This window comes from Eucyclogobius newberryi, unplaced genomic scaffold (assembly GCF_026437365.1).
Source record: "Eucyclogobius newberryi isolate DKJ021-1_F unplaced genomic scaffold, fEucNew1.0.hap1 SCAF_15, whole genome shotgun sequence".
Taxonomy (NCBI): Eukaryota; Metazoa; Chordata; class Actinopteri; order Gobiiformes; family Gobiidae; genus Eucyclogobius; species Eucyclogobius newberryi.
The window spans coordinates 14,711,473-14,763,972 of NW_027315779.1; the positions used below are offsets into that span (position 1 = coordinate 14,711,473).

The 52,500-nt window shown below is 40.0% G+C and overlaps 7 protein-coding genes across 10 annotated transcripts in view; 5 read left to right on the plus strand and 2 right to left on the minus strand.

Moving 5' to 3' along the window:
• Positions 1-68: 68 nt before the first annotated feature.
• On the plus strand, positions 69-1,250 carry mia (MIA SH3 domain containing). Its single transcript, XM_072446158.1, has 4 exons — positions 69-405; positions 600-733; positions 803-913; positions 976-1,250. Exons 1-4 carry the CDS (start codon positions 285-287, stop codon positions 997-999), a joined length of 390 nt encoding a protein of 129 aa, XP_072302259.1. The 5' UTR covers positions 69-284; the 3' UTR covers positions 1,000-1,250.
• Positions 1,251-1,284: 34 nt separating this feature from the next.
• LOC140360785 (alpha-crystallin B chain-like) lies at positions 1,285-2,481 on the minus strand. The gene is made up of 3 exons (XM_072446157.1): positions 2,216-2,481; positions 1,823-1,945; positions 1,285-1,759 (listed from the first exon to the last, which is right to left on the minus strand). Exons 1-3 carry the CDS (start codon positions 2,432-2,434, stop codon positions 1,574-1,576), a joined length of 528 nt encoding a protein of 175 aa, XP_072302258.1. The 5' UTR covers positions 2,435-2,481; the 3' UTR covers positions 1,285-1,573.
• A 1,866-nt stretch (positions 2,482-4,347) lies between these two features.
• On the plus strand, positions 4,348-18,902 carry cfap54 (cilia and flagella associated 54). The gene is made up of 56 exons (XM_072445660.1): positions 4,348-4,569; positions 5,063-5,168; positions 5,295-5,444; positions 5,509-5,674; positions 5,743-5,801; positions 5,928-6,071; positions 6,139-6,252; positions 6,330-6,422; positions 6,534-6,726; positions 6,824-6,910; positions 6,999-7,111; positions 7,191-7,266; positions 7,343-7,422; positions 7,504-7,620; positions 7,693-7,843; positions 7,936-7,991; positions 8,066-8,194; positions 9,217-9,400; positions 9,473-9,600; positions 9,673-9,876; positions 9,951-10,046; positions 10,614-10,802; positions 10,874-10,992; positions 11,074-11,221; positions 11,301-11,456; positions 11,532-11,654; positions 11,786-11,906; positions 11,938-12,054; positions 12,137-12,226; positions 12,310-12,433; positions 12,506-12,566; positions 12,728-12,783; positions 12,853-13,026; positions 13,121-13,254; positions 13,324-13,481; positions 13,552-13,752; positions 13,837-14,036; positions 14,117-14,252; positions 14,638-14,743; positions 14,823-14,984; positions 15,060-15,263; positions 15,348-15,438; positions 15,518-15,688; positions 15,762-15,828; positions 15,902-16,087; positions 16,306-16,392; positions 16,471-16,590; positions 16,682-16,729; positions 16,835-16,973; positions 17,268-17,374; positions 17,441-17,589; positions 17,660-17,771; positions 17,971-18,118; positions 18,205-18,353; positions 18,448-18,594; positions 18,671-18,902. Exons 1-56 carry the CDS (start codon positions 4,421-4,423, stop codon positions 18,812-18,814), a joined length of 7,239 nt encoding a protein of 2,412 aa, XP_072301761.1. The 5' UTR covers positions 4,348-4,420; the 3' UTR covers positions 18,815-18,902.
• Positions 18,903-19,185: 283 nt separating this feature from the next.
• dixdc1b (DIX domain containing 1b) lies at positions 19,186-33,280 on the plus strand. 2 transcript variants are annotated; one of them, XM_072446160.1, is made up of 21 exons: positions 19,186-19,429; positions 26,755-26,884; positions 27,142-27,267; positions 27,342-27,573; positions 27,802-27,900; positions 29,072-29,157; positions 29,235-29,335; positions 29,713-29,799; positions 29,957-30,010; positions 30,367-30,417; positions 30,497-30,601; positions 30,677-30,730; positions 31,103-31,174; positions 31,290-31,361; positions 31,431-31,490; positions 31,764-31,913; positions 32,357-32,384; positions 32,457-32,553; positions 32,634-32,742; positions 32,823-32,899; positions 32,970-33,280. In XM_072446160.1, the coding sequence occupies exons 1-21, from the start codon at positions 19,367-19,369 to the stop codon at positions 32,977-32,979; spliced, it is 1,863 nt and encodes a 620-aa protein (XP_072302261.1). In that variant the 5' UTR covers positions 19,186-19,366; the 3' UTR covers positions 32,980-33,280. The 2 variants fall into 2 exon arrangements, with proteins under 2 accessions (XP_072302261.1, XP_072302262.1); XM_072446161.1 differs by lacking the exon at positions 32,970-33,280 and having other exon boundaries at positions 29,713-29,796; positions 32,823-32,903.
• A 2,004-nt stretch (positions 33,281-35,284) lies between these two features.
• Positions 35,285-40,132, plus strand: dlat (dihydrolipoamide S-acetyltransferase (E2 component of pyruvate dehydrogenase complex)). The gene is made up of 14 exons (XM_072446162.1): positions 35,285-35,711; positions 36,016-36,117; positions 36,185-36,309; positions 36,539-36,689; positions 36,815-36,941; positions 37,019-37,206; positions 37,273-37,408; positions 37,486-37,553; positions 37,661-37,795; positions 38,036-38,143; positions 38,260-38,378; positions 38,870-39,032; positions 39,106-39,242; positions 39,681-40,132. Exons 1-14 carry the CDS (start codon positions 35,466-35,468, stop codon positions 39,808-39,810), a joined length of 1,935 nt encoding a protein of 644 aa, XP_072302263.1. The 5' UTR covers positions 35,285-35,465; the 3' UTR covers positions 39,811-40,132.
• A 1,701-nt stretch (positions 40,133-41,833) lies between these two features.
• Positions 41,834-45,855, plus strand: LOC140360790 (immunoglobulin superfamily member 11). Of its 2 annotated transcripts, XM_072446165.1 has the most exons (7): positions 41,857-41,985; positions 42,874-43,028; positions 43,415-43,481; positions 44,155-44,286; positions 44,367-44,522; positions 44,791-44,913; positions 45,569-45,855. In XM_072446165.1, the coding sequence occupies exons 1-7, from the start codon at positions 41,922-41,924 to the stop codon at positions 45,763-45,765; spliced, it is 894 nt and encodes a 297-aa protein (XP_072302266.1). In that variant the 5' UTR covers positions 41,857-41,921; the 3' UTR covers positions 45,766-45,855. The 2 variants fall into 2 exon arrangements, with proteins under 2 accessions (XP_072302267.1, XP_072302266.1); XM_072446166.1 differs by lacking the exon at positions 42,874-43,028 and having other exon boundaries at positions 41,834-41,985.
• Positions 45,856-46,639: 784 nt separating this feature from the next.
• The window catches only part of LOC140360789 (pecanex-like protein 3), an 18,106-nt gene continuing 12,245 nt past the window's right edge, over positions 46,640-52,500 (minus strand). For both annotated transcript variants that reach the window (XM_072446164.1, XM_072446163.1), the window contains 9 exons: positions 52,075-52,328; positions 51,772-52,002; positions 51,572-51,675; positions 51,352-51,499; positions 51,048-51,278; positions 50,021-50,295; positions 49,676-49,845; positions 49,109-49,479; positions 46,640-49,024 (listed from right to left, as the gene is read on the minus strand). In XM_072446164.1, coding sequence (XP_072302265.1) covers positions 48,872-49,024; positions 49,109-49,479; positions 49,676-49,845; positions 50,021-50,295; positions 51,048-51,278; positions 51,352-51,499; positions 51,572-51,675; positions 51,772-52,002; positions 52,075-52,328 — 1,937 coding nt within the window. In that variant the 3' untranslated portion in view covers positions 46,640-48,871. The remainder of the gene's footprint in view (positions 49,025-49,108; positions 49,480-49,675; positions 49,846-50,020; positions 50,296-51,047; positions 51,279-51,351; positions 51,500-51,571; positions 51,676-51,771; positions 52,003-52,074; positions 52,329-52,500) is intronic.

Genomic DNA, 52,500 nt, shown 5'->3' on the forward strand with positions numbered 1-52,500 from the left:
AAAAGGCCCTTTAGTAGCTGGACAAAGCAAGCAAAATTAGTTTGGAAATCATGTTAGAGATAAGGCAATAGCTACAAAACCTTGTCAGCTTGTCCCGCCTCCTTATTCCATGTCACTGTTTACCTGCTTGGATTGAAAGAGGCTCTGTATAGGGAGAAGGGGGCAGGGAGCCACAAGACAGGGGCCACTCTCACTAACTAGGCAAATAGAGCTGCAGGCACAAGAAGCACCTCTCTACAAGATCACTATCAAATCTAAATCTGTGGCAGCTTTTATATGCAAAAATGCACTACCAACTCCTGTTCGGCCTTTCACTTTGGCTTCTGCTGTTACTGCCATCTGAAGCTGGAAGGGAAATGCCCAAACTTTCGGACAAGAAACTATGTGCTGATTCAGAATGCAGTCGTGAGTATAGCTTTATGTGAAATACAGTAATGAGCGAATTAATCATGCAGGTTTTATGATGTTATATCTAATTTGAATTTGAGGCCAGGTCTGGGCACGACGTGCAATGACCCTCCCTTTTTGTAACTTTGCACAATGCTGTATGTAAAAAAATGAATTACATTTCCTATAATGCATTTGCTTGTTCTCTTCAGACCCTATCCTGATTGCACGTGCACTGCAGGACTACTACCCTGGAGATTGCAGATTCATCCCAATCAGACAAGGCCAGCTTGTGTATGTCTATGCCATGCTAAAAGATAGGGGGAACCTTTTCTGGGCTGGAAGTGTGAGTGTTTTTTCCCCATCTCCATAAACCTCTAATACCACACTAAATATTTACATATTCTTTTTAAAGGTGCAAGATTCCTATTATGGCCAGCAGGAGGCGCGCATTGGGCATTTTCCCAGCAGTGTAGTGGAGGAGACACATGCCCTGATGCCAGCCAACACTGAGGTCAAGACTACAGTAAGTTGTCATGCAAACCTCTGTGTGTTTGTGATGTTGCTAAAACACTTCTTTCATAACAGAAATGGGACTTCTACTGTTTCTGAACGGGAAAAAGTGGATAAAAGGGAGTGTGCAAGACATGTGTTGGACAATCATAAACACACATTGTTTAAAATGTTTTAACCATTACAACTTCAGTCTTTAGTGCATTATATTTTTTGCTTGTAGAAAATTACAATCATAAGAAGCACTATGTGTTTATAATGTAATTTCTATTTTAGATACATTTGTTGTGGATGCACAACTAGCCTACTGTAAGTTTAATAAAAGACACTGCTTGCAAATATTATTTAAATTGTTGTTGTTTTTATTAAAAGGCTCTTCCTTTGTTTCTTCTAGTCACTTAACATTACAAACAGACATTCCTTGTTGCCCATTCAGCGTTGCTAATATACCATTCATTGGCCTCATGCCTTCTCTTTGAAACAGCTATAAAAACATGGTTCACCATCATATTCTCTTCTGTTTGCAATCTATCATATAATGGTTAGCCATTTTAAAACTGGTTTTAGTTTTACCTTCTGATTTCAAACAAACGTCTCTATTGACATTGTTTTTAAATTATACATTTTTTTTTGTAGCGTTACCGGTATGTATATAGTGTAATTACGATTTAGTCTAGTTTTTGAGTTTCTTCTCATCAAAGGAAATAGGAATGTTGCGCTCTGGACCAATGGCAGAGCGAGGAGCAGTGATGGTCAGGACTCCGTCAGAAGACAAACTGGAGGTGATATCAGCACTGCTCACTCCTGCAGGCAGCCTGAACTTTCTGAGGAACTCCTTGGCCGTAAAAGCATTGTCGTCCTAGAGACATAAATCACACCATCAGTAATGCATCAAATAATACAAAATAGTGCAAAAACGTACCTGTCTGTTCTCATGTTTGCCGCGCACTGTGATGTAATCCTCACTAACTTCCACAGACAGCTCATCAGGGGAAAAGTGCTTAACATCCAGGTAAATGACAAAGCGGTTCTTTTCCAGATGTATCTGTGTTTAAATACACAAAAAGGTTAATTGTTGTCACAATGGTTTAAAGTAGAATAACTTTACATTCCATGTTTACTTTTTAAGTTGCTCTGCCGATATCATGAACAAGTATTTTGGTTTGTAACATACATTTGACAGCATATTGCATTTAATGCGCTGTCAAAATTAGGTTATGAACAGTTTAAAATACTTGTTCATGATATCAGTAGTGCAACTATTTATCCAATTTTCTCACCAAGTATTGCCTATTGAATAAATATATGAATCTACCTCACTGTGTCCAATTTCAGGCCAGTTGAACCAGCGCAGGAGCGAAGGCCGCATCCATGGGAAGGACCAGGACAAGGGCCACATGTGCGGCCAATCGCTCAGGGATTCCCCCAGAAAGAGGTCCGAGAGCTGGGCAGGGAAAGCTCGGCGGTACTGTATGGGAATATCCATAATGCGAGTGAAGTTGGTGCAATGCAAGCTGCCTGTCGAATGTGGCATCTGCTCTGTCCTGATTATATAGTGGGTTACATCCGGGCCTGGTAAACTCTCTTCCAAGTACAAGCACCCCAGTGGCATAGGGTCTCTGCCAACAGGCTGATCTCTCTGGAACAATGATGTCAATTGTTTATCCCTCTATTGCTTTCATTGTTTTATCTGACTAGCTTTTCTCTGGGCTCCAACTGTATGGCTCTGCCCTCTCGGTCTCTGTCTTTCTCTCTGTCCGCTTGGTCATGAGGTGAAGCTGGCCAGGAATTACTGCTGATGCTCAGTGGGTGCCGGTCACTGCCCAGGAAATGTCCTAATCTGAATATGTGTTGTGTCTGCGCAGATGTGTATGTGTCTATGAGTGAGAATTAGCCTGCCAGCCCATTACCAGTGCCAGGAGCTTTAGACAGGCGAGTGCAGTGGACAGGAGCCTGAATGGGAACTGATGAGTTTGTATGGAGTAGAATTAGGGGGCAGTTTTTGCTGTGAGCTCATGTGGGAAAGGGTTGTTTTGTTTTTATAGGTTTGTGGGTTTCAAGTTTAAATAAATGTTACTTTGAACTTGGACCAGGATTTGTCTATGCATCAGTTGGCCTGTTGAGCATATGTGCCCAACTTGGATCACTGATAGAACATGTTTGTTGAGCAGTTTCAGCTACAGCAATACCAGAGCTCAGCCAGGACTATACCTCATCACCTGGCCCGCGGTTTACCTTATGGTTGACCAATGGCAAAACTCTGTGGGGCGCTTGTGGACCTTATGTGGATGGGTCTCTAAATGCCATAACCCACATTATGTGCCCAAATGTAACCCAAATGATTCCTCTAACTGGCATACAAAAGTAAATGATTGGCTTGGTCTGGCCCAAAAGCTCTAATGCAAAAGGGCCATAGCACACCAGTTCCAAATACAAATCCTACATGGTCTGGTTCTCTGATGGAATGCCAGTGTGCGTGAACTCTGCTGAATGTTACACAGCCCTGCATTTCAGCCTGATATACGAGTAGTAAGTCTACTAGTCCCCTCTGTCTGACCCTCTGTGCTGCTCTGTTACAATTAGTGTTAAGGAGGCCTACAACACAAAGTCAAATGTGTGAAAGTTATAGCTGGATTGGAAAAGATACTGTGTTTGTGCCATAAAATAATTACAACTTATAAATTAATATAAAATTGAGCAAAGGGAAAAGGTCAACAAGTAGCCAACATGTTGAATTCTCCCTTGGTCTCTGTCACAGTGCTGACACTCCAGAACCTCCTGCTGTGTCCTACTGTATCTGGGGGTAACACAAAACTCAAGATGTGAAAAAAGCTGACATTTAAGTAAGTGAATTAACTAAATGTTTGGTTGATTTATGCTAGCCTATTATGTAATCATCATTAATTATAACATGACAAGAAACATAATAGTATTAACATATGTTATGGTAACTCAGTATGCCCAGTGGCGTTGCGAGGGTGTCTTTGGGCTTTCCAGACAGACTCTGCCCCTTCTTCTTTTCCCCTTTGAATGACTGTGGACAATAATGTCAAAGAAATTGATCTCACTGATGTCGTCTCACCTATTGTGGTCAAAGTATAAAACTATAGTCATTAGAGAGACCTGTCAAATATATTTAACAACTGTAATGAGTCTGTTGTAGCTTAAAGACTCCCTCTGGGGGACCCTAGTGATCAAGAGGCCCCAAGCAATTGCCTGTTTTGGCTGTTGGGTAGCTACGCCTCTAAGTATGCCTTTATTTCTACAAACTAAATTTGTATTGAGAATTAAGACGTGTAAAAAAGTATGCAAGTGGCGATGGTAGGTGCGAGATAAGTTTTTAAAAGTGATTTTTCCTATGATTTTCCCGAGTTCATTTTTCACTTGTGGCAGCATGACTTTGTTACCATGGTGATACACCTCAGCAACATTGTCAAGCGACGACGCGTTGAGATCGGACTCCACTGTGGCCGTCAAACCCTTTTTACCTTTAAGAAATGCTTTGACCCCAACACAAATAATGGACCTACCGGCCTCGTATTACGGGAAAGTTGACAAGAGAAACCCGGTGATAATAGCGTTTGCGCGAGAGACTAACTCGTTCATTACGGTTATGAAGAAACGCGCTTCTTCGCCCACACGAGAGGACCACAGTGCTCACATGAAAGGGTACGTCACACTTCAGTCTAGGGCAGGTAGTTATATTAGACGTGTTTTGTTTGTTTTTAACACAAACTTGTTCAATTACAAGCCTGAATCCTACGAATGATCAGGGAACGTTAGAACTAAGGGAGTGTCTACAGAGCCGCGAAACTGCCATGTTATTTTGTGCTGCGGCTCCTGAAACTGCTGAACTATTTGACCGCGCTGGGTTAGGGTTAGGTCTTGGGGTTAGGGTCAGGGTTAGGGTTAGAGTTAGGTTTAGCCTTGAGGCTCTGCAGCCACATATACGGGCCGCAGAGCCGCGGCTCGGGCAAATAGCCCTGCAGTTTCGGGGGTGTGTGGTCATAATATACAGTCTGTGGTGGTGTTATTTTAAAGGATCCACGTTTAACAGCCCCAGCACAACATTGGCTAAAATAACTTTCTTTTACCATATTAGCTAAGTCTTATTCTCGTTTCAATTGGGATTGACTTTGACGTTTTCCCATTGTTTTTGTAGGATCAAAATATTTGTGGAAATATGGAAAAAGTACAAAAATAGACTCCCACCCAGTTTCTATCAGGAACACATGTTGCAGGTGGCAGATGTGCTTTTTGAATTAAAGGTAACTAAACTATATCAGTTATTTATTTATTCATTTATTTGGTTTTTTTAAGAAATATTGTAATTATTGTATTTGTATATATGACTCATCACTTGACTAATTCCTCATGATTTGTCTTTTGTGCAGTTTTATGACATGGCCTTGTGGTACGGCTATAAACTGCATTTGCAGGAGTTCACGTCAGTGGATATTCTTGACATTGAAGATATGGACCACTTCAAAGCTTCTTTTTTCCCTAAAGGCTTGGACACAGATCAAGACACTCTCCTCATGATGGTAAAGTTGTGTTGATCTTTTTAATAAGATACTATAATGAGATCACTTTTGTTTATATGCACAGATTCGGGCGCTGCATGGTTGTGCTCGCTGTACTTTCGAACAGGTGAAAGCTCACCATGTTCTCACTAATGATGGTCTTTATAAACTGCTCTGTGTGCTGGATCTCCTTCAATTCATTATGCAAGCTTTCCAGCACTATGACAGCCTGTGCTGGCAAATGTATAATGGTATGAATCATGTAAAGTAGATTTAGCAGATTATATTAGATTAGTCTCATCTGATCTTTGTTTCGCAGCATCAGTTCTCATCTACAACATCTGCCGGTACCTGATGACAAACAACTACAGTACCCAGGTCAGCGGTAATAAAACCTACTTGTTTTGTTTTCCTATTTATTTACGTGATTGTTTGTTTCAGTTACAGTTTAAATAAAATCTCCATACACACAATAAAAAAGGAAACCTCTCTTCCTTTGTTCAGGCACTGGAATACCTCTTATGGGCAAGTTTCAGTATAGAGCTATGTGTCCCACTGATGACGAGTAAAAATGTGCCATGGCTTGTCACTCTGTACTGTGCTGTGTGCCAGTGTTATTATGACACCCACGCTGCAGTGCAAGGAGAGGTATGTCTGCAAAACACTGTATTGTTTTATTGTTTTAAGAAAAGGTTTTGTCTTAAACTGTTTTCAGGTGTTTGCCAGAAGAGCTCTTGTAAAAATCAATGAACTAGCAAACTTAGAAGAGCAATGGGGAATTCCTACATCCGGGGAGTCCAAAAGAACCTACAAAGAAGCCTCAATTAAGGCACCAAATACAAAAAAATGAAATATTATTAAGATTTTATGTACCATTGCCCTAACATTTTAAACGTGTTTTTTTAGTTGGCAACAATGTTTTTTAAGCGGGCCGTTTTTGAAGCAAGGACTAAAATATTTAGATTTAAAACAAAAAGGAAATTATCTGATATTCCTAATGTAAGTAGAGTGATCATGTTATGAATCCAAACTAATAATAATTAAAAAGAAATTTGTGCAAATTTTCTTCCAGCCATAACCCAAAACATTTTCTGCTTACATGTAATATAGGCACCATGGCCACGTAACACAACTGAACAGATTCTGTCCAGCCTGTTTGAAGGAGGGGCAGCACAGTTTCTGGCTGTTCTGGAGGCACTGAAAGACAGCAGCAAAATGCTCCCACCAACTGGAGGAGCAGAAGACTTTGAGATAACAGAGGTGGTCCTAGAGCTTTTTGCTGCTGGCATCAGTCTTTTGTCTGGTGGGTTAATACATCAATTAAAAAATATATGCATGTAAATTCCACATGATAGTTAACAGTTAAAGATTAAAACACTTGGAATGTATTTTTGAAACAGAATATGATCAAAAGAATGATCGCCAGTTGCCAGCATCTCTTCGTGCAGTCACATCATCATCTTCACTGCTAGATTTAGCTATTGCAGGTTCGTCCCATGCAATCTCATTTCAATTTTCTCAATTTATGACATTGATATGTTTTCTGTTTGGATTAATTTCTGTGTGTGTGTCCAGGAGAAAACAATGTATGCTTTGAGGCTGCTGTGGCGTTCATTAAACTATTGTATTATAATAAGCAACCAGAGGTTTTTTCTGAGTACTCAAGAGAAATGCTTACACTTTTGTCGGTAAGAGATGTATATCATACACTTGCTTTTAAAGTTTTGTACATATTCTATATTATGCCCAAACTCTATTTTGGTTTAGGGTTTGAAAGGCCAGTCTTCAGAAACAGCAGAGCTGGAGTTAGGCTTGCTTTATTATTACAGTTGTGTGCAAAAAGGTACTGTAATTTCCTTACATTGGAAGTTAATGTCAAAGTTTCAAAACACCTGTTGTATTTCCTCTGTTTTCTACAGAGAAACAGAAGACAGTATTGTCTGTGAGTGATGAATTAACTGAACTTGTGAAAACACTGCACAAGTATGTGCATGACTCTGTAAGTACTGTATTCACAGTAATAAACACCCTTTTGGGTTAAATATTCCTACATTTATAACATTCTAATGAAATTTAACAGGGTTCAGAGCTGGACAGAGATCTTGTCTTGTCAGTGATATTGTTTGTTTGGGAAAAAGTATCATCTGTGATAGAAAGGGCCCAACATCATCAATTAGATTTCAAGAACTTAGAGAAGGTATATTTTCTTTTCAGTTTCTGTTGCCCTTACGTTATTGTACTTTTTCTAATATTTTGAAATACATTTCAGTGGGCGTGGTGTCTGTCTGTGCTATGTGAAGTGGCCTTTACCTTTGAGCCCTGCACTACTCACTACTGTATAATGACTGGAGAGATGACTCTGACATTAGGCATGCTGCTTGAGAGTGCCTCTAAACATACTGAACAAAAATACTCTCCTGGTAAAAATTTAGATATATATGTATTTATATTTTGTATCTATCTATATCGTACCTCTATATAATGTTTTGGGTTTGTTTGTTTTTGTTACTAGAAGTCAATGTTGCAGAAGGTGATGTTGGGATAGTCAGCTCTTTCAGTCTTAACAAGGTATTTACTAGCAGAAGAACAATCAAGTGAAGTTTCAAAAACTGTGTGTTGTATTTATTTGTTACATGTTACAGAGTTCCAGTATTCAACTGCTTCAAAAATTATGTGTGGTGGTGAAAAAGTGTCTAGAGGCTTTGTCTAAAGGAATGAGAGTAATGCTTCCTCAAGATGGATCCGCACTCATAGACTGTGCTTATATGCAGGTAAACTGCATCATCAAAAATATTTGCAATGTTGCAGATTATAGCCGTTTGCAGGTCACAGTTTTTATTAATATTATTATTATTATTATTTGTTTGTTTGGTCAGGCCGGTGCATGTTTATGAATATACATGATATACATGCTGTAAACACATATGAATGTAGCCATGAGCTAATTTTAATGGGAGTGTCTTTAGAGCCGCGGCGTGCGGCCGAAACTGCTAGGCTATTTTGTGCCGCGGCTCCTGAAACTGTTGGGCTATTTGACCACTCCGGGTTAGGGTTAGGGTCAGGGTTAGGGTTAGGATCAGGGTTAGGATCAGGGTTAGGGTTAGGGTTAAGATCAGGGTTAGGGTTAGGGTTAGGGTCAGGATCAGGGTTAGGGTTAGGGTTAGGGTCAGGATCAGGGTTAGGATCAGGGTTAGGGTTAAGATCAGGGTTAGGGTTAGGGTTAGGGTTAGGGTTAGGGTCAGGATCAGGGTTAGGGTTAGGGTTAGGGTCAGGATCAGGGTTAGGATCAGGGTTAGGGTTAGGGTTAAGATCAGGGTTAGGATTAGGGTTAGGGTTAAGATCAGGGTTAGGGTTAGGGTTAGGGTTAAGATCAGGGTTAGGGTTAGGGTTAGCCATGAGGCTATATGGCCGTGCCGCTGCTCCTGAAACTGCTGGGCTATTTGACCGCGCCAATTTTAATTTGTTTCCCTCATTCACTCTCACTCATACACCAGCAGCATACATGGACACTGTAGAGAACACAGCAACAGTGCGCACTACTGCCCTTCTCTGGCACCTGGTATTCCAAGTGTTTGCCAGAAGAGCTCTTGTAAAAATCAATGAACTAGCAAACTTAGAAGCGCAAGTATCGAAGTACTAACTCAACCCTGCTTAGCTTCTGAGATCTGTTGAGATTGGACATTGACAAATTGATATGGCAACCAAAGAATGATCGCCAGTTATCATGATTCCCAGTTTGGAATTTTACTATTTATGATGAAAATGCTCTCCCGTTGTTCCTTTGCTTTGACAGAAATATAGAATACCTTCATCCACTTCATCCTTTGAAGAAGGACACAGTGAAGACCAATGCCCAAACGCAGGGACCTCGAAACACACTTGGAACAGAGATGAATTTCTGCTGGTTGTGGATCTTCATCTTCACCTCAATGCTTTTTATTATAAAGCATTTATTGGTTTGATGCATGGTAATGCAGGTCAGATAACACTTTCGAAAATTCTAGTAATAATCACATTATAGATATAAGTAATTGAATGTTACTTTAAAGCTGCAGAGTCGGATAAGCTTCAGCTGATTAATAAAAACAAGGTATCCAAAGCTGTTTTTCTGATGCAAAAAGCTTTGAGGGAATATACCATGGATCCAGGGTCCACCAACATCATGAAACAACTAAAGGTTGTTAAAAAACTTTTAAGTGTATTTATTTGTACTTATACTGTATATGCTGACAGTGTGTGCCTTTACAAGGAGTGTGCTGAACTGATAAGGAAAGCAGGTTTAGAGGAGAGAAAGCTTTATATGTCGACTGTTACAACACATCAGTGTGCATCATCAAGCAAAGACAGGGGCATTAAGGATGAAAAAGACTGCCTTCCACCTCCACCTGTTCTAATCACCCGCTCAGATCACTCTTTGAGCTTTGTTCCTGCACCCTACTACCCAAAACAAAAAGTAAGACATGTTTTGTGATTTGAATTAACTTAAATCTCAGAGTATTTGCATTGTATTGAATAACTTGTTCACAGGTGTGCTGGTACCAACTTTTGGGCCATGCTGCTGAGGGTACTTCTAACACCAAAGTCAGACTTGGAGACTGCTATCTGGCGGGAACAGGCAGTTTGGTATTTATTTTATTTATTTGTTCATTCAAAACAAGGACAGTGCACGGTTAACATTAATCTCCAAGTGAAAAGATGCTCCGTACCAGATTTCAGTTAGAAGCTCTTTTTTCCATCTGTGGTGCTTGGGAAGGGTTAACGTAAGAAAATGTACATGCCAATCAAAATCAACTCTCCTAAATATACACTATATAAATAAACAAGCAATCAAGAGCAATTCTCCTAAAATTTAATTATAAAAATACGGTTATACAATTCCTCGGAAAAATACATTCAATTTGTGAACATTAAAAATAATTATACAATGAATTAATGCAATTATCACATAAAAATACTAAAGCTACCAAATTCACATTTACATGAAGTACTAAAATATACTAATTTAAATTCACTATTCCCTTTACCTCTAAAGATCTGAGATCAATTTCATTATAATCATGTCCTTAAATATTCACGAATAAAAACTAAATTATTCAAGAGTTATCTTCGATAACTCAATCATCACTAACTCAGAATTATTGTATCTGTATGATCCAAGATAGAATGTGTCTTGTCATGTTTTAAACTCAGATACCTGCTGAATCTGGCCGATGTGTGCTGAAGGTGGAGGGATTAGACCCAAACCAGAAATATGTTTTTGCTGTAGCAGCCTACAACAACCAAGGTGACCTCGTGGGTAACAGCATTGGGGAGACAACTATCCCAATGTTAGCATCACCTCTACTGCCCCTGCTCACTGCCTGGGCCTATCTGGCACAGGTAGCCACAAAATCAAAGTCAATTTAATGCTAAATTCTCCAGGATATATCTATTTCTTTTAAATTCTTCAGGTGGCGTTTCAGACCAAACAGCATGATATAGCCAAAAGAGCTTGCCAAAAACTGTGGAGCCACTACACATACCGTGAATCCAGAGAAAACAATGCACAGTATGAACTTGTCGCCCCAAGGTATGAGTAAGACAGGTGCTTTCAATAATGTTTTTTTGTTGTTGTTTTTTAAAATCTGTTTATACTATATATCTTTCATAGGCTGCAAGTAACAACGCTGCATCATTCATCACTCATCCTGCGCCATTCAGTCTTTGTCTCCATTTTCATTGAAACAGACATAAACATACTGCGTGGTTCTCTCTGGTTTAACATATTTAGTGAAAGAGGACTGTTTATCTGGGAACAGGTAACCTCTGCACACATTTTCTTGACTTGGATATTGATTCTTACATTTGGTGTACAATATTATGTGTTTCTGTGTGCAGATTGCCAGACTGGAAGAGTGTGAAAGAATGCTGGTGGCTATAGACTTAATACCATGGTTAATAGACCACAGCGATGCCTTACAAGCTGTTATAATTTGTTATGGTCTTGTGACTCCACTCATCTATCATCAGATCCCATGTCAACCCATGATACAGGTGGGGAGTCTTCCATTACAATCTAAGTGAGTTTTATTGAAGTGAACTAATGATTTAATTTTGCTAATGGATTAGGTTTTAATCAAATGCCTGAACATTCTTGAGGAAAGCCTTCCTCAGCTCAAACAGAAGTGGACTGGACGTACCTCAGAAGCACTCATGCACAGGATAGGCTGCATCACATACTATCTCTACAAGGTTTGTGTTATGCCCACATCTTCTAAATACAATAATAATATTCTTTATGTTGGATATCGTCTGGAGATGTGTCATGCAAGATAAAGAAAATCTGGCTAAACATTCTTTCACCAAATGTTCACCCACATTAGGCGTTACACACCCTTAAGGAGAATGAGAAAGCTGCAGCGTTGATGGATTGTGGTGTCAATCTAATTCAGGAGATCTATGAGGCACAACAAAAACTGATCAACAAACCAGTTGTTTTGGTAAATAAACTTTATATACATTTCACTGCTTGATTTGAACGTTAACATGAGCTGTCTGTATGTGAAGAAAGCAGACGCAGTAGTGAGAGCTGAGATCAGAGTGAGTCCCCAAATGAAGGCTTTACTTGGAACGAACAAGGTCAAGATTAACGGTATTGCTCATCATACATTTAATTTAATTTCACTATTCACCTAACAGAAAAAAAATCTAACTGATGCAATGTATCTTTTTAGAGAATACAAGTACAATTACTTTGAGTGAAGATCACACCAAAATGTTGGATTTTTTATTATGCACCCCAAAGAGACGTGCTTTTCAAGAAGGTCAACTCTCATACACTTTAATCGTAAATGAGTGTAAGATAAACATATTTGCAGTGTGTATACAGTGTATTTCTTCCCATCAGTGATGAAGCTCAAACAAAAAACCCTCTTCATTGAGTCATCCACACTGCTACTGGAGAGGGCGCTAGAAGAAGGAGAGGCTGCTCTGGTGGTTGAGTGGGGGCACTGCTTTATGGAATTGCTGAGGTGCTTATTTCAGTAAAGCCACATTTATAAACTTCACATGCCTATGCTTAAGCCTATGCTTCTTTTTGACAGAAAACGGACAGCAACAAGTCAAAATAAAACAAAGGGAATAGCTCCTGGAAATGAGCTGCAGGTCTGAAAAACAGTATTTTAATAAAAGGAAATATATACCGTATATGGGATTTTCAGTCTCTATAGACATCATATCTGCCATTAATGCAATGTTTTTAACATTCGTTTGACAAATGATCTTGATTTCTAGTCATTTTAATGTATGATTTTAATGTTTTTCAGGATAATGCAAAAAGAAAAGTAAGACAAGGAATCATTCAAAGAGCAAGAACTTCAAGGTATATTATGTATAATAGTAAATTGTCATATCACAGACCTATGTTAACATTTAATTTTGCTGTGTGCAGTGAGAAGAAGATTGGAAAGAATCTGAGCTGCTTTAAGAAGCAGGTGGAGTTAAGAAAGATGCATTGTGAGGAGAGAGTGTGGAGGACCAACCTTAACTACGTTGTAGCTCAGGCACATCTAGCCCTGTTTTACCAGTCACTGGACCAGCTCCAGGAAGGACTACTTTTACACAGGTTTTTTTTTATAACAAATACAATACTTTCTGTTTTTGCCAATCTCTGCAAATCAGTCCCTTTAGTTGTTACTCACTCTTAATTTTATTTGCAGATACAGTCAGTTAAATCCATTGAATTTCTCCATGACATACTCTGGCGTCTCTCTGAAGATGAGGACAAACTTACTGCTATCTAGATCTGAAACTATTTTAGAGAGAGACAGAACAATAGAGAGAGATACAGAAGGTATGCCATGTTTTATACTTACGGGTGTTCCACATTTAACAGTATTTGATAAGATAATTTTTTTTCCAGCTCAGAACTGTGGTAATTCCTACAATTTCACAAAGCTCACTGAGAAAGAAAATGGATCCGCACCACAGCGAGAACAGTATTATGACATTCAGAGACAAACTGCTGCCTCCATATTGTTTATTCTCACCAATGCTGCCCTGCATCTTCGCCGAGCCATGGTGCTGCAGGCTTTACAACTTGTTAATGTTGTTCCATTCTCACATCTAAACAACACATTCACTGTTTCAGGTGTTGGCACACCGGAGCAGTCACTGGGCCATACTGCGGACTGTGGCTCAAACCGTGTGGGATCAGTACTGCAGAACTGCTTGTATTGCCCAAAGAGGTCTTCATGACCTCTTCATGACACCTGAACAGCAAAGCAACATCTTCAGCCCATTGCTTGTATTGGCAACTAAACTGATCATGGACATGTTAACACAACTAGGGGTGTGTATCCCTCCAATGTTACACACATTTGCTTGTGTCTAGTACAACCATTAATAGTTTTTTCATGTGTTCTTGGTCATGTAGTTGTGGAGTGTTTATGGAAAGGACATGTCAGTAGAAGAAACACAGTCCTGTCTCTACTTTTCTCCATCTTTGGATGAAACAACTAAAATTGACATGCGTTGGGTTATTACATTAGTGATTCACACGCTGGAGCACTTACATGACATTGGCAAATGGGAAAAATTAGCTCATTTAGCTTTACATTTCAATACATACACACGGTAAGAGAATTAAGATGAATTAGCTCTCACAAAACTAAATAAATGATTTGCTAATGAATGTTCTTTTTCTGCCCTTTCAGGGATCATTATGCATTAATAGTTTCACCTCTTCTTATCACTGCTCAGAGAAAGCTTTTGGAGAGGATAGAGTTATTCAAGGGACCACCTGTTCCTCAGCCTCACCATATCAAGACAAAGGAAGTCACTGGACACGATGTAGGACACCTGGTCTCTGTAGATTTACAGGGGTCACCAACCTGGTGCTTTCTGAGTTTTTTATTGAACTTAATATGGAATTCTGACTAAAAGTTATGTCACACATACCACAAACAACTGGAAACTGGCTACCTTCTGTTTTCTCATTGCCTTCTGCCTGAACTCTGAAAGCCCCACAGGCACAATTCAGAATGTGCAAACACATGCACATTTCCATGTCAGTCTTGTGCAGTCTTTTTATAAATTCCCATTCTTTTGGCAATCTAATATAATTTGGTTCAAATTTAACCAGCATAAAACATTAAAAGGTTGGTGACCCCTGCTGTAGAATAAAACACAAGTTACCATACAACCAATAGACAAATTGAATAAACTTTTTCTTTAGGTGACTTACAAAAGCTACATGGGCATTCAGCTTCTCAGCGGTTGGAAGTCCACACATGAAAAAACAACTACTAAAAAGAAAGCACAGTCTAAAGACCAGATTATAGGTTTGTATTGCCTATACATATAGAAGGGATATTTAAGTTGTTATTTTGTTTGAAACATAATTTTGTGAACCTTTGGAAGATGCTGAAGTTCAGAGGTCCATGGCACTTGTGTGCGTTCCTCTGGATGTTGAAGACACACTGTATTGGTATCGTAAATCTGTTGAGAAAACATCCTCTTGTCTCCAGTTCTTCCAACACAGCCGCTCACAATTACAGCGCCTGTTGGCAAACACTCAGTCCTGTAAGTTACATGCTGCTCGCTGAAAGAGTATCGTAACAATTCTATTGTTTTTGTCTGTAAGTGCTTTATATGTAGGTTATGCAGCACAGGTTGTCCGGAGTGGTGAGCCCAGTAGGTCAGCGAGCATGGTTGATTCCAATCCCGTGGTAATAACTGTTGCAAGTGTCAAACCGTGTGATCTGATGGAGAAGGACTACAGGACTATAGAATCTCTGTACAGTCTTCCCTTAAGCCCTGAGCATGTACCCACCATTACTGCAGCCTACACCACGGCTATCGGTAAGTAACAATGTGCGGATTGTTGTTGCCATTATGAAATGAAAGCATCTGAAAAGGTTTGACATGAATGCATACTTTGTTTAGACTACTACTTCCATGAAAACAAGTGCGACTCAATGACTGTTGTGGCTTTGCATGAATTGGGAAATCTTCATTACTATAACGGAAATGCCAAGTTAGTAAGAATGATGACCTCTCTGTTATGTACAAATATGATCATTGCACTCTTGCTGATAGGTTTCTTTTACTCCCAGGGCAGCACAATCATGTTGGACAAAGTCAGTCAACACGGCCTTAAAGAGCCCTGATGCTTTACAAAAATGGGATGGTGTGACTTTTGGAGGTTGTTCCCTACAACATAGACTTAAACTGTCTGGGATTTGGGGCTGCCTACAAGCTGCCCTCCTCACTGCTAAAATTGCCCAGTAGGTTGTTCATACAAATAATAATGTGCAAAATTAACTGTCTGAATACGTTTTGACTTTTTTGTCTGTCAAGGTATATTATAACAACAGACATCAACAAACGGACCGACTGCTGTCTCCAGTCTGCTCACCTGTTCAAGGTAACGCCCTAAATTGTAACCAGATAAATGACATTGTCTCTTACACGTGTGTGTTTGTGTCCTGCTTCCTCAGTGTGTGTTGTGCTGCTCTTTGGCACAGCCTCAGTCTGATCTGCATTATGCATCAGATCTAGTCATTGAAGAATTGTTGCCTGGTGTAGACCTCTTCTCAGATCCCTCCAGACTTCACCTCAGCACCACTATAGCAAGTCTGAACTTCATCTGCCAGTGGCTTTTCTCCACAGGCCATTACATGAAGGTGTGTACAAACTAGCCTAGACAGGCTAGGCAGGGCCAATAGTTCTGCTGCTGAGGTGGCACTGAATGGTGTGATAGGGAAGAAAGACTGTCTGTGATTGGCTAATTGGCCTCAGGGAGATAATAGGATATGAAATAGAAGGGAGGGACTATCTTCCTGGTTGAATCCAGGTCTAATATTTGAATTTTCATCAGTTATTCTTTATTCCTGTTTTCTAGCTACTTCCCATGTTGGCCTTGTACCTCTATTTTGTTGGGTCTGTGTGCAGAGATGTGCAGCGCACTATTGAATGCAAAATACTTAAGGTCAGCATTTTATTTCATTTCATTTGTATATTGTTTATTTTCACAGGTTCTTGATGATTATTCCCCTGTTTTTCACAGATACGCACTCTCACTGAATTAGGTTTGTTCACTGAAGCTGTTAAAGAGACTCTGCTTCTGACAAAAGGTGCAGGGATCCGCCTGCCTCATGGACACTACATCCACATAGGCAGAGATCAGGTAATGTATTTTACCAGTAAAATTTTCAGCTTAATTGTCCAAAATGTTTGCAATTGCATCTATTCAGCATTATCTTTTCATGATATTTCAGCTTGAAACCACATTTAGCAGCACCCAGTCTGTGCTAGATAATATTGAGGTATTATCAAGATATGTAAAACTATATATTAACAACATATTATTGAATGTTTCAAGTGTGACATAATTTAAAATGTATTATCATTGTATTTTCCCTTCTCATTAGATGCTGGAAGATCTTGTAAATTGTGACTTGACTCCAGGTGTTCGCACACTTTATGGATCCACATTGTGTCTTCAATTTAACCTCGCACACGCTCAACTAATCTTGGCAATAAGTGCCACAATATACAGTCCTTTGGAAGGTTTGTGGAGAATGAACATTATTTTAGCGTTCTTGTTTTTTATAATAGAGTTTTATAACAGTAATACAGTCCACTCAAGCCTGATGGCTTAGTGGCTAGCACTCTCTGGCTACAGTAGTTCTGAGCAAGCTGAGCTCAAGGTCTAGAGACAGGTCCCCAAGCGCTGCACTGCTGACTGCTCCTGACAGTTTGCACCAATGGCCTTGAAGGATAGGTCAAATGTAGAGAATGAATTTCCCTCATAAGGGATTAATAAACTATATATTATGTCTTAATATTTATTAATGAGTTAAGTTCCAGATGGAGAATGCCAAACAGTCTCTAAAGACAGTAAGGAGGAGGACACAAAACTGCTCAATCTTGAGTCTCTTCAAGAGCCACTCACTGTGGGGCTGATAAAGGTATTGAATAACTCCGACATAAGACATACAGTACTTCAGTTTGTGAATAACTTTCGTCTGCTTTAGTATCTGTTGCTAGAGGCAGTTTCCAGCTTATTAAACACCATCACAAAGCAGCTAACCGCCTATAGCCATGTGGATAAAGTTGAACTGACAGTTGAGTCCAGTCTTTTGAAGGCCAAACTATATTTTTTGAAGGGACAAGCGGCTTTCAGGTATGTATCAGTGTATAGCTTAAGCACACGTTTAAGCAAAGTAACCATTTCAACTTCTGTTTTTCTTCAGCGCTGACATGGCAATGTCATCCTTGATGTTGCTACAGTCAACTGTGAACACAAATGCCCCCACACCTATTTTTGTGGAACAATCTTCACATAAACAAAGTGGAACTCAAAGGGTAACTTTGCATGTTTCTGTTTTTACATGAATACATCAATTACAATAGGGAGTCAATGTATTGTTACTGTATAATTGTATAATTGAATGCATCTTTAATTTAATGCACAATAGGGAGTGAATGCATTATTACTTTGTGTTGTTGTATAATTGTCTTGCTGGACTGTATATTGAAATGGTGTGTTTTGTACCTTATACAGGACATTTCCCAAACCAGTCTGGAGGGTGATTGTGTAGAAATGGTGGAGACGAGTGAGAGGATTGGCTGTCTTTTGTGGATACGCTGTCGTTTGACTTTGGTCCATAGTTTGATTGTACTTGATCTTAACAATGGTGCAGATGGCCCAGGTTGATGCTTTTGTTAATTTTCTTGGTTCTTATTAATTTATTTAAACAGTATATTTGAACATTTGTTTTATTACTGTTTTATTTAGGTCATAAATTGCAAAGGGAGACAGCTCGGGTCATCAGTGACGGTATTGAAGACGGTAAAAGATGGGGTGACCCTGACAGTCAAGCTTTACTGATGCTTGAATGTGCAAAGTGGGATAAAAAGAGTGCGGATAAATCAGCTCAGATCAAAGTGAGAGAAAACTGCATAACCACAGACTTGGGCAGAAGTATAGTTAAAGAATGTTAAGTCTTTTAACAAAGTGTTTGTGCTTGTTTGTCTTCAGGAAATCATAAGCTTGCTTTCAGGGCGACTGAATATGCCACTTCGTTCTGTCATTACTTTGGCTCAAGCAGCTATGTTACTGGATATGATGAAAACACCAGAAAGCATCACTTTTTTAAATCTATCGCAAAAGTTATTACAAAATCAGGTAATATACACAAATCCAAATGAGATAACAATCTTATGATCAACTGTATAACTACACTAATGTTTTTTTTCTGCAGCTGAGTTGTTTCAGTCAAAACATTGTTTTGGATGATGGAGGATCATGTTTAGCATGTTCGAGTAACTTCTGCCTCCCGTTTCTCCACCTTTTACATCACACCACCTCATGCATAGGTAATGTCTTAGATACATGTCATTTCTAACAGATGTAATGGCCAAAACTTCACCCTCGAACATCCTTTGGAAATGTTGGATGAAAGATGGTTAAATGTTACTTTATTGCATTAGATTGAGCATAATCTTAAATATTATGTTTTAAATATTCTTTTTGTTTTTACAGGTCAAATCCTTGAGTCTTAGAATTAAGTTGATTCTAATAATCACAAGAGAAAAATAAATGACCCCCAAAACCAGCCTTTTATTTCAATATAAAACAACATTGAATAATAAAATCGAATCAAACAACAACACCATCCTGATGTCTTTTTTGTGCATGCATTCGGTGTATTTCCGGAATAAAAGCGCACTTTTTCGCACTGCTTTTATTTATTAGCAGTAAACAGGAAGTGTGGTGCTACTGCGCTGTGCTTTCGGCTTGTCCCCTGCCGGTCCCTGTCCCAACGAACGGGAGTCTTCACCTCTGATTGTGCAGGTTTATCACGTAAACCGTAAACCTATAATGCTTTGCCTTGTCCGTGAATGGCACTAGTCAGCTAACGTTAGTTTGCAAACCCAATGGGGTTTTGGGGGGAAAGATGATCGCCTCACTTTCTAGAGGAAGTTTGCTGGATGATGTTCTTCACGGAGGCTTCAACGAGGTAACGTTTAGTGTTGTTATAAATGTTATTTGCTTTTGTATTGCCCTTATTCTATTTGATTAAGTATAAATATGTTTTGTTTTAACGCGTTATTTCCTCAGACTCACGGGCAACTAAAGCTAAGTCACATATTGCGTTAAACGCTTTTGCAGTGTTAAATGTTTGTTTCCTGTCGCCTCGCGCGTTCACTGAAAGCGCAGTGCACGTTGTAATTGTTGTCCTGGTGAACGTTTGTGAACAGCAGCGGTGTTTGGACATGTTCAGTTTTAATGTTTGAACTCGGCTGCGTTCTTTCTTTGTGGCGTTTCCCGGACGACGCGCCAGTCACGTGACCGCCCGTCAGAGTCGCTCTAAAATGCATTGACCCATCGCATCCTTTGACCCCTGTGATGTGTTCAGTGTGTTAGACAAACGATCTATCTCAGAAATTACACTGTTCCACGTGTCTTGACTAGTAAACATAAACATAAAACAACAAATATACAAATAGTAAAGATCTGTAGGGAACTGGGTGATGTACTATATGCCAATATATAATAATAATAATAACTATATTATTATGGGATGCCAAAATTGAGTTGTGTGTCAAATTTCATATAATTTCGCAAAACTAAATATTTAACCTCCATATAAAATCTGTAGGGGGCGCTGTGGCTCCAAATTAATTTATTTCACTTCAAGTAGGTTTAGGGCAAAGAGTTTAACAACTGATTCTAATTTGACGCAATTCGGACTTTATCTGCGCAAACGGCAGAAATGTTAAATTTGGGAGATTTCTGAAATTCTAGCTAAAGTTTGCGGCTTCGCCGCTCAGAGACCGTGACAGGTATCAATGTAATTTGAATAACTTTTGATGTCCCACTCCTCAGTAGCATTTTCACCAAATTTCAGCTTTTTAGGGCCAACGCCCTGGGAGGAGTTCGTAAAAGTACGACGTTTGGAAGAACTCCGAAGTCATGTTTAGCCATTTTTGAAGCAATATGGCCGACATTTGGTTGGGCGGACGGCGTTGCCGTAATTATATTTTTTACTTCTCTTGTCACCATCTACCTCTGCGCCAAATTTCATGATTCTACGATCAGATTTTTTTTGGGTCATTTCCCATCTCTCAATGCATTTTTGGTACATTTGGGGGCGCTGACGCGCCATTTTTTTTAATTTTAGAGAAAGGAAATAGCCAGAATGTAGAGAGGCACGATTTTTAGAGGTGTGCTAATTTTTGTGACTTTTCGTCAATGTTCACTGGGTGAAAAATAGGGGGGTTGGTCCCGAGAAGAAGAAGAAGAAGAAGAAAGAAAGAATATTAAAGCCGCAAGCGGCATCCAACGGCCCTCGCGGGCCGCCGGCCTTCCGACTCTGCGCTTTTGACTTGATAAAGATGGCGCCCTTATTGTGTGTTGAATAAAAAAAGAATTTGACAGACAGCGACACATTGGACATGGCCAATCCAGTGCAAATCAACACAAGTGTCAGTCAAATTTGCTGCGCCGCCGCACAGAGACCGTAGCACTTGGAATAAAAATATGGATAACTTTTGATGCCGCGCTTGTGTAGATGATATTTCCCAAAGTAAAGCTTGATCGAGCTATTGCCCACGGAGGAGTTTGTTAAAGTGTGAAGCGTAAATGTGAACATTTCAAGGATTTGGCGTTTTTCCCATTTGTGACAGTATATTTGCAGCTCCACGGCACAGAGACCGTACCACCTAAAATCAAAATATGACTAACTTTTGATGCCCCGTTTGTGTAGATGATTTCCCCCAAATATGAGCTTGATCGGGCAATCGCCCTGGGAGGAGTTTGTAAAAGTGTGAAGCGTAAAAAATGTGGTCATTTTAGAGATTTCGCAGTTTTTCCATTTCTGACATATATTTGCGGGTCCGCCACACAGAGACCGTAGCCCATAGAATCAAAATATGGATAAGTTTTGATGCCCCGCTTGTGTAGATGATATTCTCCAAATATGAACTTGATCGGACAATCGCCCTAGGAGGAGTTCGTTAAAGTGTGAAGCGTAAAAATGTGGTGATTTGAGCGATTCTACGATTTTCCCATAAGGATAACATGGGATGTTTCTGTCATCGCTACGGTTACGCCGTACAAAATATGACTTTGGCTCTCATACTTGTATGATCAGGATGGCAAATTAGAATTTAGTGCAAAATGTCATGTCATTTGGAAAAACTATTGTTTATAGGCCACTCTGAAGGCCAAATAGTCAGAATTCTGGGAAACGTTTGCGGCTCCGTCGCACAGAGACCGTAAAAGTTATCCTTAAAATTTGGATAACTTTAGATGCACCACTTGTCTAGAGGACGTACACCGATTTTGAGGTTGGTGGGCAAAACGCACTAGGAGGGGTTCGTTAAAGTGTAAAACATAAAAATGTGGTAATTTGAGAGATTTTGTGGTTTTCCCATAGGGATAACATGGGAGGTTTCTGTCATCGCTACGACTACGCCGTAAAAATTTAGGCATTTTTGTGATTGGCTTTTGTGATCGGGACGGCAAAATAGAATTTTGGGTAAAGTTTAGACAATTTTGGTAAAACTAATTTTTGACCTTCAATGTTAATTTAAAGGTCACTCTGTAGGGGGCGCTATCGCGGCCATTTCAATTTTGTCAGCCTAAACTGGTCCAAACTAGAAAGTTTAACAACTGATTCAAATTTGGTCCTAATCGGACTGGTTTTGATCAAATGGGAGCAATTTTTAGATCTGCAATATTCCAAAATAAGTTGTCCAACTTTGCGGCTGCGCCGCACACAGACCGTAAAAGGTATCTCAAAAAATTGGATAACTTTAGATGCCCCACTTGTCCAGAGGACGTCCGCCGATTTTGAAGTCGGTGGGCAAAACGCCCTAGGAGGAGTTCGTCAAAGTTTGACGTAAACAAAATGGCTAACTCAGCTTGTTTTCATTTTCAAAGGAAGATGGCGGCCATAGGGTAAGTCTGGGGGCGTGGCCACAATAATATTTTTTTTTTGTCCTCACGAGAGGAATGCGTGTCATTTTTAACGAAAAAAAAAATGGCCCAGAAAAAATTGAATTTTTTGCCGATTCTGAATTTTGGGCAAAGTTTGGTGAGTTTTTGAGCATGTTCAGGGGGTCAAATTAGAGTTCAAAGCGCTGAAGAAGAACAAGAAAAATAAAAAAAATTAAAGCCGCAAGCGGCATCCAACGGCCCTCGCGGGCCGCCGGCCTTCCGACTCTGCTCTCTGCATTTTACAGAGATGGCGCTAACGTAATTGTCTAAGAACTAAGACAGCGACACATTGTACATGTTCAATGCTGTGCTTAACCAGTGCAAATGAACACAAATGTGGGTCGAATGTGCGGCTCCAGCGCACAGAGACCGTGACACTTGGAATAAAAATATGGATAACTTTTGATGCTCCGCTTGTGTAGATGATTTTCCCAAAATATGAGCTTGGTCGAGCTATTGCCCACAGAGGAGTTCATTAAAGTGTGAAGCATAAATGTGAACATTTCAAGGATTTGGCGTTTTTCCCATTTGTGACATATATTTGCGGCTCTACCGCACAGAGACCCTAGTACTTAAAATCAAAATATGGATAACTTTTGATGCCCCGCTTGTGTAGATGATTCTCCCCAAATATGAACTTGATCGGGTATTCGCCCTAGGAGGAGTTTGTTAAAGTGTGAAGCGTAAAAATGTGGTCATTTTAGAGATTTTGCGGTTTCCCCATAGGGATAACATGGGATGTTTCTGTCATCGCTACGGCTACGCTTTACCAAATATGACTTTGGCTCCCATACTTTTATTTTGGGGATGGCAAATGAGAATTGTGTGCAAAATATCATGTCACTTGGAAAAACTCTTGTTTATAGGCGACTCTGAAGGCCAAATAGTCCAAATTCTGCGAAAAGTTTGCGGCTCACCTGCACAGAGACCGTAAATGTTATCCATAAAATTTGAATACCTTTAGATGCCCCACTTGTCTAGAGGACGTACACCGATTTTAAGGTTGGTGGGCAAAACGCACTAGGAGGGGTTCGTTAAAGTGTAAAACATAAAAATGTGGTAATTTGAGAGATTTTGTGGTTTTCCCATAGGGATAACATGGGAGGTTTCTGTCATCGCTACGACTACGCCGTAAAAATGTAGGCATTTTTGTGATTGGCTTTTGTGATCGGGACGGCAAAATAGAATTTTGGGTAAAGTTTAGACAATTTTGGTAAAACTAATTTTTGACCTTCAATGTTAATTTAAAGGTCACTCTGTAGGGGGCGCTATCAATTTTGCCATTTCAATTTTGTCAGCCTAAACTGGTCCAAACTAGAAAGTTTAACAACTGATTCAAATTTGGTCCTAATCGGACTGGTTTTGATCAAATGGGAGCAATTTTTAGATCTGCAATATTCCAAAATAAGTTGTCCAACTTTGCGGCTGCGCCGCACACAGACCGTAAAAGGCATCTCAAAAAATTGGATAACTTTAGATGCCCCATTTGTCCAGAGGACGTCCGCCGATTTTGAAGTCGGTGGGCAAAACGCCCTAGGAGGAGTTCGTCAAAGTTTGACGTAAACAAAATGGCTAACTCAGCTTGTTTTCATTTTCAAAGGAAGATGGCGGCCATAGGGTAAGTCTGGGGGCGTGGCCACAATAATATTTTTTTTTTTGTCCTCACAAGAGGAATGCGTGTCCCGAATTTCGTAGCTTTACGCCAAAGTTGACCTCGGGGCGTCTCCCATAGGCGCAATGTATTTTGACTTTTGTCGGTGGCGCTGTTGCGCCATTTTTTAACGAAAAAAAAAATGGCCCAGAAAAAATCAAATTTTTCGCCGATTCTGAATTTTGGGCAAAGTTTGGTGAGTTTTTGAGCATGTTCAGGGGGTCAAATTAGAGTTCAAAGCGCTGAAGAAGAACAAGAAAAATAAAAAATATAGCCGCAAGCGGCAATGATCGGCCCTCGCTACGCCGCCGCCACGCCGCAAGAGGAGGGGGCGCTAACGCGCCCCAATTGTCCTTTTATTACGCCTACTGCTGAATCTGTGACACTGTCACATCTTCTCCCCTTTGTTTTACCATCAAAAAGCTATTTTATTTTGAATTCTTGGCAAAATGTGCGGCTTTGCCGCACAGACACCGTGACTCTTTGAATAAAAATGTGGATACCTTTTGATGGTCCACCACTGAAGATGAGTCTCACCAAATTTCAGGTTAATAGGGCTAACGCCCTGGGAGGAGTTTGTGAAAGTCTAAAGTGTAAACATGTTCTGGCGATTTCCCCATTGGAATAACATGGGAGGTTTTGGTCATCGCTACGGCAACGCCATAACAATTATGACATGGGTCTCACTGACTTTTTTGATGGGGATGCCAAAATTGAGTTGTGTGTCAAATTTCAGATAATTTCGCAAAACTAAACATTCAACCTCCATATAAAATCTGTAGGGGGCGCTGTGGCGCCAAATAAATTTATTTCACTTCAAGTAGGTTTAGGGCAAAGAGTTTAACAACTGATTCTAATTTGACGCAATTCGGACTTTATCTGCGCAAACGGCAGAAATTTTACATATGGGAGATTTCTGAAATTCTAGCTACAGTTTGCGGCTTCGCCGCACAGAGACCGTGAGAGGTATCAATGTAATTTGGATAACTTTTGATGTCCCACTCCTCAGTAGCATTTTCACCAAATTTCAGCTTTTTAGGGCCAACGCCCTGGGAGGAGTTTGTAAAAGTACGACGTTTGGAAAAACTCCGAAGTCATGTTTAGCCATTTTTGAAGCAATATGGCCGACATTTGGTTGGGCAGACGGCGTTGCCGTAATAATATTTTTTACTTCTCTTGTCACCATCTACCTCTGCGCCAAATTTCATGATTCTACGATCAGATTTTTTTTGGGTCATTTCCCATCCCTCAATGCATTTTTGGTACATTTGGGGGCGCTGACGCGCCAATTTTTTTTATTTTAGAAAAGGGAAATAGCCAGAATGTAGAGAGGCACGATTTTTAGAGGTGTGCAAATTTTTGTGACTTTTCGTCAATGTTCACTGGGTGAAAAATGGGGGGGTTGGTCCCGAGAAGAAGAAGAAAGAATAATATTCCGATGCGAGCTTGTGGCGCTCGGGCCTAAAAATAATAATATTTTTAGCAAAAACAATATAGCCGTTTCCACTATAACAACAAATTATACATCGTTTGAAAGCTCTAAGCCTTCCCGATGCCGCCATGGGGTGGAATCATCATTACGAGCGCTTACGCGCTCGTCACTCCCTATTCCGTCGGGATGCCCCGCCCACTCCCCATAGACTTCCATTGATTTGAGCAGATACAAGCATGGCCCATGCCTGCGGCATGGATTCTCGCGTACGGGACGATGCCAGGAGTGATTTTGGAGGAATGCAGCGTTTCGCGCTGCTGTTGTCAACAATGAGTGAATGGGCTACGCCCATTCACTCATTGTTGACTATTTCTGTCATAGCAGGAGTAAGTATGCATGATCCATGCCTTCGGCATAGTTCACTGTACTTGCCAGGGGCGACGGGGTACCAAAACCAAAAACCAACAATGTTTTCCATTTTTCAAATATCATAAACTATACATTTTCGGAAAGCGCTCGCGCTTTCCTACCTCATGGTGTGGGTCCCTGGTCACTGACGGGTACTTTCGTTAATTTTGAGTGGGCTCCGCCCACTTTGTGTTTTTGGCCCTCTATACAGTAATAATGTTCAATTTTTGCATTACATGCTTATATGCACGGAACATGCAAGAGATGGGGAACGTATTTGTGAGCTACTTAGCGCAAATGAGTGCTTTATATGGGGATGACAACCGCCATCCCAATTTAAAGTGCTTGTTTAGTGCGTACTTTTTCACGGGCTTCGCCCGTTTACAACGGTAAAGTTCCATTTTCCTACTACTAATTAGTATGCACGGGGCATGCGTGAGTGAAGGAGTGCGTTAGTGAGTGTTTGGAAGTGGGCGAGCGCTTCGCGCTCGATTTCGCAGCCGTGCTTCGCACGGCCTTACGAGATTAATAGGCCTCTCGCCAGCTTGTGGCGCTCGGGCCTAATAATAATAATAATTATGATTATATTTTATTAAGAGCATGTCACGATCTAAATTTGATTAGGATTCATGTGCACTTAACCGCTGTGAAGAGGAAAGTAATCTGCTTCTGCTGAGAATTCACACTTAACATTTGGTCAAATCCACGTTATGGCAAAGAATATCATCACAATTTAATTTTGATCACCCAGCCCTATTTGTAGCAATGTCTATGTTCAACAGAAACTGCTTACATGATACATAATGAAAGTATTGCTATCTAATTGGTTGTTTATATTTTCCCTGTGCAGCAGCAGCTGGTGACGTATGTGTCCTGGGTGAACACACAGCTGAAGAGGAAAGCAGGACTCAGGACCATCTCTGATCTGAGGCGCGACCTGCAGGATGGAGTGGTGCTCACACAACTTATCGAAATAGTTGGTAAATATGTATCACTTCATTTAATAATTTTGCCTGTGTTTGTCTTGTTTTTGTATTTTAATATCATTGTAAATGATAGTAAACACAGATTCAGTTGTAGTTATCTGGACACTACTCTAAAATAGAACACTCTTAGATGAATGAGGGATTACACCGACTTGTTTACTATGATTATAAAAGTTAGCTGGTCCACTAAACTAGATATTCATACAGCTTACGTGTGTCTACACAAATGTGCCTGTCTTTCATGTGAACAGCTGGGGAAGTGTTGGAGGGTGTGTATCAGGCGCCTCAAAACAAAGAAGAAAGCTGGAAAAACGTTGAAAAAGTGTTGCAGTTCATCTCCTCTCGACACATACGGATGCCACACATCTCTGCAAGAGGTACATTCGAGAAGTGACAATCTTCTCTTTAAGGACTGTTTTTGTTTCCAATGCCAATATCTCTTTCTCCACAGATGTCGTTGAGGGCAATCTGAAATCTATCATGAGGATAATTCTGGCATTGGCTGCTCACTTCAAACCCTCAGCCAATCACAGAGCAGCATCACGAAACGGAAGATGCTCAAACAAGGCCTTGACCAATCACAACCCTCTGTCAACTGTGGCTCTGGCCCAAGGAGCTGCTGTGGCTCTTGCTTCAGCACGCATCGATGCCTCCCAGCCACCGCGCACCACACGTCTGCACAGGTCCTTCAGTATAGCTGTTATTCTCAATGCACTCTACTTACTCACATGTACACACTGTTGCAGAGCTTAACCAAGAACAAGTGCAATCATTGCTGCCCTCTGCTGGATAATTAGAACAACATGTAATGTAGTTAATTCAACAGGGGCAGTATAGATTCCCTCTTAAACATGCATGTTAATGGACATCTCAAAACAATTGTATCATGTAATATGTATTTTGTTCAGCAGTTGGCATTCTGAGGGGGATAAAAGTGTGTCCGTACGTGCATTGGTTAAACAATATGAGCAAAAAGCCCCTGATGAGCTGGAAAATAACCATTCCAACAGGTAAACACTTTATGTTTTTTATATATATTGATGATGAATATGTTTTATTTGGATGCACACAAATCAGAACAAAAGACTGTATTAAATATATTATAATATTATTCACAATGTAAAAACTCCCCATATACTCCACACACAAAAAACAACTTAAAAAGCAAATTACAAAACATCTTTTGGACGCTTGTTGCCTGCAGTTGATTTCCTCAGTTGTCTTCATCATCTTCCCAACACTGAACCTCTTTCTCTGTCAGTGGCGGATCAGAGCACATGACTTTGTTTTGAATGAGGAGAAATAAATACACATCACATTGTGATGTGGCTTAATCCTCCTTAGCTAATATGCACATTAAATACATTATTAATTAAAATAACGTTCACAGTTGATGCCACGGATATGATATTTAATTAAACTGACACAACTGTACTAAAATGTGTGGGGTTATTTAGTGTTAAGTTTTAGTTAGATTTACTTTTGATTTGTTTTATTTTTAATGGTTGGGGATAAAAGTACACCACTTATTCTTATGTTTGATTTGATTTGGGTTTTTTTTTTCTTGAGGAAGTCCAGACATTTAGAAATAACATAAAAAACATAGTTAAAATGGTGTCATGAATATGTACCAATAAGATTTTCTTCTCTAGTGATCAGCAGCAGCACCAGTCTGTGCAACTCCAGTAGCTGGAGGCAGAGGGGCGGGAAGAGTCTAAAAATATATTGATTTTGTATGAGCTGATGATGTGAAAAATGTAGACCCTTTGGGTGCGCTTTAGTGTTTGATCCACAATGGGAGGGACGCAAATTAAATGGTAAGATAATGTATTTATGTATTTTAATATATTTTGTGTCATTGGTTTAATGAGTAGCTCCTATAAAAAAAACACTATCTTGAAAATTCAGGAAGGATTTTACTTTGAAACAATGCTCTTTCGCTTAGACAATTTGTTGAATGTCTCTCCCAACTTCACCCCATTTCATGTACTATCCTGTCCTCTCCAAAGATCCACTGGACAAAAACATCTCAAGCTATTTTCAAGCAATTCTACAAAATTAGTATCTCTTGATAGGCTGGGAATGGGGTGGGAATGACTCATTGTTGAATTCATCTGGGTTGTTAAAGGTTGTTAAAGGATGTTATTGATCAGATTGCATCCATTCTGTTTGTTTGTGAAGCCTTAGCTCTTTGAGTCCACTTTCCTCCCCAAGAACCTGTCCAGGCATCCAGTCCGAGAGAATTCAAGATGAGCAGCAGCAGAGCAGTACGTAAAAACACACACTGAAATGATCAACCCACACAATTAAGCTTTAAAAAACGTTTGACATTTCCTGTCTGCAGGTGAATCCTCTGTTGCCGTGGTAACATCGTGGGAAGATTCCATCAGTGAGGACTTGGAGAAGGAGGTGTTGGAGACTCGCAAAATGGTGTCCGCCTTACAGGTAACCTGAGCTCTGTCGTTTATTACATCAGAGCAATGGGGTTATGCTAATGGACAAGTCTAAACTCATCCAGTCTGCTATCAATCATTTTACAAAAACAGTACTGCTTTGCTTCCATTGATTCTTTACAGTTTTTTTTATTCCAATGAATTATCATCAGTTTATGAACCTCATGAACCTTTTTACTGTTTCTGTTCAAAAGTGCTCAACAAAGCTGCTGATACTACTACCTGTATAAAATAATTGTAAATGTAAATACATGTGTACAGCTAAAACATTGGTTTGGTTAAATATTAGGTCATTTGTGTAAAGTGTGACTTTATATTATCCCAAATATTTCCCCTTTCCAAAGTTCAGTCTAGTGTCACATGTTTTAGAATTTGCTGCTTCACGGTTCGCTGCCCGAGGACGACCAGGATGTGTCTCTAAAGCTGGATCAATGCAACGATGAACAACAACTGGTAGTGAAACTATTTATTTATCTATTTTATTATCTTTGCTTCTATGTCCTCTGCCCTTTCTGTCTTTTGTGGGCTGGGGTGGATCATGTTTCGGTCTGTGTAAAGGAGCATATCACTTTACCTGAGTGCGATGAGTTTCTCACACAACTTTGTCTCTTAGACCGTACTTCACAGTCGCTTGGACCAGAGTATGGAGGAAGCAAAAGACCTCAAGGTAGTGCTTTTTAATTATTGATTATTGTACATGTTTATTGTTCGGGGCTAAAGGCTTAGGAATGTGTGGCAAATGAACTTGGAAGGCTTCAACAAACACAAATGTACAGGATAGCTGATGTGTTTATCTAGGAGTTTTAATGATTCTTGCAACATTTTGAGAAAAAAGTCCAATATATAAACCTCCAAAAAGGGATTAGTTAATGTTAGTTTGTTTTTCTTTTTCAATTTATAATTTTTGTAATTTTGCAGATGGATGGTTACAACCGTTTTCTTTGTTTTAAGGTTCACGTGGCACTGTAGTAAAATGTGTATCCTCAATTAATATCTCACCAAGTGTATCGTCTTTTGCAATAGAGAGAAGTGCTGCGCTGCAAGCAAGAAATGAGAAACTTACAAGGGGTAAAGGTATGACGAAACGCACCTCGAATGGTCTGTGTGTCTAAGTTTTAAGAAAGTGGGCATTTACTGTACGTTGAATAAACAGGAGGCTCAGCAGCAGCGACTGTGCACTCAGGAGACGTCCATCCTACAAATGAAGCAAGAACTACTGAGGCTCAGCATGACACGGGATGAACTCAACAACCAGAATGTATGTGCCCTAAATGTAATGTTATTGTTTGTCTTCTTAAATTATATTCATGAAACAGAATGTTTGGGATTTTAGGCAGAGCTACAGTGGAAAATAGAAGAATCGAACAGGTTGTGGGGAGAATGCAAGGTAAGATAATGCGCAGGATTTTGTAAATACTACTGGCAAATAATGACGAACAAGTCTATAAAAAATATTTATAAGAATTACTTAAATACAAACAACCAAATGTTGAGTCAATGAAGAGATAAAATACAAGTTCTGTATTTTCTTCTTTGAAAGTGGTCTGCAGTGTTGTTGGGACAGTACATTGACTTGAATTCATTTATTAACCATAGTCACTATTGTCTAACTTTGATCTATTTTAACCCACATCTGAATTTTAAACTATGATGTTGATAAAAAAAAAAATATTGTTTAAATATTATTGATTTTGAAGAGTCACATTTGAACTTTTTCCACTAAATGTATTTCCTGCTGTTTCTGATGAATTGCTTACAGAAAGAGATTGTACAAAAAGATCGTCTACTGCAACAACTCAAACACAAATTAGAAGAACGCCAAAAGCAGCAGGTTTGTTTGTATATTCAAAACATTTAGATTTTAGAGGTTTACATAGATTTTAAATAAAATATTACAATATACTATAATATATATACAATATTAATACAATATTATTTTTTGTCAGAGTGAAATGCAACGAGAGTTGGAGCATAAGAACACAATGCTGCAGGAGCTGAGGAGTAGAGATTTGCAACAGGTAAAAACCTTTTGTTTTTGTTTGTATTTATAAGTATTTTTTTTTTTTTATATATATATATTTTTTTAGCTCACCACAGACAACATCGGATTTTTCAATCCAGGAAGTCAAACGTCGCCTGTGACATGTGTGAGTTGCACTTTTCATGTAAAGCTTGAAGACAATGTACAAAATGAATGTATTAACTTGAGTCTGAGAAAAAGGTGTGTTTACTAATTATAATATTATACTATACATTCTTTTTGTGTGTTGCATTTTTTAAATAATGTATAATATGTTGTAGAATGAAGAAATACATTTAAATTGAATTCAGTTACTTGACAATTACAGTACTTGATACTATAACATGTATTTACTTTAGCCCCACATGCTCTTGTCTAAATGATATTAATGTTTTTTCAGCCGACAGAAGAGGTGCAGCTGCTCAGAGACTCACTGAGAAGTTTAAGGAACAACTTCCGGGAGCACGACCCACAGCAGCACACCCTGGACACTCTGGAGCAGGGCATTGTGTCACTGATGGACAGACTGCATGTGCTGCTCCCACACAGGGTCAGCATCACAACCTGTGCAGGGTCAAACTGCAGCCAGCTGGATCCCACCAAGTGTGCTTTCTAGAAAAGCATTCATTTGAGCCAAAATCAAAATAGGCATAAGGACAAAATCAACATCAAAATGAGATGTGTATATATATTTTTTTATTTGACCTTTAATTTAACCAGGAAAGTCTCACAGATATTCAGAATCTCTAACAGGGTGTTCCTGTGCTCAGACATGTCATAAAGGGTACACACTTGTACATTCATCACATTAAAATTAAATCACGACAACTGCACACTTTACAGATCTATACCAGTCAATTAAAACCAAACCAATTATTTTGTCTATTTATTAAAATTAAATAATTAGTTTGTAATTATGTCCAAACAATTTAAAGCTCTTTTTTAGTAAAAGTTGATCTAATATCTAACTTCAAACTATATGTTGTTTTGCAGGGAAGAGGGAAATCTCCAAGGCGAAAAGGTCAGTTTTGCGGATTTCTGCAAATGGCTCATATTCAATAGTTTTCACTAAATGCAATCCTGTTAATCACAGAGATCAATCAGCCTCAAGTCACTTCATCTGCCTCAACTAAATTTCTTTATTTTACTGGAAAATCTCCTACGCCTTCAATGATCCACATACCAAAGAGGTTTACCATTTACATTTTTGTCTTTGTCTTTTGTGTTTTTCCAACATAAATCTGTGGAATTAAGTTTTCTTAAATTTCAGACTCGGTGAAGTGACTCTTAAAGACGTAAAAGCAGCTGTGGATCGGGAGGGAAACTACAGGTATCACTTTAAGGCATTGGACCCTGAGTTTGGCACTGTTAAAGAAGAGGTGAGGCCATCATTCAATCTTATACATCATCATTATTCATAAGAAAAAATGACTTCTTCAATCTACTTTATTTACTGTAGGTTTTCCTGGATGGAGCAATTGTTCCAGGCTGGGAGGGGAAAATTGTGGCCTGGTTAGAAGAAGATGGTCAAGAAAGGTAACTTTTTGTCTGTTAGCTTATTTATGCGTTATTGTTTTGATTTAACTCACGTCATCTTCTGTTGAAGGCCTGTGTAACCACGAGGAAGACGAGTATTGTACAACTGATCAACTGTCCTGAGAGGCACATAGATACAACGTTTTAAAACTATTTATAGTTTACTAGAAACCATGTATTTTTGAGTTTTTGTTAAATTATCTGGTGTAAGATGCCTTTGTGCCTTCACATATAACTGTGCTGACAATATTTGGACATGTGGAATAATATTTGAATCACTTGTGCAGTATTAGACCATATTGTATTGCTAGTTTTTTTTTGTTATCATTCATACAATGGAGCTCCATAGCATTGCTTTTCTGGAAAAAAATATGAATTGGGTTTGTATTAGTTTATATGAGGAATGAGTTTTTAGAATGTTATTTTGACTGTGTTTCGGTAAAGATGCTGGTTTTACAGTTATTTAACAGGCTCCACATTCACATGTAAACCTGACTGTAGCATAGCCTTTAGTCTTTAATATTTGTCTTTTGTCACTTGTTTTGTCTTACAGCAAAGATTTTGGTGAGGTTTAATTACACTCTTAATTACACAATTGTATTTGAGTACTTAGATCTTCACCACATGTCCTGAACTATTTGTATAAAATGGAGTGTTTACTGAGCGGTGTTAGATGTGAATATGCCAACAGTTTGCCTTATTCTCTACCTATTTGGGATACATTTTTTCCTTCACTAACAAGCCAGGAAAATGTGCCAGAATTACCAACAGTAATTTTTAAAAGTGCATTTGAACAACTGGATTTAATTTATTTTGTGTATTTTAAGTACATATTTTCAATTTGAAAATAAACAGATTTTAGACATTTAAAGCAAAGTTTCGTTTTCTGTGGATCTTCACGACAAACAACAACAAAAAACATTTCGATCAATGTCTTTGAATAAAAAAAAAATGTTTATAATAATAAACTAGAGGTCGTGTGAGTGACTGCGTAATGCATGGCCATATCCTACAGATGATTGAATGACAAAAACACGTATGATGACGCCAGTAATGCCCGGTCATGGCGGTAAATTCACCTTTTCAGTTAGCTGCCAACCGCCATTAAAAGCAACACTAACTACAAACTTTTTTTCTCTGAGGGCCACATTTCAAAACTTATATGGAGCAGAGGGCCACAAACAACCCGACAATGTCAAATTGTCACCATTCGAAATCATTCGAAATGTTGCATTTGACATTGTTTCGATGAGCCTCCACACCTTTAATAAGACTTGGGACATTAATATTGGGGCCGCATTTGGCCCCCGGGCCGTAGTTTGGACCTGCCTGCTTTATAAGTTTAAATCAACAAAGTGAAAAATCCTTCCGTAATTTATTATGCATTTACTGCCAACTACTGTGGTTGTACGTCTTCAAAGTATGTGTTTTACGCTGTAAAAAGAAAAGAAAAACAAGGAGACAGAGACATAGAAAGAGAGAAAGAGACATAGAAAGAGAGAAAGAGACATGGAAAGAGAGAAAGAGACATAGAAAGAGAGAAAGAGACATGGAAAGAGAGAAAGAGACATGGAAAGAGAGAAAGAGACATAGAAAGAGAGAAAGAGACATGGAAAGAGAGAAAGAGACATGGAAAGAGAGAAAGAGACATGGAAAGAGAGAAAGAGACATGGAAAGAGAGAAAGAGACATGGAAAGAGAGAAAGAGACATAGAAAGAGAGAAAGAGACATAGAAAGAGAGAAAGAGACATAGAAAGAGAGAAAGAGACATGGAAAGAGAGAAAGAGACATGGAAAGAGAGAAAGAGACATAGAAAGAGAGAAAGAGACATAGAAAGAGAGAAAGAGACATAGAAAGAGAGAAAGAGACATGGAAAGAGAGAAAGAGACATAGAAAGAGAGAAAGAGACATGGAAAGAGAGAAAGAGACATAGAAAGAGAGAAAGAGACATGGAAAGAGAGAAAGAGACATGGAAAGAGAGAAAGAGACATAGAAAGAGAGAAAGAGACATGGAAAGAGAGAAAACATGGAAAGAGAGAAAGAGACATAGAAAGAGAGAAAGAGACATGGAAAGAGAGAAAGAGACATGGAAAGAGAGAAAGAGACATAGAAAGAGAGAAAGAGAGAGAAAGCCCTGAAAAAGTGCATTTACCGCCACCTAGTGGTTGTACGTCTTCAAAGTTTGTGTTTTACGCTGTACCGTAAAAAGAGAGAGAAAGACAGAGGAGAGCGAGCTGGAGTTATATACATGGAAGTAATAAGATGATCCATAGTAGATCCATGGGCTCAATACAATATTTTATTAGATTCATGGTTATATTATATACATGAAAGATTACGCATAAGCATAGGAATTCCGACACTTTGCGACACTTGTAACTGACTCACGGTATGAAGGAGCAGAAAGCCGTAAGTGGTGGTGTTTTGGGAAGAGGGAGGTCATTGGAAAGTGAGCAGTGACTTAGGGCCGGTTTAGGGGCACAGAAACGAAAGGTTTTATTGCTTTATTCGATGTCGGTGTAGATCTATTACCAGCAGCTCCCGTCGTCTTTGAACAGCTTTGAAAATGCTCCGTCTCGTCCTGCGGCTGAGGCCTTCTGCCAGGCTGTCATGTCCCCGTGTCCTCTCCGGGCCTGGGGCTTTGGGCTCTCGTCCTGTGCCCAGAACCAGCTGTCTGAGGCGGCTTCACGGGGGAGCGGCTGCTCGGACAGTGAGCTGGGGCCACAGTCTCAGTCACAGAGGAGCACTGCGGAGTTTAGGGGCCCCGGGTCCCGGACAGATCCGCTGCTACAGTCTGCCGCCTCATCAGAAGGTACGTCCCGGGACAGGTACAGTCACCTGTGCTGTCAGCCTGACCAGGCTCACGTTTAGTAGCAACAGAACAACGCACATCTAAATATGTAGTCTTAGTAACTGAATGTGTCTTTATCCCTCATAGCTGCTCCAAAACACACTGCCCAACACAGACCTTAAGTCACATGTCAATGTTGTCCTTGCTTTTATTATTTTCCAAACGTCTTATGAATAATCAGATGATGGCACAAAATCCTCTATTTTAAATGTTCATACAATATGGTGACACCTAATTTAATTTCTGTGTTTTCTCGTCTCCCCAGGTTGAGCTCCCTGCGCTGTCCCCCACCATGCAGACAGGAACCATTGCACGTTGGGAGAAAAAGGAAGGAGATTTGATTAATGAAGGGGACCTTATAGCTGAGGTAAGGCTGTGTCCCTCAGTTGCCGTAATTAAGTTGTTGAATGATATGAATGGGCTTCTGTTTGTAGGTGGAGACTGACAAAGCTACAGTTGGCTTTGATATTCTCGAAGAGTGTTACATGGCGAAAATTCTTATCCCTGAAGGAACAAGAGATGTCTCTGTTGGGGCAGTCATATGTATCACAGTTGACAAGTAAGTTACTTTTGATTCAATCAGGAGTCAGTAGAGTAAGAATTAAGTTCAGACAATTGCAGAAACAATTGTATGCAGATTTTCAAAACCGGAATGTTTGAACGTCTGCAGACCTGGTCTGAGAACTCCTTGGAGCTGGTGCAGGAACTTGAATTCACCCTACAATGCATAACACAGCTTTCACCAAGCATATGATATGGACGTGTTTTGAAATCATGTGCCCTCACAGACTTGAGCTTGTGGAAGCTTTTAAAGATGTAACACTGGACTCCCTCACTGCAGCCGGTGCAGCTCCTTCTCCTGTGGCATCTGCTCCTCCTCCTCCTGCAGCTGCTGCACCGCTCTCTGCTCCAGGCAGCTCCTACCCCACTCACTTGAAGGTACCAGATACCAGTGCAGTGTGCAGCTGCAGATGTGACTAGTGGTATTTAATTAATGTGAGAAATGCTTTAATCTGCATACACCTGTTTAAAAAAAAAAAAAAAAAAATCTTGATTTATTGCAGATTATGCTTCCGGCTTTGTCTCCTACAATGACGATGGGAACTGTGCAGCGGTGGGAGAAAAAGGTTGGAGAAAAGTTGAGTGAAGGAGATCTGCTCGCTGAGATAGAGACTGATAAAGCAACCATTGGTAAGTCTGTAGTTTCACACAGGCTTGCAGTGAAGCTAAACTAAAACACAATTATTCATATTTGTGTTCATTTGTAGGGTTTGAGGTCCAGGAGGAAGGATATCTGGCAAAAATCATGGTGCAAGAAGGAACTAGGGATGTTCCACTGGGAACACCACTCTGCATTATTGTGGAGAATGAGAGCGACATTGCTGCCTTCAAAGACTATGTTGAGACTGGAGTAGCAGAGGTTTCCACCCCTCCTCCAGCTCCAGCTCCTACTCCTGTAAGTTGGAACACCAGAACCAAATTAAACCTTTTTTTAATGCTGTGAATGACTTGTCTCTTGCAGGTTGCAGCACCAGTGGCCCCCACACCAGCCTCTGCCGCAGCGGCCCCTGCTGCTCCAAGAAAGGGCAGAGTGTTTGCGAGCCCGCTCGCCAAGAAACTGGCCGCTGAGAAAGGAATTGATGTGGCACAGGTTTCAGGTAAAATCTTACACAATGAAGATGTTCACAAATGTGTGTACAGAGAATCATTTTTAACTGAACTGTTTGTTCTACAGGATCTGGACCAGACGGCCGAATAACCCGGAAAGACATTGACAGCTTTGTTCCTCCAAAAGCTGCACCTGTGAGTCAGACTTTAATCTCTCTTGAATTAACGTACTTGGAGTACACTTTTTGAATTATTTTTGGACATTGTATGTATGTGATGTAATGTTTGATAATTGTCAACAGATTGCGGCTGTTGCTCCTGCCCCGGCTGTCGCAACAACTCCTGCCGCTCCTGCTCTTGCTCCTGCTCCTGCTCCTGCTGCTGTTGTGCCTCCAACTGGGACTTTTACTGATATTCCAATCAGCAACATTCGCAAAGTAACTCTCACGCCTCATCTTATATCCTGCTTTTACTTTCACTATATTCACCATAGTCTAAGCTACCCTGTGGATTGAGAGGCAAACTTATTTCAAGAGTGTGTTTCTGCTGCTTTGACCTAAGCTCCACGTCTTACCCTTCAGACAGAACTATAGTTTATCAACACTGACTGACACATCATGCCTCTCTGTGATGAATTATGGATCAAATCTGAGGGCATAAATCCATCTTTTCCACAGGTCATTGCTCAGAGGTTGATGCAGTCCAAGCAGACCATCCCTCACTATTATCTGTCAGTCGACGTCAACATGGACCAAGTCCTGGAGCTTCGTAAAGAGCTCAATGCTGTGAGTGTGCTTGGAGCGTGTAACAGAAATCCTAATGTTTGCTTCCAGGTCACATTATTGCAAAGTAAATCTTAAGTTATTAATGTCCTGTGGATCTGAAATGCTTCTCGCTGCAGGAGGTGAAAGCGCAGAATATCAAGCTAAGTGTGAATGACTTCATCATCAAAGCCAGCGCTCTGGCCTGTCTCAAAGTCCCTGAGTGCAACTCTTCCTGGTTGGAAACAGTCATTCGCCAGTAAGTACGCCACCACTCACATTTTAATTGGCATTCATTTTACAGGTAAATGGTCCCATACCGTAATGCAAATGCTATTCTGTGTCCAGAAACATTACTCACTGCAATCACTGTTTCTCTCCTTAAGTGGAGAGCTATTTCTTTTATACATTTTTGGGAGCTCAATTTCCTCTCATCATGTTTAACAAGCTGCTGAGGGAAAGCATAAGAAACAATTGTTTTACTGTAAATATGTGAGAGTATATTGAATGTAAACAGATTTACATAAATCAGTATCCTTTTTTTGTAAAATGTACTTTTGATATGTAATGGCATATTTCTGCCAGTGAGAGGCGCTCAAAGCCTACTGTGCTTCTCTGTTGTACAATATTCTTTTTCCAAGTTTCTGCCAATATACAATATCAAAACCATTCTCCCATAGGAAAGTTACTTTTTGAAATAAAATAAATTGACATTATAACAACATTGATGGTCCCCTTTTTTAAATGCAGAAATCATGTGGTGGACGTGAGTGTAGCTGTGAGCACACCCAACGGCCTCATCACTCCCATAGTGTTTAATTCCCACATCAAAGGACTAGCTGCCATTAGCTCTGATGTAGCTGCTTTAGCCGCTAAAGCCAGAGAAGGCAAATTGCAGCCCCACGAGTTCCAGGTAAAATACATTAGTATTTTTTGTATTTTGTTATTATTTTTTGTATATTTAAAAATGTGTTTTTGTTCATCAGGGAGGAACCTTCACAATTTCAAATTTGGGAATGTTTGGGATCAAGAATTTCTCAGCGATAATCAACCCTCCTCAGGCCTGTATCCTCGCTGTGGGAGGCTCAGAAAAGAGGCTTCTTCCTGCAGATAATGAAAAAGGGTTCGTTGCTGTATTAATCAGATGACTTTAAGTAATTCCAACTACAAATTTTACTGTTTTTTACTTTTACTTTTTCTTTTACTGTTTTTTTTTTTTAAATTTAAAGCTTTTATTTTTTTAATAACTGTTGCCTTGGAAATCCACCATGTTTAATAAAAGGGTGCAAAACGCCCAGAGAGATTAGCATTAGCAAAAACAATGTTAAAGGGATCACTACTAGTAAAAGCATTTCTCTCACTGTGGAGTCAGAAAAGTTGTAAATGAACGATACGTTTTGTATTTAGCACCTTCAAACATTGGGCTGAGTAAATCCCGAGCATAATGTGCATAATACTAACTGGTTTATATAAACTTATAAGGGATATTCTACCATAGATTGTTTACAGCAGTGCGACAACAAAGTAGCTTCGGTGACATTTCTCTCTTTGGCCGCTGCAGGTTTGACGTGGCCAGTATGATGGCCGTGACGCTGAGCTGTGACCATCGCGTGGTGGACGGAGCGGTTGGAGCGCAGTGGCTCGCAGAGTTTAGGAAGTTCCTGGAGAAGCCCGTCACCATGTTGTTGTGATTGGACTGAAATCGCTCTCAAACCGCAGGGCTGCGCCTCACGGAAACGATCTGATTGGTCTAAACCGGTCCGCACTCTCCTGTGATTGGTCGCTCTATAACAGGTCACTCCCAGTTACTCTAAAGAAGAAGAGGCAGACTTCACTCCAATAACTGTCTTTTTCTCAAACTCACACTTATTTATTAAGGCCCCAACTCAAATCAAAACAGAAGTCAGTAATATTAAGACCCTACTAACTAATAAAATAGGTTACCCTTTCAGGCAATTATCATATTTATGTCAAGTTAGAATGAATTTTGTAAACTTCTTGTCTTTGTGTGGGGATGTTCAATGCCAAAGGTGCATCGATGTGTGGAGAGTTTAGTAAGATGGAGCAATGCCAACATTACAGGCACTCTTAAGTTTTATATATGAGTTAGTTCTGAACACCGCCTCAATAAATACACAATGAACACGTCACCAATTTGCTGAAAAATAAACTTTAAATTACAACAGTACGCTGTGTTTGCAGCTGAAGCGCACAAACCTGGTTCTGGATCATGTGTCTTTTAAATAAAATGGGAGAAGTCAACTTGGTGCCACTTTTATGCTGAAACATAAAGACCGAGGTGTAAAATCTGGACTTGTGTGGTTCATTGTCTTTCATGCTATTCAGAGTGAATGTTATATTATAATGGTGTCTCTGCTGATCTTTACCACAGATGTTACTTCCAACTTCCGTGGTATGCCTCGATGTGTTTTTCGGTTTTATAATAAGTTGTCATTTCATTGGGAAACTTTAATAAATAGAAACTTTATGAAATAAACAAAATACCTCTTAGGCACAACTGCAGTCATTGTTTTTTGTTTTTTTTATTACTTTTTTACTGTGATCATTGTTCGGACATGCTGCTATTGCTTTGAGCTGCAGCTGTTAATGATTGTGTGAGAAGAAAGATTTCCGTCATTGATGATTATTCACAATTATTATGTTATTGCCATCACGATCATATAGTGACCTGAATACTTGAATATTGAAGAATCTTGAGATCTAGCAGAAAGAAAAGTCGCTGCACTCCTGGAAATGTGTGGTGTCAAGATTGAGTTTTACCCCACTGGTCATAATTCACTGATGACTTTATCACTGGACAGCTTACCGCACTAGTCAGATTCACTTTCGGGAGATGAACCTGCGAGCCATAACAATGACACGGGGACATTTGGAGTGTTAAATCACTGTGCAGCATTTCGACACTGTTGCCAAGAGCCCCACTAAATCTGTGAGAGTGTGACTTTCTGTACAGACAGTAGAGAGAGATATATACATTATTTAAAAGGACTTTTTTGAGAAACATCAGGGGTGAGATATCTCAAAGTACAATATAAAAAGACTGACTTTAAAATTCAATGCAGACTTCCTGGCCTGGTCCACCACTGCAGCGTGCTGTCCAGATGAAACACACTTGACAATTATATATTTGAGATGAAAATGTATAACACTAGACTACTCTGGAAGGATTGTGGACACGCAGCTTTGATGATGTGTGTTGGGATTGTAGTGTCTGTGGTTGTCTGCTCTTGTCATTTTTTGCTGCAGAACAGAAACCTGTTTTTAACTGTGTCAGGCCTGGTTATTGTAATTGAATATTTTCCTGTTTAATTTTTTTTTTTTTTAATGTCAAAGTACAAAAATTGGAATCCATCATTGCCAGAACGTATTTCTATCAGCATTTAATAGGTTTTTGTAGGCCATTTTATTTGTTTTTTTTTTCAAGACAAATACAAAAAATCTAAAATCTTTTTTTAAAAGAAAAAAAACAAACTATGATTAATGTTTTTTGCCATTGCTCAGCCCTAACTGCTTAATCAAGGACACTTCACTGTTTTTGACTATTCTGCTGCTTTTATTACCACAATCAATAAAGAATATGACTAAACTATTCATTGTGATTATAGAAGTCGTCCAATACAATCTGAATAGACTGAGTGACCCTCTTGTCATTTCTAAGGGGTTTTGAGGGAATGGGGGTGAAATGGGTGAACAACTAGGGCGGGGTGACTGGATTAATCATGCATGCCTTGTTTGTGGGCGAGCAGTTTGCACTCAGGGTGGAGGGGCTGCAGTTGGTGCCATGGCTGACACTGGAAGATGGATGCTGTGGACACTCGCTGTGCATCTTTACATGCTGCAGGGTGGTAAGGGACATGTTCTCCTCTTGGGGCAATGGGTTAGTGGTCAAGCTTTTTGTGCGATTATTTGTGGATTTCCATAGGAGGAACCTGTCTTATTTGTAATGTAATCTTGCGTCTATTTGTAGATCCTGGTCTGTTTATAAAGTGTAGAGAGTGTAGAGAATGTGCCAATATTTCTTTCTCAAAAACTCAATAACTAAAACATGCAAAAAGGCCCAAACTAGGCAGTTCTGACAAAAACACCCAGGATCCAGAGATGTGTCCCCATTGCTCCTGACAAGTTACAAATTTACCTATGGGGAGAGTAAAATGTTCCTTTTCCCCTTAAAAACATTTTTTTCCATTTGTGGGACAGATAAAATGTTCTCTCTTTGACCTGAGCTAGTAGAGTTAGAGCTGTTAATAGAGCCCTGGATAAATATCTGCTTTATTACTAAACGTAATACATGACAAACCTGTGTTAATTAACAGCTGGACGTTATTATACTTATTTGTACTACAACCAGCTACTGGTCTGCACTTTTCACTACTTTCTCTTGTAATCTAAAGTATAATTCCCCTATTACTATTCAAGATATGGCACTAGATTTGTGTTCAGTGAGGGCACCAGTGTAGCTGACCTCATCTCATATGGAGCTGATTGTTCTTGTGTGATTGGTTTGGCTCACCCCCAGAGCTGTCAGGAATAATTAACAGATAATATGCACTGTGCCTTCCCATACACAACAAAAGGCCTGTGGCGACGGGGAGGGGCAAGTTCAAACCACAGTGATGATGTGACGGGACTATCATCAAGTGCATGGTATAGACCACAGAGTTTCCCCACAGGACATGTCACTAATGCCACACGGTTCAGTTTAGGTGATCTGTAGTGACCGACGTGTATTCCAGGTGCTCTGACGGTTACCATGAGTGAGTCCAATTTGGAGGTACTTAGAGGTGATGCAGTCACTTTGCCCTGCTCCTTTTTCACCTCCAGCCCTCTGACCAAACTGAATGTCATTTGGACTCTGGCTCCATTCTCCAACCCAGAAAACCCAACACAGGTAAGAGACAGACAACTGACACCCGGATGATGTGATTCTAAATAAGTAAATAGTTGTGTATAGTTCTCATTTTAAACCAATCGGGTCTGAATTCAATGAAGAGTTCAGCTTTAGAATCTGCATCTGGAAACATACAGAGATGAGTAGATCCTGTGGCTGTTATAATCTGTTATTTGGAGATCATGAAATTACATACACACATCATTTATTTTAGTTATCATAAAAGACAGAAAGTTGTAGCATGAAAAGGGGAGAGAACGGGAACAGACGCTTCTCCGGCGATAACGTGAAAATACACATTGCTCCCATCTATAAAACCTCAATCTAATCTATTCTTTGCGCCTTCCTTTTTTGTAATATTGGATAAATGTCATGTGACTTTGCAGGTGATTGTTTATGACCACGGCCAAGTGATGGACAGCCCCTCATTCACTGGCAGAGTCGGCTTTACAGGTATATCCAAATGGGAATAATATGTAGAAATATAAAATTATTAAAACAAATGAGAAATGTAAATTGAAAATAGACACATTTTAAAATTATAATTCCTCCATTACAACCTTGACTTCAGTGTTTAGAGTGCCAAGATTCAGTGGTGGAGGTTCTCTAGTTTGTTTCTTAGGTAATAGTACAGATACAGGAGCAAAAAAAAACACAATAAACTTAATAAATAAATATAAGATAATAAAATAAACCTTTCACATTAAAAAGTGAATAAAAGTAAAAGTATAAAATGACATCTTTGAAAATTTACTTTAAGAGTAAAAAGTCAACGTAGTTCACACAGATTCTGAGAACTAAGTGTCAAATTGTGATCTTGATAAATAATTATTTTGATAATTGGTCTTCCATATAGTCAAATTTTTTTGTTCAGAGCTAGGACTTAGAATGCTAAAAATGTAGGCAAGATGTCTCTATAAGTGGGCTAAAAAGAATGAAAAAAAACAAAACACTTTGAATCCTCAGTCCAGTTCAAATAGTAGTGGAGTAAGAAGTATCCACTGTAAAATATTCTTCACAAAAGCAGAGATTCCTAAACATATCTCACTTTCCACCACAGCCAAGATGAGTGGAGGTCATGAGGGGAATGTTGGTTTACTCCTGTTTAGTTCACTGGCCCTCGCAGGTATTCCACGGAGCGCAGACATGGTCCTGAATGACACCCGGGAGTCCGATGCGGGAGTCTATCGCTGCATGGTCCACAACCCTCCCGAGACCACAGAGCTGGGCGTCGGAGAGCTCACCCTCACTGTTCTGTGTGAGTGCGACAGGCAGACGGACAGAATCACAGTCACAAAGCAGTGTGTCAGATATCAGCGTCTTCATATCCCGTTGCAGCGCCTCCCTCGCTGCCCGTGTGCCAGTGGGATGGGGACATTGCAGATGGTGGGAGTGTGACCCTGTCCTGCTCTGTGGCGGAGGGCATCCCGACACCAGAGATTGAGTGGAGCAAGCTGAATCCAGAGGAAATCCCACTGCCAGTCAGCATGGATGGTGAGCATCTCTGAGACTGGTAGATTAGTTTCCAGAAGGTCCAGTGTGTATTCAAGTTAACAAGAACAGACATAATAGACACTAATTCTGACACTGAGTTGAAGTTGGTTAGGCAGGCAGGCAATAAAAAGGCACTTGCAGTATTTCTTTTACAAACTGTGGATTGGGTCATGGGTCGGGCAGCTTCACTTCCTGTCTGACCTCTGTTTGTGAACTTTGTCCTTTTGGAGGTTGGGGATAGTTCATGTACATTTCTTTTTGCTCACAGGGGACATGTCCGGCTTTGCACAAATCGTCAATGTGTCGTCTCAGACCTCGGGCTTGTATCGCTGCTCTGCCTCAAACGCTTTAGGGACTGAACATTGCTACGTCAACCTGTCCATCTACAGCAGTAAGCGTCACTCTCATCGACCCAGTCTATTACAAGGCCATATTTGTCTAGTTTCTTCAGATTTTTGGTCTTAATATGTTTTTAGTATATGTCTAGAGTGGGACAATTTTTTCCCCAATTGCCAAGAATGCACATAAGAAATATGATCAATCAACATCAATACAAAAAGACATCTTAAAATGTTAGCTACATTTTGAGATGTTGAACGGGTATTTTTCCTTAGGGATATAATGTAAAATAAAATATTGGTCTCAAAAGTGCATTTTGTAAGTTTTGTGACTATGATGTTCTAATTTTGTCTTGAATACTCTACTTTAAAACTCCCAACAAGGACATTAAAGACAATTGAGCTAGAAATCAACCTTATAGAAAAGTGTTTAATGTACTGCTTTAAATTAATAAAATGCCTATATTGTCATTATTACTTGTATTTTTAACTACATCTTAAATGAGAAAAACATTCTTTTACATAAACATCTGATTGGGGGGCCCTGTGTGATCTTCAGATCGATAAAGGGGCCGCGGCGTTTTTTTATTGGAAACTAGCCGGTAACCGAGCCTTGGGGTCATCTGCTTGTCTCCATGGAGACCGTATGTTTAATAACCCATTACATAGTGCACCTTTAGTCACTCGCCTTATGGTTTGTTTGCGCAGCTCCAGACGCTCCCTCTGGGATCCTGCAGGGGGCGCTGTTGACGCTGTCCATGAGCCTGGTGCTGCTGGCGCTGCTGCTGCTGGTCACGTGGCTTCACCGCACGGGGCAGGACGGCCGCTGGAGGCAGCGCAAAGAAGACGACGAGTACAACGAGATCCCGTACACGCCCTCGCTGATCAAGCGCTCTTTTGTGTGATGATCCAGAAAGGACTTTATTTTTTATAACAAATTATCAGCAACAGATTTGAATTTCCAGGGTAGAAATGTCCGTTAGTTTGCTTTTACATTAAAACAGATGGAAAAAGCTTTGTTCTATTAAAATTGTTTCAACAAAAGGTATATGTTGTGAAGTATGCCTCTGCAGATAAAATTAAAAAATATTGTGGGACCAATATTTCTGTATTTGTCCAGCAAAAGCTAAAAACTTGGATCTGGGCAAAATTGTTAAGTGTCTTTTATAATCTCAATTTACATAAACAATTAGTCTGAATGTAAAATGTATAAAATAGTTCTGATATCACTCACATGCATCTGAGTGACAAAACAACCTTAATTTGTCACGTTTCACAGCATTCGGAGGTTAATCCCAGTTTCTCCATTGAAATCACATTGTGTTCCACTTCACTTTTGCCTCCTTTACAGAACGTTTTTATTAATAAACTTTTACTGAGTCAATAACCACTGTAGGTGCAGCAAACACCACAACTATACTTTGCCTTCATTCATGTTAACTGTGGACTTGATCAATCCAGATTGTGAATTTGTGGAGGGTAATATTAAGATATATGAAATTACCCTGCATTCAATTACCCTAAAAAATGGCCCTAAATCTGAACGAAAATCTAAATAATCCATCCATCCATCTATTTTCTACCGCTTGTTGAATAATAAATAAATAAATTTAGCAAGACAATTCCCTTTCTCATTATCACAGTAAAGAAATATGATATAGGCTAAGCTCTTTGTTTTTTCCAATGGTGTAATGAAGAAGATGCACATTATCTGTGTAGTTACTAATTGTTTGTGATGCACTTCACGATAGTTAAGGGCCCAACATGACAAAGAATGGAAAAAATAATGACGCGTTTTATTTGCAAACAAAGACACAGAAACCTTTAATTTAAACATGAGGGGGAAACCACATATAAAACTGTACATTAAACATCTTAAATAAAAAAGACCCCTCCCAACAAAGTAAAGAAATGATAACGCGGTTTATGATACATTTGTGCAAAAGAAGTTTAAATAGTTTCTTCCTAAACTGCACATTTGGACGTGAAGCGCCTCTCCACAGCTCTCCAGTTGTGAGCTGATGCCCACAGTGTCTTCAATGAAAAAAACAAAAACAAATCCAATAATAAAATAGATCTGTATTTTTTAAATATATATTTATATACCAAACATGCTGTACATCATTTAGGATTAAGAAATCCCTTTTACTGACACTAATGTCTGTCCATTTTCTTGTGCTTTCCTCACAATCAGCAAAAATAGAGCAAACTCAAATAAATGAATAAAATGCCTCCCTGTTGCTTTGGATACCAAAAAAAACAACAGAAAACAGCATTGATCTTTCATTGCGTTTTTCCTGAGTTTAAGGACTTGACACAGGATACGTTTGTCAGAACGGAAAAAAGACCAATTGTCCCTCAAACTAACATAAGATAACATTTCAGATCAGATTGATACGTTTTTAGGTAGCGAAATCAGGTTTTCAAAAGAAAACCCTGCACAGACAAGACACTTTTATAGCAAGTAGATTAAACCTCTTGACTAATTTCACTGGTTTATAACTTCAGCTCTTTCCGTCTATTCCCTTTAGACAAAACCTCATCCTATAGAAGACAAGCAAGTTTCTTTCCCGTTATAGACCCTGAGAACGCTGGCCTCCTTTCAAGATTCCTACAGAGGAAACTTGACGTTTAAAAGATTATGTGCTGAAGAAAAACTAGTAACACAGTTTGCCTTGTGGCCAACATGATTTACTCTATGGCACCAAGTTTTTCAACTGCTCAACCACCTCAGGCGAATCTTGGGTCTATGAAATTTAAGAGTCAACATTATTAAGACAGTTTGTCCAGCGTCTTCATACACTACATTGACCCAATAAATCATCTGATTTTCACAGTGACAAGAGTGCAACAAGTGGGATAGAAGCCAATTTAAAGTAACACCTCAGGATTATTTGTTACCTTACACCAAAATGGTCAGCCATTTTGTGAGACGTCAAAACTCAAAATAATTTAGCCAAGGGTTGAGGTGAGTTACAGCTGAAGGAGGCAGATTTTCAGATAAAACAGACAAAAAAACCCTTTGAAAGTATTTGTAAGAACATGTCAAGCAAATAAATATTCCACCTTTATTTTCAGTAATTATTTAACTTAATCCAACTAAAACGCTGGATTGGACTGTCTAAAAACAGCAGTAGTGGGTAGTTTAGTAGGAGATGCAAACGCAGTAGTATAACAGGGGGGCCACACAAAAACGGTGCCCCAACAGCAGCCTGGGCCCCGACAATCCCACTCGGATCACATGTTGTCCATCACTTCTCTCAAGAGAAACGTTAACTGCAGACACCGATTAGTGTTTCTTCAAGTAAAACCAAACTGATAACCAAAATCAAAATGGCTTCCCAAAGCCCAGTCTGTTTGTGGGCCCTTGTGTACATGGAGCTCGTATAGCTCATGTTAGGTCCTGATCACAGGCCTCCAGCTCTTGAGTCTGATTCAGGCCTGTGTCTAGCCCAAACCCACTGTAAACTGGTGATAAAAGCACCACTTTATTAACTGAGATTTGAAGCGATTTTTCCTGAAAAAAGCTTCAAGACTAAATCTGGCCAGAGGAGAGGACTGTTGATGTCTAATATGAGAGCCACTAAATGTGTTCAAAAACCTTCACTGTAGACCCAGAGAGGTTTGTATAAGGGGTACACAAACAAGACTTAAATGTGGTTTCCATGGATCATTTACCTCAAAGTAAAGTGATAACCGTGTGTTTGTTTAACTATGAAAAACTATGCTGCAGATCCTAGAGAGGGTTGAGAATCTCCATATAGAAAAATATCCCTTTAAATTGCACTGGTTTTTGTGGCCCGTCACTAATGTTTCAACAAAAAGCTCACCTAAATAGACACAAAGTGACTTTATAAAAAATTGAAAATGTTTCTAGTCCACATTTGAACTTACGATGGAATAATTGGCATTTAGTTCAGCACTTGTTTTAGCTGAGGGAGTAACTAGCCCAGCAGGAGGTGCAGAGGTCTGTCTCAGTGGGACTACAGTGAGCTTTAGTCTGGGGCAGCTTCAGCGAAGGTGTTCCAGGAAAGGCAGCTCTGTGGATTCTTCTCGGGGCAGGGAAGGTGCACCAAGATTTAAGAGGGAGGGGTCCAGCGTCTGAGTGGCTCCCAGGGGGTCTTGGATAGGACTAGACTCCTGTCGGGCTGGAGGAACACTGGGCTACAAAAACAAAATGTAAAACATTTATTAAAACACTCAATAACGCAATACTGAGCTGTCACAGACTGGACGAGATGAACTTACCTGAGTGCGAATGGTTTGAACTGTGACAGTGTCCCCCTCAACTGCAGCTGAGCCATTAAAGCCCTTTCTGCCTGAAAAACTCCATTTGCCAAAGTGGCTCTCAAAGTGCAGTGCGCTGCCAGCCCGCTGGCCCGCTCGGTGTCCAGAGTTCTCCAGGAAGCCCAGAGGGAGAGCAGGAGGTGCTACAGCGGTGCTGAAGGAGAGCTGCGAGCTGGACAGCTGCTGCCCCAGCAGCCCCTGTATTGAGGCGGTCCGCTGTAAAGAGGACAGGAGTCCCGCCTCCATCCTTCCCTCTGATTGGCTGAGTAGAGCTAATGGTAGCGGTTGGGTATTATGTGGCCAATTCTGGGGACCCACGGGATTGTCTGTACCTGTGATAACAAACATAAATGTAGTTCAAGTTCACTATAGTGTTTCAGCTATTATACAATCGCTCAGAGAACTGGAGTTATCTAAATGTAACTTGATGAATCGGTCTACAGTTATAAAAGCCATTTAACTACAGCTCTGTTTATTCATCAAAAACATTTGAATCTACATTCAAAAAGGGACTTTTCTTGTACTCACCCAAAGATGGCTGCAGTGAGGTGATGTGACTGTGGGGCAGGCCTGAGGCCGGAGTGCTCTGTGTGGTGTGAACCGCCGGGTTTGTGGAGATAGAGGCTGAGCCGCCTCCGCAGTCTGAGTCCTCAATGTTTCCTCCACTGTTACAGCCAGCTCCACAGCCTTTCTGCAACCTGTAATTAAGGTGTCATTTTAATCATGCCTCTTCAATTAGCAATATTAAAACTTATTATCCATCTATACTTATTTAAAAATGCTGTTCTGTGTACTATGCATCTCATGTGTGGAGATTTTATAGCTTCTAATTTTAACTTAGAAAATCACAAACGATTCTGTGTTGTTCTGTACCTGTCCCAGCTGCTGATGAGCCAGGTGTAGATGTTGTGTGGGCTCACGGGACCCCCCCACACAGTGCGCAGCTGAACATGGCCTCCGGCGTATGATGTAGTGAGTGGTGAGACGTAGATAGGATATCCAATGGGCTGGTCACATGACGAATTGATCATGTTCCTCAAGGCTTGTTTGGCATTTTGAATGCTGCCTCGCTCTGGATTTCGATTTCGCAGGAAAACCAGCTCCTGCTGTTGCCCGGCCCAGAGCCCACGCACACACTCTCGATTCACCTGGAGAGGCAGAATAAACAGGCTAAAGCAAAGGTGTAAAATAACTGTATCCAAGAGTTAACCAACAAGTGTGTGATGTAGGGCTGAACAAATTTTGCCAAAGATCATAATTGCATAACGAATGAGAGCGGCTCTTCTCTATCACTAAAGCAGGGAGAGTCTGCAGTGTAAGTAACTAATTAGACTTCAACAGAAAGGGAGGAGCGAAAGAGCGCAGTGGTTTCCACTAACAAGCACAAGGAATAAGGGGCAGAAGGAAGCAATATAAACACAAATGCAGCATCTGTCAGATAAGTAAATACCAGTAACTAAAGCAAAGACAATAGCGGTTTTAGAAAAAAAAGGGAAAAGCGAAAGAGTGCATCGGAGCAAGTGTCAGTGTGGCTTCTATGAAAGCCTAATTCATTCGCCGTGACAGCGAAATGCTGATTTTCATCACATCAACTCGATCTAACACCTGAACCACACAGAAAACAGTGAAAGTGTAAGACAATGAAGCTGCAGCCAACGGCTGCACTGACAGGGCCACAGGCAGAGAGCACTGCTCCATTCATCTCTAAATACAGGGTGCACATGTGGCTTTTGAAAGGGCCATAATTGCATGCCTCTGGGAATACATGAACGCATGTTGTAATATTGCAATGTAATCGCAACAATTTATCGGTCAACCCTAATGTGATGTGTGTAAATTGCAGGCAGGCTGAAAAATATAGTTTACAATCTTAGTGAAAAAAGTTGGTTAAAACCTTAACCTTGATAACTCTGAAGCTGAGGAATCTCTTATTCAACATGATGATCTTGTACTCATCGCTGCCGTCGTCCATGATGTGCCTCAGTGCCAGCAGTGAGGGCATGTTGGCCAAGATTGCGCTTCGCCACACGGGGTCGCCCTCGTGGGAGATCAGCATCTTCTCCTCATTGGCAGTAATAGCGTCATACAAAATCATCGGGTCCTCATACTCATCAGGAGATGTAAAATGGTCCTAAAGGAATGGTTTACTTCATATTAGGAATATGTCATAAGAGAAATTACGCTAATTTTAATAGTAATTTTACCTGATGCAATTTCAGAGACATCCTCACTCCTGGGGCCACAACACGATTTAACAAGTCCATGTCAGCAAAGACCCACTCGTCTCTAGGTGATGTGATGCGAAAGTCACCCTTAAAAAGTGCATGAAGGCCATAGAGAAATGGTTCCAAGCTGTCAACACATCACAATATTAGTTGGACAGAATAATAAGTGACAGACTTTAGCACTTGTAAGTCTTAGTACCTGGCCGACATGCTGTGGGAGGCTGTGCCCAGTGCCCGTCGCCCCAAAATGCACAGTCCAAAACAAAGGTTGACGAGGGGAGAATCTCTTTCACTTGCTACCGGCTAGAAAAAACAAACAATAAACACTCAATGGTTTTATTCTTGAAATGCATGCATTTTAGCCATGAGCGGTAATGCCTCATGTAAAAGTGCTCTTACCGTTTGGCGCCTGCTGTTGCAATACTGAATCCAGTCCAGGTACACCATGCAGAAAGAGGACAGCGTAATGCCGGATGCTCTGTGGTCGTAGTCCTCGTCAATATTCAGATTGAAGGTGGGGTCACTGTCCACATAGTTGGCCCCTAAACAAGGCCGCAGTGCCTCTTGAACCGTCTCATTATTCAACCACTCTTCCAGCTTAACAGACCGACTGACATAGTAGATAATACTCTGTAAAATGAAGAATGACAAAGTGAAGTTGTCCATGTAATAACTGTAAAAACATTATTCACAATTACATACCTTGACATAATATGTGATGAGAATCTTGCGAAGATCGAATACTTGTAACATTGAAGCAGCATTATTGTCACTGATGCTGTAGCCCTCAAGGACGTATTTAGTGGCAGCCACCTCCCAGGCGAGCCAGCGCTGGCCAAAGGCAGCATTGAATGACAACATGTGTGGCAGATGGCCAGGTTCACAGCAGCAGCATCCTTCGTCCTCCTCCACACCCTCCGTGATGGCCTCCACCTCTCTCTGCTGACAATAGGTGCCTAAACAAAACAGTATTCACTGCTTCATGATAAAAGTTTAATGATTCCTTTCATAGGGTCACTTTAGTATAAATAATTTGCCTAATATTGGGTAGTTTTCCAAATGTAACCTTGTGTGACCTATGTATACAAGCTTGGTAGCTATAAGAGCAAACTGGATTGACTGAGTTAC

Bases quoted from the DNA above. Each gene is read 5' to 3' on its own strand.
- cfap54 (XM_072445660.1), top strand. From the start codon at position 4,421: ATGGACCTACCGGCCTCGTATTACGGGAAAGTTGACAAGAGAAACCCG. The intron at 14,037-14,116 runs GTAAGAGAATTA...CTGCCCTTTCAG, and splicing joins CATTTCAATACATACACACG to GGATCATTATGCATTAATAG. The intron at 17,375-17,440 runs GTATTGAATAAC...CGTCTGCTTTAG, and splicing joins TCACTGTGGGGCTGATAAAG to TATCTGTTGCTAGAGGCAGT.
- mia (XM_072446158.1), top strand. From the start codon at position 285: ATGCACTACCAACTCCTGTTCGGCCTTTCACTTTGGCTTCTGCTGTTA. The intron at 406-599 runs GTGAGTATAGCT...TGTTCTCTTCAG, and splicing joins TGCTGATTCAGAATGCAGTC to ACCCTATCCTGATTGCACGT. The intron at 914-975 runs GTAAGTTGTCAT...CTTTCATAACAG, and splicing joins ACACTGAGGTCAAGACTACA to AAATGGGACTTCTACTGTTT.
- LOC140360790 (XM_072446165.1), top strand. From the start codon at position 41,922: ATGGCTGACACTGGAAGATGGATGCTGTGGACACTCGCTGTGCATCTT. The intron at 43,029-43,414 runs GTAAGAGACAGA...GTGACTTTGCAG, and splicing joins ACCCAGAAAACCCAACACAG to GTGATTGTTTATGACCACGG. The intron at 44,914-45,568 runs GTAAGCGTCACT...TTGTTTGCGCAG, and splicing joins CAACCTGTCCATCTACAGCA to CTCCAGACGCTCCCTCTGGG.
- dixdc1b (XM_072446160.1), top strand. From the start codon at position 19,367: ATGATCGCCTCACTTTCTAGAGGAAGTTTGCTGGATGATGTTCTTCAC. The intron at 27,268-27,341 runs GTACATTCGAGA...CTTTCTCCACAG, and splicing joins GCCACACATCTCTGCAAGAG to ATGTCGTTGAGGGCAATCTG. The intron at 31,914-32,356 runs GTCAGCATCACA...GTTGTTTTGCAG, and splicing joins ATGTGCTGCTCCCACACAGG to GGAAGAGGGAAATCTCCAAG.
- LOC140360785 (XM_072446157.1), bottom strand. From the start codon at position 2,434: ATGCCACATTCGACAGGCAGCTTGCATTGCACCAACTTCACTCGCATT. The intron at 1,946-2,215 runs GTAGATTCATAT...ATTTAAACACAG, and splicing joins CTGAAATTGGACACAGTGAG to ATACATCTGGAAAAGAACCG. The intron at 1,760-1,822 runs GTACGTTTTTGC...TTATGTCTCTAG, and splicing joins GCAAACATGAGAACAGACAG to GACGACAATGCTTTTACGGC.
- dlat (XM_072446162.1), top strand. From the start codon at position 35,466: ATGCTCCGTCTCGTCCTGCGGCTGAGGCCTTCTGCCAGGCTGTCATGT. The intron at 37,796-38,035 runs GTAACTCTCACG...TCTTTTCCACAG, and splicing joins CAATCAGCAACATTCGCAAA to GTCATTGCTCAGAGGTTGAT. The intron at 39,243-39,680 runs GTTCGTTGCTGT...TGGCCGCTGCAG, and splicing joins CCTGCAGATAATGAAAAAGG to GTTTGACGTGGCCAGTATGA.